Raw genomic sequence first — 72,089 nt, 5'->3', positions numbered from 1 at the left:
GTGTAAAAGGCTGAGGAATGTGATATCCCAGTAATTGAAACACACACTATGGTCCCCCCTTGTTAAAAAGTGAACCAGCACCCCTGTCTGCCACTCCAGCAGTACTATCACTGACTGCCATGCAATGCTGCAGAGATGTGTCAGCCAAGACAGTTCCAAAGGATGCAGACACTTGTCCCACAAGCCAGCCAAGCTAATGGGACTCATTCTGCAGTTTGACAGCATCCATCAGCGGGTTTGGGGATTGCCACCACGACAGGAATTAGAAACCTTTTAACTGCAGCCCCGAACAACAGCAGATGCAATAAAGCTTAAGAACATGGTATCCAGATGTGGTAGTTGATAACCTTTCTGACGGAGGGCTCAGCCAGACGTTCCTAGCAGATTTTTTACAGTACATCTTGGTCTACCAAGTCTTTCTTCCTTCCCACAAGTGAATTCAACTCACCACCAGGCAGTGATCAGTGGGCAGCTCTGCCCTGGAAGGTCACCTGAAATGACTACAAGTCGATCATCAATCTGCTGCCTATGGTGTGCGGGTGATGCGAGTATTGGTGGAAACCCTTGTGCTCGAACATGATGTTTGTTGTGGACAAAAAGCACAGATGTCTAACAACAAACCACCACCCGGGTTCTGATCCAGGAGGCCATTCTTTCCAATCATGCCGCTCCAAGTGCCACTACCATTGGCCATCTGGGCGCTGAAATCGTTCAGGAGGACAACGTAGTCCCCCATTGTGAAGCTTTTCACTACTCCTCCAAGAGACACCAAAAAGATTGGGTACTCTAAACTGCTGCTTGGCCTGTAGGCTGAAACCACAGTCAGAGACTTTTCCCCTATCCAAAGGCGAAAGGGATACGACCCTACCATCCACCGGCGTGAACTTCAACACTTGGCAACTCAGCTAGGGCTCATGAGCAATGCCACACCAGCCCATCGACTCTGAGCCTGAACAACTCCGTAATGGTAGAGTCCAACGACTCTCTAGGGGTTGAGTTTCAGAGCCCAGGCTAGCCGGTATCTCTCAACCTCATGCACAGGCTCAGGCTCATTCCTTCCCAGAGAGGTGATGTTCCACTTCCCAAAAGTGAAATTTCATGTTCGTAGTATGGGCTGCTGAGGCTCCCCTCTGACTGCCACCAAAACCACATTGTACTGTCCCCGTTTTGAGTTCTCCTGTGAGTGGTGGGCTCAAGGAGGAGTGATACCACAGTGTCTCTTCAGGCTGGATCCAACCAGGGCCAGAGGGAGGACCCCCAGCCCCAAGGCGCTTGCCTGAGAGCCTCAATCCCAGGCCTGGCTCCAGAAGGCCTGTTTTAAAGTGGAAGCTGTTTGTCAGATAAACACAACTAAATAAAATGATAAAACTGTCAAAAACTGACATTTTTCAAATAAAATAAACATGATTTCACCACATATGCAACTTTATTAGCAGCATTAGAGTCCTGCTAAATCATTTTATGCCAAATGTTCTGGGAACATCTGTTGCAATTATAATTTTTTTTAAATTTTTTTTTAATTTACCAAGGTTGTGTCCCACCAAGGTGGGGTAGCCTAGACAAGGCACTAGGCTTGCACAATATACCGCAAATTTATCGTTATCGCGACATCAAGCTGTGCAATATGCATACCGCAAAAGACGGCGAAAATCGCAATAAATGGTTACCTTGACCCTTGTGCTATCCTAGCCACTTTAACATTGGGAGTGAAACAAATCCCTTTATGCATTTAACCAATCGGAAGGACCCGTTTACGTTGTTGATCAATCAAATGAGCCCTTTTATGTTTGATGTTTGCCTCCTATGTCGACAAGGGTCATTTGGAGTATAATTTTTATACTGTTGCATTGAAATTGAAATGATGTTTTTGGTTGGTTTGATATTTGTTTATATACCGCAAATTATATCGTTATCGCAATATTAATCACCAATATCGCATATCGCGAGTTTTCCTCATATCGTGCAGCCCTACAAGGCACACAATTTAAGCTCCCTCTGTCTCTTCCCCAAACCCTCCTCCTTCAGTGTGTGAGTGTGTGTGTGTGTATGTGCGTGTGACTGGTCTGAGGCCTGGTCTAAGCCACACCACACTGCACCAGGATCAGCTGCACACTCCAGTGTGGGCACCTCCACAGCAGGGCCTCAGCCAAGGCTGGTTTCCCCTTGCCGCTTCATCCCAAGACCAGACCTCTACCACACCCATCCATTCATCCATACACAAACTCTCTCCACCCATCCCTGTCCTGAGCAGCCTCTCTCCCCTGCACCACAGTCATCCCTCTTGCATTCAACGCTCTTCTTACACCCTCTGTCCATCCCATTCGCGGTCTTCCTCTCATTCTCACTCCACTCACATCAGATTTGTATACCCTTTTCACCAAACGCTCCCTTTCCATTCTTTCAACATGTCCAAACCATCCCAGTGCCTTTTGCTCTGCTCTATCAGCCAACTCTCGCGTCACACCAGTTCTCTCTCGGATAACTTCATTTCTCACACGATCCATACGCGTCACACCACACATACTCCTCAAACATCTCATCTCAACTACATTCAGCTTCCTCTTTTCCGCCACTTTCAGACTCCACGTTTCAGCCCCATATAACGCTGCAGGCACCACCACACCCTCATACAATCTCCTTTTTGCATCCTTTCCCAGTGACCTACATTCAAACACTCTCTTCATTCCCCCCCATATCTTTCGTACTTCATTCATTCTAAACTCTAGCAATTATAATATTATATTATAGTAATATTTTGAAAAGAACTCCTGGCTTTGTCTGTTTATAAAGGAACTTTCTTTTACTTTTAGTCAAAGCTCTTATGTCTCATCATGGGCTCTTTTCTGTGCAAATAAACTTTTCAAAGGCATTTGCAAGCTTGTGTGTTTGCATAAAGAAGGTACTGGATGTATTAAGACATATGACAAAGGGGAGTGACTTGACATGCAAAAATAAAAAATAGATAATAGAGAAAGTTATGAAAGCTATGTATTTTTTTAACGTGGACATTTACCAAGTGACCCACAGACCACAATCAGGGGTGGGGATGCCTAATCAAAATAATCGCTTATGTGTAAATGTGACCATATTTTGTTGGATGGCTCAATGCAGCCTTGTGATGGACTGGCAAACGGTCTAGGGTGAACTGTGAACTGTATGACAATAAACCCCTTTGAGTCATTTAAACTCTTTAAATCCCACCTTGACCCTGAACAGTGTCAGTAATGGATGGAAGGCACTTCATCCAACGCTGCCAAGAATGCCATGAAGGCTTTCTAAATTAATATGCAAACGAAACATGTAAGTTTAAAACACAAATATACATTATTTCTCTCTGGATCAAATGTAAAAATTAAAGTAAAATAAGTAGTATAAACCGTAAAATATTTAAGGTAAAAACCATTGTTCTCCATTCAAAAAGCATTTATGAAAATTTTAGGCATTATTTTTACTTTTTGTACAGTCAAGCTGTGTTATTGTGGGTTTTAACTTATTAGTGTAAAGATGCAATTTGTGAGTCTGAGACATTTTTCTCAGTGATGAAGTTTCACATGTAGACACGGTTTCTTGCTTTTAGTCAAGACATTTGGGAATTGCCCTTGGTTTTTTGGGAGCCCAACTGAGAAAGAAAGCAACATTTTAGGAAAATAATTGACATTAGCAATAATTGATAATAACAATAATTGACTCTTAGCATTATTGATAAATACTTTTATAATTGCAAAAGATTGACCCTTTGAGAGTGACTGAAGCTCATTAAGAACCAACTGGAAGTGCAGTCTTGACTGATTCTGTCTTTGGGCAAGACAGTTGACTCTATTGCTCTAAATTGTGACAAAATTCAGCGTCCATTTGGAAACTTTTGTTTGCTAAATGCTAAACTGTTAAAATACTAGGTAAAAGGATTTTATAATGGTACAATAAAAGAAAGTATGCTAAACGATATAGACAAGGCTCCTTTGAAGCTTTTTTGTGATCCTTTTTGAAAGCTGTCAGTAAAACATAATCAAAGTAATATTTATTGAGGTTTTCAGAAATCTTCAGAATCGGACAACCTGTGGTAGTTTGCAACCTAAACACTTGTTCATTAACAGACAAAAACACAATAGAGCCAGAAACATTATACTTTCTCTTATTCATTTCGCTTTGGGTTTTATTTCATACCAGTCATCTCTGTTTTACCGTTTTCAGTCATCAAAATATGTTGCAACATTGAATGGGGAGCCTCTAGTTTTTCAAGTCATACAGGCATAAGTTCCACTGGATGTACACTTTGTGAATTTGGAGCTGAATCATTGTTACTTCATGAAGCTGTTTTGATCGGACTCTATGAGCTCCAAATTTTTGAGTAACTTTGAAAATGGGCTTTCCCTCCATAGAAATAAAAACACATACATTTTTTTATTTAGAAGACTCTGAAATAGCCATTGCTACACATGGAAGTGGATTTCACTCAGTTGTTAGCACTCCCCTTCTGCTCTCTTAGTTCAGCTGTCCAGTCACTCAGCTCACCGTGCTTTCAGAGTGATCATGAATCATGGAAATTGATTATGCTGCCACATATCAAATCCCCTGGCTTGGAGCTTGACTGCAGAGTGTGTGACTGCAGGTCGGTCAAGCCTGCTTAAGGGAAGCACTGCTGGCTGGCTGGTCTGAACAACTGCTAGTCAGCCAAACTACTTTTGCAGGGTCACACAGCTTGCTACCATGGCAAATTGACGATCTCTCACCTCGGCTAAGAGGAATGAAGATATATCTTTCTTAAAATACAATTCCTGGCATCACACTAAAAGTTGTCCTTGCCATTTCAACTGCACATGACCAATCTCCCTTTGTTATATATCTTTATCAGAGCAGCACCTCATCTCTGACAACAAAAGTTGTTTTAGAGTTAGGATTTGAGGTGGGTTTAAAAACAAAAATAACTGGAACCAAAATGTTTTACCAAGTAACCCTTAATGTAGTTCTGTAAGCAAGGTGCTAATAACTGCGAAAAGAGAAAAGAATGAAAGATGGAAATAATCGCAGGAATATCTGCTAAATTGAGGCTGCATAGCACAGTTGGTTAAGTACAAGTTCAATAAAGTTCATAGTGTCTGTATTATTAACTTATTATTATTATTAACATTATTATTATTATTATTAACATTATTATTATTATTAACATTATTATTATTATTAACATTATTATTATTATTAACACGGTTGTGTTTTTCCACATAACTGATGTTTCGACGGACGTCTTCCGTCAGAGTCAGAGTCGTCTTCGGCACATGGGAAATCCGGGGGGGGCAATGAGCTTATTCCAGTGTGGGTCCTTGGGCAACACGCTTCATGCTACTGGCTAACTTTATAGTTACAAGGGGGCTCATGCCTGGGTCCCCTGTTCCGTTTTTAATTGAAATTCATGACATTGTGGTGCAGGAAAAGATCAAATTACAACAAAAATCTAACAAAAATAATGTAACAGACTTCCAACCTTTACTTTTACAACAACAGGAGTTATTTTATTTCAATCTTGAAGAATTGAGGAAAAACAAAACAAAATACAAGAAAAAAAACTCAGATTCAGAGTCTCAAATTTAATACATAAAAAGAGTAGAAAACCTTTCTGAGCAATCCAAAACTATTGACCACAAACCTCTTATTAATATCATAATAAATGTTGACATACCTCATCCCACATTTCATCGTCCAATGCGATTAGCCCTCCTGTACCCCATTCATTTCTGACAAGGAACACCTCATCAGGCTTTATCCCGTACTTATGAAATATAACATTAAAGCTGTGGCGCTGTGGGCTTGTTTGTGTTAGTTTTGTGAAGAACTTTAAAGTTGCACACAGACGATGTCACAGCAGCAGCGTGGCGTACACATACACCAAGATGTCCACTGGGAGCAATTTAAGAGGGGTTTTTAGCTGAGTTCAAATAAAATGTTCATGCAGGAAAACAGTTGGAGCCTAGATGTTTGACAAAACAAAAGTTATAGATTAACCCTTGTGCTATATTAGGCATTGGGAGTTGGGTCATCTAGACCCACTAGACAGTGCTCTGAACCTTTTTTCTTCAATGATTTGTGATCTTCACTGGTGTCCATGGATTACATGAAATCTTTCCACCTTTATCCACCTTTGTCATGGTAGGGAGAACACATCAATGGTCATCTTGACCCCATAGGATATCACAAGGGGTAAAAATGAGATTAACGTGAAAAATCACAATAATTTGGCTGTAATAAATAAATCGCGAATAACACCATAGTTTGACACCTCTAAGATAAACATTAATAAACTTGAAAATCAGTTTAAAAGCAAGGGAGGAGCGAGTCCTGTATTTTTCAGCGTGTGTCATGTCTTTTTCGCATAGTTCGGCCAGGGATGCGTCTTGTCTTATACTCAGGTACAACCTAAGCTTTAGTCCCATGCACAGGTCAACTTATGTGCCGCTGGTTACAGGTCGTACGGGTGTTGTGAGTTTTTGGGTTGTCCGGTATCATCTAGGGTTCTAGAGAGTGTGACTGCATCTTAAGAGGAGCGCAGGTGTGTCGACACGACAATCTGCACAACTCTACTGTGTCTCACTAACCACCCCCCCCTCCTTACTTTTTACTTGTGTTGCTCGTGTTGGAGACACGAGTACTGATTCATTTGTAGATCTCTTCAAAATGAGTTAACCTGATCTCTCAACATCATCTTTGTCTTCCATACATCCTGAATGAGATACAGTGGCGATGTTCACATTTTGGCATGTCCCTTCCTTTTTATACTTTTTTTTCTGGATTGTTGCTCTTTTTATTCTGACGAATACTTAAACCAGCTTATAACACCCACAATGCTGTGGTGGAGCTATTTTGCAGTGGGTCAGTGTTAAGGCAATGCTTCAGGGTGAGAACATGCTTTGTCAAAATAGTGTCTGTGACATTGTTGTGTTGCAGTTGTGTGTGATCACTTTTCATTAATTTGCATATTTTGTGTCAAAACAAGGATAGAGTTGTGTGCATTTGTTTTAAATGAAATTTAATCTGTAATGAGACAAAAACCAGACCCATCCAACATCCCCATCAATGTCACTTAGTTATAACTTTGCTAACTGCTTATTGTTTCGCAAACCTTCAGCAGCAGCCTCCATCCAGGGCTATGCTCTCCCAACAAGGTGTCCCAGCAAAGACCCAGAGCATGTGTTGAAAGACGCTGCTCATGTTCAAACTTCATTTGATCTCAAGCGAAGCACTCAGCTGCTCATTTGTCTCTTCCTGGGCAGTTCATGTTCTGCTATATTAATAAGTTCCAGTTGTTTTCGTATTTAGTAATCAGAAATTTTGGAGTTGGCCAAAGATCAGTCAAGTACAAACTGCTATTTGTAAGTCAGTTTTGAGTGCTGGCTGATGAATTTTCTTTGACTGTTAAGTTATTTCAGACTGTTTGAAGTTATGGTGATTAAGGGTTTTGGGAAAGACAAATGATGCATCCCAGTTGTCTCTGACTGAACCAATTTAAGCCACAGTCTCTGACATTAGCATGTTGCCATATTATGGAAGCTACATAAACCTTAACCAGAATTGTAACAGCATCTACTTAGGGTCTACTCACAGCAACGCTTTACACAAAGTCTTGATAACAACCCAACACGTTTACTGTCCTTGGCTCCACTCAAAATACTATTAAGAATCTGTGCCCTGGCACCGTATGAGTAATGAGTAATACTATACAGCAGGGATGTGACCATGTATCTCTATTTTTTTTTTAACGAAAACTTTAATATTGATACACATTTCACTTAAAAACAATCAACATTGTTTAATTCCACAACAAAATTTATTTCAGTATTTAAAAAGAACAAAGACTAAATGTACCTTAAGAGTGCTTGAATGTGCCTAAGATCCTGTATCTGTCTCTCCGTTTTCACACATGCTGAAGTAAAGACGGATTTCACTGCTCATCGCCACGATGTTGGTCTTTTTTCAGAGCGTTGTACACGGCACTCTGATCCATCAGGTCACTAAATTAAAATCTTTTCCTGAGAAGTACAACAGAACTTTGGCCTAATTCACATTCAGCATTTTGGCTGATGTTCGGCAAGCTGCGCATCTGCAGAGCCTCATTTATTCTTCTATGAGCCTGCCACGAAGCACCGAAAACCTGCGTTTCCATACGGTACCGGCACACAACTTGGCACAGAGTACCAATTCCAAGTTAAACTGAGTTGCACATGTATAACTGAGCTATGTGACAATCACTGTGAGGCTAATGAGTAAACATCTTCCACAAGATGGTTCCCGTGAGATCTTGTTGTTTTGGTGTAGAGCTGCTGAAAGAGCCTTGATGTCCTGTGCTGCCAACTAGCCGTCGAGGTAGTAAGTGAAAAACAAAAGTAAAACACTGAACTACACATTTACATCATTTTTTTTAATCAATGTAAGTATTGCCAAATGAAATATTGTCATATTTCACAGAATTGATCTTTTCTTACACCCCTACAATACAGTGCTAAGAATGTTTTGTCAGATTCAATTCACATAACGGTGTCACCAAAAAACAAAATATTGTAATGTCACCAATCTGTTTCTCATTTCCACATTGTTATTCATTTCTTTTGGCTCCAGGCAATGATGCTGTGATGTTGAGTGAGCACAGCAACATCCAAACTTCATAACCGAACAGATTTTTTCTTGAAATAAATGGTCCGGTGTTTGTTTTCCCTACAAGAACTGAATATCAATTATCAATTCAAATCCAAGATACAGTTATCCAGCTATAAAACATTTGTTGGGATTTAAAACAAATCAATTAATGGAGCTGAATTGCTAGAAAAGCAGACGGAAAAATTGTTTGTCTTATGAGGGATTTAGACTTTAGTACACTGGGAGCAGCTTGGGCCTCCATTCACTAAGGTTAGGTGTTAACATACTTCAACACCTTATTTGTTTTTGTATTTTGTTTTCTATCTCTGTGTTTGAGGTTAACTTCCTGGAAGTGTCTGCATCCAAGGAGTCCAACTGGGATTAATTTCCTCGTGGCCACCAAGCCGGACTGTACCAAACAGACTGAAAAGAAAAAAAAAACAATTATTTAGCTCATTAAATTTGGAAAACTGTGTTGTTTTGTTTGAGTTATATCATTATTTTAATCTCTATCCAACTGTTGAACTTTTAAAGTGTGTGACTTAGGACTGATATTAATCTGCATGGTCTATCTGGCCTTCAGATTAAGTAGACAGCCCCGAGACCCTGATAGGGTTTCAACGGGTTCAAAAAAATGGACAACTGGGATATAATGTATTCATTTTTTTATCCTTCTGCCATGCAAATCAAGTAGAATACTGATCAACTTTTCTCTAAAGTAAGATTAGAGAATTGTTATAAAACAGCCGTAAATTGTAATTATATGTTATAGATCTTTGTCACCGCATGTTACTGAGAAGAAACAGACATGTCCACCTTAAGGAAAATATGCAAACATATCTGATTAGTATAACACAACAATGACAATGAACCTATAATTATACATTCTACTGGCTCTACCACATAACAGAAGCCATACTTCCTGTAAATAGGCAGCTGATTGGAATTCCTAAGTCTGTTTATGTCATACATGTGTTTTTAGACCAAATTTGGAAGCCTTCTGTAAAAAATGACAAAGCCTGAAAGTCATGTCTTTATTTATTTTCTAATGCTGATTTCAGTTCATCTCCATCCTCCTTACATCTGCCAGAGATTATGAAATGCAATACGACGGACCCCTTAGGCAGGAAGGTTCAATAATGATGTTTAATTTTTCTAGTCTGCCTTTAATATGGGCAAATGAAATTGTTGTCTGACACTGTAGTTTGAGCTGCATGCCAGGAAGCAACCAGCTGTAATTGCCTGCATCAGACAGACGGGTTTCTCAAGAGATCTATATTTCTCATAAGCTCATTATTACCTAGAGGAGGAGAAATACTTACTCTTGCCTTCTCATTTCCCTCCAGGAAAACACACCACAAGCATGCAAGGTATTACAGCTGCATTTAAACCAGGCAATATTAATAAGCCACAGAGCTCAATAAGCTCTAGCTAAATAAAATAAGAATTCAAAGCAAAACGTGTTTCATAATCACAACTAGATTTCAACGTTTTTTTTCTCTTCTCTGGTTCGTTTAGAGTTGTCCAAAATCCTTCTAAATAAGTTTTTGAAAGTTCTATTTGGATTTAGCATCCACACTCTACAGTTACATGTTAAGAGGCTTAAAAGCAACATGTCCTACGAAGTAATGATTTTACTTGTAAGAGAACTGAAGATGTCACAGCTGCTCTATATAAAAGCAATGCAAAAGATTGTTTGATTTGATTTCTTTTTGTTTTCAGCTCCTCTTCAGGCCATTAGCAAAGCTGGAAAACTACTCTCTATTACTGAAACATGTCTGCCTCCATTTCCCGCTCGTTCTGCACTGGAAGCCCAGAATTTATGTTCCGTGGGGACTCAAACTCTTAAAGAATCAACTCACATGTCTTTGCAGTGCTTTCCTGCAGCCTTCTTTAAAAGTATTTTAGACTGATTTGGGGGATATCATAGAGCAAATGATAAATTGAATGCACTCTTGTCAAGTGCAGCAGTGCTGGGACAATTTGCTCCAGAAATCGTGCAGGAATGCCATCCATCCCGCCTGATTGCTACTCCCCTCAAAATGATGGTAAAATGCATTACATCATTAAAGGCTTGGAGGAAATACTCTGGGCCTTGTTCCTGCTGTTGTTTTGACATTGAAGAGCCTGTTTAATGTACTAAAGATCTGTGCTGAAATAAAGACACTGAACATTTGGCCTTTTACTTAAAGCATCACATGTTCACCGACTCTTTGCCTTACTCTGTAAATCCATGACATCTTGCAAATGTTTTCTGGCATCCTTCATTTGCATTAAGCAAAAAACATCAACACATCTTCACTTACTTTGATGCTAGTTTTTGATTGCTAATTCTTTCAACACACTTTTTTGGCTCATTATGCAGCAAAGTGTTTGCCCTTTCTGAAGAAATGTTCACATTGTTATCCCATGAAAAGGTTTATTGAGTAAACAATCGACCTGAACAGCACAGTGAAATGCTGCATTTCATTGACTTTAGAGTAAACTTGGAGGATTTGAACTTGGATTACAATGCAAGGCAAAGGTTTAACAGAGAATGGACCTGATGCTGTTCTCTCATGCTTGCTTCAGAGGGGGCTTAGAATTCAAAAGCAGTAAAACTCTTGTTTCAACTGTACCTGCCAGCTGAGCCTCTCTGCCTGCCTAAAATACAGGGAGCATGAAATTCCAGAGTAGGCATATCAAAGCACCAGTCCTCGTCATTATGACATCAGAAACCTCTGAAGTCTACAAGCATGAAGGCAGACTGGAACACTGCATGAGTTCACAGCCTTGAAAGGGGATTTGTTGCTAGAGAGGGCTGTGAAGGGGTATGGCAACAAGAGTGAGAGGGAGGAGAAAAGGATTACATCTATCACTACACATATATGCTCACATCTAAAGGATTGCTTACCACTGGCTGCTTCCTTCAACTGTTCTAAAAACCAAAACAGCATTAAAGTCTTTGGCAGCCTTATAAACACAGCAGACGTTGGGTTTGGCATTAAATCTGATAAAGCTATAAAGAGGGCCTTGCAATTCTGCTGGAACTTTAAACAGCAATGGTGATAATTACAGCAGTTTAAACCACTAATCGTTAAATCAAAATATAAAAAATAAAAAAAACTCTGAATGTCATTAAGCTGGGTGCGAGAATGTTATGTTGTTTTATGATTAAAACTTGAAGTCCTACTCCAATCATTCTTTTAAATTTTTAAATCGCTCCCAGTGGTCTATTACAGATTTTGTTTATCGTTTTGTTTCTTTGAGCTTATTAGAAATGTGCCTATGTGGGCGGAACTGTTGCCGAGGGAGTAAGCCTGCGCTGATATTCTATCATGCCTTTTTGGGGTGTTGGAAAAAATCGTTTCGGCAATATATCGCGATGGTTCATTTGGCGATACTTGTATTGATTCGAAAAGCTGTCAGGACGATATTTATATAATTATTTCTGAGCGTCCTTCAGCGTCTGACACTTGTTTTCCACTTCAACCTCCGGCCACTAGTTGGCAGCAGAGAACACGGCGCCTCTTTGAGCAGCTCTGCACAACACAACAGAATGACTGCAACCATAGGCAGCTTGTTTCGTTGTTATGCGACATGAACTACTTGGTCTTTACTTGGGATAAATGCCAAACAGAAACTCTGCCATGTTGCCTCCAGCAACATATAAAAACGCAGATTGCTGTGCTTTTTAGAGGTCTCAGATGAGTAAAACACTGGAGTTGCAAAGCACGGCTAATAGGCTAATGCACTTAGCATCAAACAAAATGCTGTTGGCAAAGTGGGCCAAAGTTCTGCAGAACCTCCCAGCAATCGATTCTAGTTTAGCGACCCAAATGATCACAGTGATGTGTACAATGCTCTGAAAAAAGTCAACATTGTGGCGATGAGCGTTACTAGTTTACTTCAGCGTGTGAGAAGCGTGACTGCAGCTCTGCAGAGCAGACTGATATGTAAACAAAGCATCTTAGCCACATTTATGTGTCTCCTTCATCTTGTCATGCTGCTCCATCACCATCACACTTTATTGTTTCTGCAAAGACTGAGTGTTTTTTCCCCCTTTATCTTTGAAGCACCATTCAGGCTCCTGTTTCACGCTCTGTTTATAAGTACTGGAAAAAGCTTCAGTTGGCAATATTGGAAATAAACAACACTTTATTTCCTCAATCATACTTTAAAACATTATCGTTTAAGGCACATTCATTTTTTTTCTTAAACTGAGTATATATTTTGTTTTGTAAGTCAGACAATGTTGACTCTTAACTTTCTATATTTTAAGTTACCAAAATAAAAGCACTACAAGGCACTTTGCCTGGGTAAAAGCAACTTATGTATGAGATACAGTTGCAGCTTGACATTGTGATAATTAAATTAATAGACTTTTACAATTTTAATACAATGGAAGACATATTGAAGTTTTTACTAAGTCATATTTTTTTAAAAAGAAAGAAAGAAAATGTTTTCCGGTACAACATCGTGATACACATTGTATCGTGGGGCGTGTATCAGGATATGTATCGTATCGCCAGACTCTTCCCAATTAACACCCCTAATGCCTTTGTCTAAAGTTTCTCCTGCTAGTATACATTGCTTCACACGCCCAAGGCTACATTAGCAGTGCAATGTGGCGAGCAATAGCAGAGCTATGCAGCCGTACAGTTTAGATCCAGATTCCAGCTCAGAGAGGAAAACAAAGACTTCAAGGATCTTTTGGTCTAACAGTGGATGCATCAGAATAGGCCGTAGCAGAGAGACTATGGCCTGCCAATTGTAGATTTTACATAACAATGACAAGCTTTTTCAAACTTAATTATTTTCCTCTGCTCCTTTTTCATCATGATTTGAAAAAATCAATGCTCAGAAATGCAGTTTTAATCTTTATTTTCTTTATACATATCCTCCATCATCATCAAAATGCCACAAGAACATGTTAAAAACACCAAAAACACAATTCTCATTCGATTGGGTCTTAAAGTAAGATCACATGACACACAGGAAAGAGATTGCACTTTAAAACATGCTAATAGATCATTTTTTAACACTTGCAGCATGTTTTTCATGGTTTTTTGCTTTTGTCTTAGTTGTTTGTAAAATTTTTTACTTTTACAATTTTAGTTTAGTGAAAAAGATGACAGTCGACTTGTGCTAAGCATTTTTGTTTTTTTAACTGCTGGTTCATTAGTCATTTTTCAGTTATCCAACACATCTAGAGGTTGTTTTGTTCTGTAGGGGCAAGACTTCAACAAACACGATAGTTGGCCAACGTCCCAACTGCCCCATGAAACATGGGCAAATCAGTGAAGAGCATGTTATTGGCCTGCACAAAATTTTAAGATCGTAGACAACTTGGCGAGACCATAGGGTGAAAAAGTTCAAGCACATTTTTATTATGAGCATGCTGCAGGCGACAGGTTGTAGTGAACACCTAATCAAAATGTCTCTTCAACCCACTCCTTTTCAGGCACACTGTATTGTTTTATGTCTTTTTAAACCACTGTGTTGATTTTTCATTTGTTGTGTGTTTGAAAATAAAAAAGTGTAAGGGTAAGGACTGATGGGGGAAGTAGGTGAGATGCAAGCATTTCATACAGATCTGTTTTTTTTCCTTAGTGTCGCTTAAGTGATAAGTGTGCGCTCGTTGCGGGTCCTTTGCCTGCAGCCTGGCTGTTAGAAATGAGGGAATAAGAAATTCAGAGCATAATTTGTGTGAGCATTCTACGGGCATCTCTTATTAACGACAGGAGTGTGGTGTAAAGGATTACTCCTAGATTATAGGTGTGTCAAACTTACATCATCTGGACTAATAGTTCACAAAACACTTATCACATGCACAACAATGGTACATCCCATTTTCCTGAGGTGGTCCCACGAGCCTCAAGGGAACTAACTGCAAGACACACCTGCGATCCTCTTAAAATGCAGCCCCTCCTATCAACAACCCTTGATGGGCCAGGACAAACCAAACACACAGTATGGGGATTGACTAGTATCGGTGCATGTGAATAAGGCTAAAAACTGTATTTTATTATTTTATTTTATTTATTTTTTATTTTTTATTTTATTGCAATAGGGCACTGAAGTCCATTCAAAGATTCAGGATTTTTTTATTGTCACTGTATTTCTACAACGAAATGTTTTTGGCACTCAATCAAAAAGAAACTGTAGACATAAAATAATAAAAACCAATATAAAAATAATAATAAAAAGAAAATACGTTACAAAGTTTTATATAAAAATGTCATAATAAATAAACAGGTTTATTGCTCATTAAGTGGCATGTTATACGGAGGGATGTCTGAGATGAATAAGATTTGAGTCATGTGAAGGTAGAAAGCAGGGGGGGGGGGTGATGCAGACTACAGCTCTGGGGGAAAAAAACTGCGTCTCAGTCTATTTGTCCTTGTTTTCAAAACCCGGTATCTCTTGCCCAATTGCAGCGGCACAAACAGGGAATGTCCAGGATGGCTGCTGTTCATGCTGATGGCCTGTGCTCTTCTCTGTAGACGCTCTTTGTACACTGCATCCGGGAGCTCAGCTCCCACAATCCTCTGCGCCGGGGTGTCAAACATACGGGCCGCGGGCCGGATACGGCCCGCCAGGTGGTTAAGTCCAGCCCACACATGAAGAGTAAAAATCATAAGGATGGTTAAAAAAGAAACCAAGTTTCTAGTCCATTTCTGTGGCAAGTTATGATTTAACCGAAATGCGCAATTCCGCCACTAGGGGGAGCAAAGGAAAGGCAAAACAGGTGAAACAGCACATCTCTGCACGTGCCAAAAGTGAAACCTAACAGCTCTGTGTCTGGGTAAGATGCACTTTGGTTCCCTATGAGCCTTACCGCTGTTATCTTGCTATAAGGATGATCAGTAGCGACACCCTAAAGACCAAAATGTTGTCAAAAAGTGAAGTGGAGTGAAGAGCTTTCCAGGAAAAATGGACAGTTTTTTTCTTTCTTTCACGATGCTGAATGCAAACCTGCATGCTCGGTATGTCATCAACAGGTTGCAGTGCTCAAAGAATATAACATTCAGCACCACTATGAGACTTACCATAAAGAAAAGTTTCTGGATTGCTTCAGTGTCAGATGTTAAATATTCAGTCTGTACAAAATGAAATAAACCAACTTTTTTTAAATTGAAATTAATTTTATTTGAGATCCATTGGCCCCAAGTGATTAGGCTACTATGTTGGTTGAGGCATTTTTTCAAATTGGGTAAAAAAACTAAAACAAAGCTGTTATTTTGCTTTTACGTTACTGGTCCGGCCCACTTGAGATCAGACGGGCTGAATGTGGCCCCCGAACCAAAATGAGTTTGACACCCCTGCTCTGCGCTGTCTTCACCCCCGGGACACTCAAACACCATACAGCACCATGCAGCAGAAGAGTAACATACAAAGGTGAACTGTATATTTCATGCAGAAACCAAAAAGTGTCATCATCTCAATCAATTAATAAACTCTGCAGACAAACCAAAAAGCAAAACCTTAGAGTACAAGGAACATTATTTGTTTGCTCAACAAACAACTTAAGACGATGATCAAAGTCTGATGCTTTTTTGGAAGAAGTTACTCGTAAATTCAGAAAATACTTTCTCTAAGTACTAAACACTGCTTACTTTTGAGTAAAGGGAGTCTTCATTGTAAAATCTCTGTTGTGCATTAAGCTTTTTGTGCACATCTAGCATGTGTGTGTGGTGCTCAATCAAACATTTCAATGAAAATTGAAAAGTGAGGGATATCTTTTAACTACTGTAATGAAACTCATTTAATTTAAAGCAAAATCATCTTTTTTGTATGTATTTCTGTTAGCAATTAATGCATATTTGGATTTGAAGCACACACTCTTGACATAGGACCTTGAGGAATGCTGCATGGATGGTACTCATTACGGTTTTCTAAGATGATGGCCCACTGGAAATTAAAATGTAAATTTTGGTGTGTGACCGTCAGGGAGTGTAATTAATCACTTGGGCAATGATCAAGCTATTTAGCTAAAGTCTTATGGAGAAAACAGTCCTACACACACTTTCACAGCACTTGGACTGAGTGGACACATGTTAATAATCCAAAGTGTTTGCACAATGGTGTAAAAGGAAATATTGGAGAAATTCAAACCCACCATGCATTTTGGAGTGGAACTTAAATTGATTGTTGTCTTTGGCAAGCAAACCAACCTGCAGTATTTGATTTTGCCCAGTGTTGGCAGTGCTGTAGGTAACATGCCTCCATTTTAAATGTGGCCATGAATATCTTCCTGTCAAATTAATGAAAAGAAAAAAATGTTGATAAAAACAACTGGTGAATAATTTGAGGCCAGAGTCCAATCTGGCCAAATTCCGATCATGTTTGCGGTTTGATTAATAACAAAAAGCCAATTTTAAGATGCATAATAAAATTCCTCTTGGTGTGTGGTTGTACTTGCTGCAGGGAACAACAATCCAATTCATGGATGCAGACCCGAATGTATGCATCCTGACTTCAGTTGCCATGTCATTCATAAAAGCCATTTATTATGAATGAATTCCTCAAACATGACCTGAAAAATTGTTCTGGATTTCTATCTGACTATCTGATCTAACCTCTTCTCTATACATTTTATGAAAAGGTTTTTGCAGAAAAAAAGGGGGAAAAAGCCAAGATGTCTTTGATCACCACAGAAGCCATAGCATCAGAATATATTTTTATTGACATTGTTGGTAAGTTTGCCCCTCACTAACTAAGGATTGTTTGCCGTGATTGGTGCTAAAATAAAGCAGAAAAGTAATTCAACATAAACAAGAGTAAGACAACAGAAACATGAATACAAATACAATAAGTCCATTAACTTGACTTAATTATTTACATAGAGTTATTTCAGTTACTGTGTGCAATGGCAGAGGGGAAACAGCTGTTCTAAGGCAGGAGGTTCTAGTCTTAATAGACCGGAGTCTCCTGCCCGAGTGGAGAGGGACAAACGATTTGTGTCCCGAGTGAGAAGGGTTGGCTGTAACCCTTGTACTATCCTAGGCACTTTAACATTGGGAGTTGGGTCATCTAGACCCACTAGACAGTGCTCTGAACCTTTTTTCTTCAATGATTTGTGATCTTCACTGGTGTCCATGGATTACATGAAATCTTTCCACCTTTATCCACCTTTGTCATGGTAGGGAGAACACGTCAATGGAAGGGGGGGGGTCATCTAAGATAGCACAAGGGTTAATCTCAGCTGCACACTTCTGGAGCTCTGGGGTGATCCAGTGCTGTTGGTCATAGACTCTGAGATGGTCTTTCCCAGCTGCATGTGCAGAAGCAGAACAAGCTACAAGGACCGTGTTAAAAGCAGAGCTGAAGTCCACAAACAAGATCCTGACGTATGATCCAGGGGAGTCCAGATGCTGGAGCATGAAGTGTAGTGCCAGATTAACTGCATTGTCTGCGGGTCTGTTGGTTCTGCAGGCGAACTGCAGCGGGTCCAGTAGTGGGGCAGGACCAGATGTTCAGAGGACTTTATGACTACATAAGTCAGTGCCACAGGTCTTTAGTCATCAAGTCCTAATATCTGTTGCTTCTTGAGGACAGGTACAATAGTGGAGGACTTAAAGCAGGCTGGCACATGACATAACTCCATGGAGGTGGTAAAAGTGTCCATCAGCACAGGCATCAGCTCCCTTGTACAGTGCCTGAGGGTGTCAGACCCTGGAGCTTTGTGGGAGTTCAGTCCTCCTAGCTCTCTAAGCTAAGAGCGAGGGAGGCTTTGTGCTGGTCTTTGTTGAGGATGCCTGTTCGGAGTGTGTAGGTGGGTGATAGTCCAGGGCTATGTCCAAATTCCTTCACTACCCAGAGGGCTCACCATGTAGTAGTGCTGTCCGAATCTGCAATTCCAAAAAAAGTTTCTGCAAAAAACCAGCGTCCATCGATGCTCAGGTGAGCAGCAACTGAGGCTGGGGGAGGTGACTAGAAACAAATGTTGGAAGTGAGAGTAGTGGATGTTGAGCTTCTCTGCCAGACAGCGATCATTGGGTGTGTTCAGAGTTTTAGGCTAGTAGTTTGTGATCCCCCTTAGCCCTTTCCACACAGTTGCTGCAGAGTCGTTGGTAGTGAACTGCTCTTGGAGTGTTGTAGTTACTTAGTTTAGCCTTTGTCACCTCTCTGCTAAACCCATATTTGATCTCCTTGTAGGAGTTCGTGTCTCCACTGTTGAAAGCCACCTCTTTCTCTCATCTAATCTGCCTGAGTTGTGCAGTGAACCAGGGCTTGTCATGAATATAACTCCCCTGGTTACCTGTTGGAAAGATGCCGTCTTCAAAGAAGTGAATGTACGAGGTCACAGTCTCCACATACTCATGCAGGTTGTTTGCATTCTGGAATATTTCCCAGTCTGCTGTCTCCAAACATGAACGCAGCTCCTTCACAGAAGACTGGCAATATTGTCGCTTGGCAGATTTTTTTAGAAGCGTTGCACTTTTCTCCCAAAATTGCAAATTATACTTTAGAGCGGGATGATCATTTTCACTTTGGTTTTTAAAATAGATTTTATTGTTCATGAAAATCTCTAAAGCATCTTTATAACATGTTTACACTTCTTCTAGGGGTATGTGACGGTGTGGCACCTGCGTCTGAATGACTTCCATTAGTAGAAGGAAAGTAAATAAAAACAAGAATAATAATCTCTCTATTTAAAAAGAAAAATATAAAGTTCAGAAGGAGGACAAACAAATTCCATGTTTCTTCTTCTGGAAATACTGATATACACCTGCAGAGCCCTCAAGTTGTTGTTAGTGAGTAAATAATGAATATCTGAGCCTCTTTAGGTAAAAAAAAAAAAGTCACTCCTGAGAATAAGTCGCTGCCATGGTCAAAAAATAAAAAGAATTAAACTTATACTCCAGAAAATTTGATAGATAAAATTGTGACAAAGAACTACAAGAAATTAGAAAAGTTTCATTTCCTGCTGAGATACGTTCGATTGCGTAATTGCTAAAGGTGGTTGCTAATTGCAGATCTTTTAGCAGTAGAAGCTGAAGTTTATCGAAAAGAAAAAGGTTAAAAAATTGCTGAAGCTGTTTGCATAAAGTTTGAAGAAGTTTTTGGAGCTATAAGCGTAAAAATGCAAAAGAGCCTTACTATTGTAATGCAACACATTTGTTCTATTGCAGAAAGGCCACAAGTGGGAGAAAAACTGTATGGCAGAAACAATTGCAGAAGACAGCAACATTGTCCATAAATTGCAGGACACAAATCTAAAAACTCCAAAAGTTACTGAAGGAAGAAATCCAAAGATGTTCCTAAGTTGTTCAAAGAAATGAATGTTTCTGAAGAAACTAGTCAAATATTTAAGCTAAATGCTCATTAAAAGCTCATTAGCTTAAAAAAAAAAACTCAGCAGATGCAAAATCAACCAAGACAGCTAGTGTATTACTGAAAATATTAGCTAAACATTAAGGGCCTTAAAAACTTCAGTAGCCAAACAAGATAAAATAGTATATACATAATGCCTAATGAAAACTTAATAAATAACAAAGTGTCAAATTAACTAAAAACAAATCCCAGTAGAAGCCCATGTAGCCAGAACAGTTAGCTTATCGCTATAGTATAAGTTAAATGCTGAAATAGCTTTAAAAAAGCTTAATAAATATTAACTTAGCTAAATGTGCTTGCATATCGATCTGACAAACCACAGCAAAGCAACTGACGACTATCAGTAGAATGTTATTGAGGGAAATTTTTATTTTGTGCCCCAAGCAGATAGACAAAGAAATTCCTAGATTGGAGATACTAATGAAAGAATGTTTTGTCTGCTTTATAGCCAACAGAAGATCCAAACATCTTCATCCAAGAGAGGCCTGTCAAGTCTAGTCTTGGGCTGTGTCTGGGGGGTATTCCAGGAAGCATGTTTAAACTACCCTGACTTTAAGCTTGAACTCTGGCTGAAATCCGCCTGAACTTGCTTACTATGGGTATGTCGGTTCCAAAAGACCGGATATGAGTTAGCGTAATTATGCTCGACTTGGTAACCCTTGGTTAATGCACGTGCACAGCAAGTACATAAAGACATTCTCAATAGATCGTCGATTTCTGGAGTCACCATGGAAACGCGTGGAGAAAAAAAAAGAAAGCGCGACACTTGAGACGGAAGTGAGACGGAGTCTGAGATTTTAATGACGGCGGTTAAAAATTATAAGTCCATCAAAAAAGTAACACGGCTGAAAAATAATTTAAATAATTTAGTTACATTTATTCAAACTCAATAATTGTTTATACAACTCAAATTTACGTATTTATGTAACTAAATGTCACATTACTCCATTAATCTTTTTTCCATCTTAATTACTTATATTTCTTGAACTTTCATATGTCTAAGTTTGAGCCGGCAGATATGCTCATTTTTACAACAATAAAAAGAACGGAAAAAAAATGCACCGAGTGCAAAAACTCACTAAAGAATTTTCCGTCACTGTCATAACATGTTTAGGTGGTAGGGGTGCTATATAAACTCATCATCCTTCACCTCTCTGTAAACAAACTAAGCTTCAACTAAACCTGCTCCGGACCAGGTTATGTTCAGAGCATGAGTTGCCATGGTAACTTGACCTACCCTGAAACATACCTCCATTTCTGGAACCGAAAGCTGAGGTTATCAACTTTCTTAGCCTCAAACTTACCGTGGGAGCTAGCATAACCTGCTTTCTGGAATACCCCCCTGAATTCCTACCCTAATCCTGATATGGTGCCTCTGTCAGACTCCTCCCCCTCTCCTCTCCGCTTGGCTGCTGATTCATCCCAGCTGCGACCACTTATCTCATCGCCTCACCTGCCTTCTTAAGGAGCTCCAGGATCATCATTCTTCACCAGTCCGTTGCCCCTGATGGTGCATAGTTGGCCTTCATGTCAAGCTCTAGTGTATCTTGTCACGTCAAGCCTGTGCCTAAACTCTCTCTCTTTCTCTACTCACCCCCAGGAATCCACAGCCACGAGTGGTCGCCCGAATCAGCCTCAGTCAAGATTCCCCTATCTGCGAACTCCTCTGGTCATACCTCGAGCCTCTGCCGTTTCCTCTGTTCACCGGATCTCCACTCCCGACGTCTGCATCTTCCTGCGGTGGAGTCCACCAGTGACGCCACCTACGTTTGCGTCACGCCAAGGACCCTCCACAAGTTCTGCTCACGCTCTGGTTTCTAATCATCCTATTAAATCTCTTACCTGCCAAGCTCGTCTTCCTCTGTGTTTCTTCTGGGTTCCAGCATCTGGGTTCGAAAGTGTTCTGTAGCCATGAGAAATCCCTAACCCTATATAGTGCCGCACTATATAGTTCTCTATATAGTTCTCTAAATTTTCAAAGCAATTCGGATACCCATGCGCACTAGTTTTCTCTTTCGGGTGTTGTTCATGTGGCGCTTGACACAAAAACAAAGTGACGCATTACCGCCACCACCTGGTCTGGAGGCAAACTACTTGTATATAACGCGGAGAATGACACCCATTTGTAAAAGTAAAAACTTAATAAATATTAACATTTTACGAAGACTATTGATTAATCTGCTGTGTTCTGATCATGGAAAACGTGGCTGATTTATAAATAATAAAATTACAAACACAATGGTGTTGATTTAATGTATTTATTTAGAAATAAGCCCCCAAGTTATTAGTCCATGGCAATATTTATTTTTTTTCCGCTGAAAGATTTACGGGATTGCGAAAAGGGCATTTTTTTCTGTCGTTTTCTCTTCTACCTTACTAAAAATAGCTTTGAATATGAATCTGTGAGATCAAACCGAAAACGAGCAGATATGCAGCATCACAGGGCGGCAAGGAGGAGAAGCAGACGTCTCAGAAGATTTCTTCTGGATGCCCTGACCAGACAAGAACAACTTGTAAGTTAAACTTAAAGTGTTTCTTTTTTTTTAGTTAAACTTAAGCATTTGGCATTATGAAGATGAGGAGGATAGCAATATTTCTGGGGGCACTGGAAGTAAAACCAACCTTTGTAATGAAAATCATTGCCTGCAGTTCAGTTCTGCACAATCTGTGCATCAGTGAAGTGGACTGCTTGGAGCCACAGATGTTGAGCCACACCAGGACGACACCAGGAACATGCAGGACGAGCAAAGTGGCGTCTGTCTGTGAGGACAAATCTCTGCTTTCCTTTCAGCTCCAACTGTGACACACATGACTCTGGAGGACCACGATTATTGTTAACATGTATAAAAATAAATGTTAACAACATATAAAACGACATTGTAAATATGTACATTTGATATTTATATGAAAATCCTTTTGAGATTGTTAAAATGGCTCAGATTTAAATAATACATGTAAATAATTCATTTTTGTGTTTATGCATTTATTAAACTAATTGGAAAAACAACGGCAACATTATATATTTTATTTTTATTTTATTTATTATTTTTAACTCACATAAGCTTAGCAGATTCTCCTGTCGCTCTTCCTTCCTTCTTGCTCTTTTCTCCTCTCCTCTCCTCTTTCAACAAAAACCTTTACCCCAATATGACAACGATTAACTGTTTATAACAAATGAAAACAAATCTGATCATGATCAAGTGTCTCTCTTACTCCCTTCCAGCACAAGCTTGCCTGGAAACAAACAGGCTATCTTTCTCCATCCGCCGATGGATCAGATTTTCCTCATCCTCGTCTGTCCCTTCATATATGAACCCATTTAAAACGGTTAGAAGTGATGTGATATCTAGCGTTTGTTTTTAGCCTTCGGTGCTGATTCGCATTAGCATTAGCTTTAGCATTACCGTAATTGATGAGCTTCAAAACAATGTAGGTTGTCGATTGAGGAATATAACATTACACACATCATCTTACGTATTTACAATTATATTTTACAACAAATACTTTAATCAAGCTCCTATATCCATAGTTTCTGGGGTTTTTTGTCTTAAATTTTGTCTTAAATTACTGCTCAAAACAAATGTTTTTGACTAATTTCAAGATTTAACCTATTTACTAAGGCTTAGATATTTTTTTCTTAAAACAAGACATCTTGTTAAGTAAAATTCACTAGCTGCACCAGGAGATAATATGACTTATTTCTAGTCAATTTCAACTAAAAACAAATACTTTTTTTCTAGAATTAAGATGGTGGTTTTTTGCAGTGTATACAACTCCAACTGCCTCCAAACAATACGAGACACAGACACCTCATTGGTTAGAATCTAGACCAATCAGCTGCTATTTGATGGCTGCTATGCCATGGTAAAATGAAACGTATCAACGCAAAATCAAAGATAGGGAGAAAGCGAGAGGAGGCACAATGCATGTGAAAACATTTGTGTTGCAAATGCAAACGTATTTTTTGAAAGCAAAAAAAAATTTTGAAGGCAAAAAAAAAATGTTTAAAGCAAAAAAATTTTTTGAAGGAAATATTTTTATTTGCGACTTAGAACATTTTGTTTGCAAAGTGGTGGAATAAATATGACTTCACAGTAGTGTGGTTAGAACTCTAGAGACAGTTCCCGCCGGTGACCAGAGGGGGAGACAGAGCTCTGACACATTCTTTCTAAACTGTAATTTATTTAAAAATATTTTTTATGTCTATGTAAGAGAAAATCACAGCAGATTGGAATATTGCAGGTTCGATTCCCACCTTGCCCGCCCATTTTTCAAGGTGTCTTTGGGCAAGACACCGAACCCCCTTTTGCCTCTGGAGGAAGGCTGGCGGTGGTGTTCGGCAGCGGAGCCGCCACCAGCGCTTTAGGCCTGAGAGGAAAGTAGAAAGCGCTATGCAAGTATATCCCATTTACCATCACCAACAGGCAGACCCTCTAGGCTTTCTCAATATTAAGAAAGCAAATAACTGGAAAAATGTTTGTCAGAGAGAAAGAAAAAGGTATAGTTGATAGTGCTAAAAATGTCACTTCTGCGTAGGTCTGTCATGCAGAAGACAATGCGAATGTTTTGAGGAAAAAAAACAAATTAGAAATATGCACAACAAAAGGTGTTGTAAAAAGGGGTGGGATCATACAAGATGTATCTTCTACCTGCACCTTTTCAAGCACATTGTTCTGTTTTCTCTGTAGTCTTGTGTCTATTTTCATTTTGGGGTTGTGTTTGAAATAAAAAAAATTAAAAAATCCTGATTACATTTTAAATAAATTAACCCCCCCAGAATATATAATCAATGCAGGTTAAATCATATTCTAGCGTCTGGATAGCTCAATTGGAAGTAAACTGGGGTTTGATTCCCAGGTGGTGCAATAAGCTTCAATCAGTGTGGGACCCTTTACACTACTGGTCTGTGTTGATACCAGGCTTGTGTCAGGAAGAGTATCCAGTGTTGTTATGACCTTTCTTGTCTTTTCAGAGTTTCTTTTTTCCCAGCCTGCCCCAGAAGCACCTGATTGAGGAGGGTTTAAAATGCCCTTTTTGGCTCCTCCCTTCCCTTTTACCATGGCTGGCAGCGACACCAGCAGAATGACTCATGCTTGTCACAGCAGCCTTTTTCCCTCCCCAGGTATTTGTTGTTAGTGGTTCCTAGTTAGTGGGAATAAAACTGGTTGTTCTGTACCCTAAGCACTTGGTTGAGTCTTTCATGTTGCACCCACTGAGCCTGGATGTAACAGGCGTAAAAATCTCTGCCAAACCGAATGTGCAGGTCAGTGAAAACTGCTTCGTTGTGACAACCCCTGAGTCGGTTTGCTGAAAGGTGAACAACAAAAGGCTACATTATATCTGTTGTGTCTTTAAAAGTGTTGTGCAAGACACCTCTTGAGTGGTTGGAAGACATTTCCCGCGCTCCTCCCTGCTGGGGAGTAGAGTTAAAAATGTTCCAGCACCACTGAGAAGCTAATTAACCATAGGCTGAGAAGAAACCTCTGCTCTCTGCTGTTTTTACCCCCTAATGGGAAACACCACCAAAATCACTTGTTCAACCTCAGAACCTTACTGACAGAGAGGAAGTTAACTGTCTTTTCCTTTCCCCCCACACAACAAACACCTTCAAAGCCCCCATCCCCCAAAAGCATGCCTTCTCCTTCACACATGTAGGCCTACAGAAGTGTGTGCACATGTGCAAACACAAATCCACGCTCCACTCCCTCCCAAAAACCCAGTTATGTTCCGTCAGTCCAGCTGGAAAACACTTGCAGATGGAAATGCAAATTTAAAGGAAAAAAAATATGGTTTTTTGTTCCAACTCAAAAGCAAAGGTGTTCTCAAACATTATGACAACACTTATTTAAAAAAGACAAAAAGTGACAAACCATGAACACCATTAATATGCATTAAGAATACATAAAATACATATTGTTCTGATTAAAACCCAAATATTCTTAACCTATGACCTATTCATCAAATGTTGCTTTTATTAAAAAATGTCCAGCACATATACCTTTTTTATTTGTTATTCACCAAAAACAAATGTAAAAAAGAAGAAATATTATTGGATACATCTATAATTTACATACATCATTTATTTTTTCATTATATCATGCAGTGGGGCATGATAGCGTCAGTCATCATTCTTAACGAGTTGTCTCAGCTAAAAAGATGAGAGATCTGTCACGTGCATAATAGAATAGTGAGAAATAAATTGAGTGAAAAAAATGATATATGGTTAAGTAAAAAAGGATTTAGCCCCTAAAAAATAAACCAAGAGTCTGTCCTTCACAAACCTTTTACTTTAAGTAACTCATTCTATCCTCCACTTGTGACCTGCATCACTGGTTATTTGAATACTTTTGCACACGTTTAAAATCGTCAGTCTGAAAATTTTCTACCATAAGGACGCCAGGTTGTAGACCTGAGCAAGACTGGGATGAACCAATCTACAATAATCAAGCTGCTTGACGAGAAGAAATCAACTGTTGAAGCAAACAGAGAAAAGAGCTCAGAAGTATACCGGGATAGTGGTCAATGACCTGAAGAGAGCCAAGTCTAAAGTAATAAAGGCTACTAGCTTAACTCGTTTCATGAATTTTGGTCAAGAATCTTCTTTCATGAGTAAGAGCATACATGAGGAATGTGGTTGTATCTTCCTGCATGATAATAATCCCACAGGCAGAGAATGAAAGAGCGAGTACTTTAAAAGCATTTTAAGGTACTGAAGTCACCTAGCCAGTCTCTGAACCTCAAAACAACCGGAGAAAGTTGAAAGTCTGTGATGCCGAGAGAAAGCTCCAAGGCATAAAGCTGCATTCACACCGAATGCGTTTCGCATCAACCGCCTCTTTCGCGGTGCAGCAAGTTCTGTGCTTGTGACCAAAAAGCTTTCAGCTAACGTTTTTAGCTAGATAGCTACATGGAGGGGTGTCTGTGTTTCTGATACCCCTCCATGGGACTTCTTTCTATTCTGGTCCTGTTAGACCTCAGTGCAGCCTTTGACACTATTGACCACAGTATTTTACTCCATAGACTAGAGCAGGACATAGGGATCAGAGGATCTGCTCTCCAGTTGTTTAAATCCTATCTGTCCGATAGATATCAGTTCATTAATGTAAATGGCCATTCCTCTCAGTGCACTCGAGTCAACTATGGAGTCCCACAGGGCTCAGTCTTGGGACCAATCCTGTTTACGCTTTATATACTACCCCTAGGAAACATAATCAGGAAACACAGCATTAATTTTCATTGTTATGCTGATGATACGCAGTTGTATTTATCCATGAAACCTGACCAGAATGACATATAGAGAAACTGAACGCCTGCATCAGAGACATCAAGACCTGGATGACAATTAATTACCTCCTCTTGAACCCAGAAAAAACTGAGGTCATTATACTTGGTCCTTAAAACCTCAGAGATACTCTGTCTGCTCAGATAGTCTCCCTGGATGGCATAAGTATAGCCCCCAATTCTACAGTTAGAAACCTTGGGGTTTTACTTGACCAGGATTTATCATTTAAGGCTCACATATCTCAGGCATGTAGAACTGCCTTTTTTCACCTGCGGAATATTGCTAAGATCAGAAATATACTTTCTAAGAGTGATGCTGAAAAACTCATCCATGCATTTGTTACGTCGAGGCTGGATTACTGTAACTCCTTGTTAGCAGTGTGTCCTAAGAGTTCCTTAAGAAGTCTCCAGCTTGTTCAGAATGCAGCAGCTAGATTGTTAGCAGGAACTAGCAGAAGAGATCACATCACTCCTGTGTTAGTTTCGCTCCATTGGCTCCCAGTTGATTATAGAAGAGATACTAACCCTAACCTTAAATCGCGTCTGTACCATTTACTTAATATTGAAACTGAATCGCATTTGGTGTGAACACAGCTTTACAGCTCTAGAAGATCTGCATTGGCCTGAATGAACAAAGCTTTGTTTATGTAACAACAAAACTCACCTTCTACTCATGTCACTCAATACATCTTCTGAAAGTCTGAGAATTTATTCATCTGAATGCTGCCAATGCTGCTGGTAGTGTGTAATTACCAATGTTTGGAATCTTACTTTAAAAATATCCAATCCACTTTATTTAAAGAGCAAATTTCCCAAACAAACAGTTTCCAAAATGCTGTACAGAGTTGCCTCTAAGTTATAGTTACTAGTTACATCAGCCAAAAAGTAATTGAGTCAGTACCTTAGTTACTGCATCATAAAAGTAGTTACTCAGTATCTCCAGAGAACTGGATTTTTATACACAAAGTAAAATAAACAAGATAATGTGCTCAAAAAATGAGTGGGTAGAAGGTAATGGTAATAATTGCAACCTGCAATCTATCTATTTATATATATTTTTTTTAACCCATTTAACATATCATTCTAAACACAAATGTATTCAAGAAAAAAATAAATAAATGTATTGAGTCATGATTGTTGACTTAAAGAACATTGTTCCATTAGGCTTCTCGTTTTCTATTTTACACACTTTGAAGTTTTTCAGCTTTCCTTCGTGTGTTCTGTAGAAATAGGCATTGTATTATATTTTATTACATCTGCAACATTCAGTCATTCTGAATTATATAGTATAGTTGAGCGGTAGGGCATCACTAACACACAATTGAATCATTTTATGGGAGATCTGCGGTAGTTGGCCTTCCATGGGGTTTGATGTAGGCCGGACCATCTTCACACATTGCTCACAGCTGCATTATGACAGATCTCGTTTTACCAAGGCTACATCGGGACATCTGGCTTGTAGAAACTGCCACCTGTTTATGTGAAGCCGTCTTTCAAACGGCTTCCATTATATGACCATTTGTTGGCTGGATTAGTTGCAGCACAACATGTGTTTTGACAGTCTAAAATTGTTCTTAGTTTTATACAAAGTTCCCCATTAGTGAGGTTCAGAAAGAATAAACTAAAAGAGTATGATCAGTGTCAATTTGTCTTTTTTAACAGTTCCCACACTGGAATCATACTGGTGTCAAATAAAAACTTTAGAACAACTTTGTGTAGTTTTTATTCATCATCTCAGACCTGACCTTCATTTAATTTACAAAGAACCCAACGTGTCTTATTACCTTACACAACAAATTATTTTCATTTTAAATAAAAGAAATATAAATTTAAATAAGTTTGTTTTTACAAGTAGTTCAATAGTGGCCTGCACATGTGACCGGGAGATTAAGTTTAAGACTTCTCAGTGTCCTGCAAAATAATTTAACATCCTTGATGTGAAATTGGGAGATAGGAAACTCTCTTGTTTAACCCTCTAAAGTTGGTGCTTTAGCGCCAGTGTTGCCATTTTTTAGACTACCGTAACTCTTCAATTGTTGATGTAATTCCAGTGGATTCTGAAGTAGAGAAAAGCAGCCCTGCGCTGATGTGCAGCACTGTACGGCAATGAAGGGCTTTCATGAACTTACACCACCTGATTCTGTCCTGGAGAGAAGCGGCTCTACACAGTTATGCAACACTTTACATTAGCATCAGTGCAAAGTCAATGTTGATTGTGTGAACTGCCAAGACCGTGTGTTATTTAGGTCTTGCCAGCGATATCTTCGGTCCTAATAAGTTAACGGAAGTAACCTTCATCAGATCCAGACAAGATGATGTCACATCTAGTTAGATCTAACAAACTTTAACAAAGACTAACAAACTTTTTTCCTCAAGTTTCAATAAATGAAATACTGCTAGCCATATTAAAAGTGTGACAGAGCTCAAAGGCAGAAAATGTCCAAAACATCTGATTGTGGTTTAAGGACTGACATTGTATCCAGTTCCCACACATCTGAGCAGTCCTCCAAAAACCTGCACACTGAGCACCAGCCCCTCCCAACCCACAAAAATGAGTGGGTTCTCACATTAATGCGTATTAAAGTGGGGAACACCTCCTGCCAGGAAGAGTCTGTCCTGCCAGCTCCGCCCCCTGGTTAAAACACACACACACTCTCAGTGGAGCTATCTGTCAACGCTTACAGGCTTTCAGCACAACCGTGAACCATCTCAGAGACGGAAAGAGAAGCAGATTGTACAATCTCCTTTCTGGCATCAAAACTCAACTATTTTATTCACACACAAACAGCGTAACAACATGAATGTTACTTCTCTTCACAGCTCCCTCACTTATGGTGAGGGATTCTACACACAGAAGATTCCACGCTTCCCATGAGTCTTAGTGGCCAACCCCCGGTCGCCACAATATATATATATATTAATCATATATATAGGGATATAGTTTACTCTGAAAGGCTTAAGAAAAACCTGATATAGGTCCTTTAAAACTTGAAGATGATTGGATGAGTTAATGATGAAAACACAAAATGTACCCACACAGTAAAGTAAAACCAAGGCTTGTTCACAAACAAGTGGTATAATCACACTTTTGTACTGGCAGGAAGTGTCAAAGATTGGTAGTGTACGACCCAACGGGCTGGAGACCAAACTTGGTGGCAGAAACTTAAACATTTAATAAACAAACTTGAACATGACAAGAACTATAGCGAGACACAACTGGTGTCAAACAGAACAGACGAGCTGCCAATAAAGAACTGAAAAGACCCTAAAATCCACTGAGGATCATTAGGACTAATCAAAACAGCTGTGAATGATTAGCAACCTAAAGCTGGTGCGACTGACGGAGGGTAAACAGAACACGACCACAACCAAGAGCACAACTGAAAAACCAAGCTAAAGCGCAGAATCCTCACAGAAAGAACCCGTAAATGAATATCAGCATATCTACCCACGCGCAAAAGGTAGAAAACCACATCGCACATGTTATCAGTTAAAGTGCTCTTTTATCAGCTGCTGCAATTTTTTTAAAGCCCTAAAATCAGCTGACCAGCTTATACAGCAGCATTGGATCTAGCCGCTAATGGTGGAACAGGAAAACCATGGAACTGACTGGAGTTAGTCAATAATAGAAGAAGTCCTAAAAACAGACCTAATTTCTGTCAGCAGGGGTCAGACCACAGCCAGCGTCTATGCAGGCAGAATTGGCAGCTGTGGGAGAGAACAAGAGATCCAAAGAATGCAATGAAAGGAAAGCAGCAACCAGAGCTGTGGTCACAACAAATGCACAGAGCAGGAGTGAGACTTCTTGCCAAGTGGGGACAGTTCAGTCCAGTTCTCTTCCTCGTGTGGAGCCTAAACCATTCCCCAGAGTCTGAGCCATCAGATAGACACTTTTATTCAAGGAATTGCCAGGACATTCTGACACTTTTCAAATGAAGCAACAGCTGAAGGGCAGTACCTTAAGCCACTCTTTAAACTTTATGAGATAACTTCTCACCACAGTGGAGATAGTTAGCATGTCTATCTTGCAGTTTTGCATTATCCATGAAAAACCCAAATAATTATGTTGTTTTCTCTCTTTTTATGTTTTAAGGAGGAATACACAAAAAAGTCATTTATGCTGATTCATTTGTTTTGCAAGAGAGTCAAACAAAAAAGATTACACTAGAGGAAAAACTAAAGCCATAGAGTAAATTGATATGGTTATGGGTTAATATTTTCCACTTGGAAAGTTCTGTTTTAGCTGTCAGTTACTGGTCTGATATTTGCCTATAGGATTCCTGCTGTGTGGAGTGACACAGGGGTCAAAGCAGAGCAGCGGAGCCACTTTTGTGTCTTGCACACTAGAATCCCTCGAGGAGCTCGGAAAGGGGAAACTCATTTGTTATGTCTTGGTGACAGAGTGCTAATCAGTCAGTAGCAACAATTTCTTCTCTAGACTTTCATGAAGAGTACCACATCATTTACTCCATGAACTCAATGAGAGAATCTAGATCACGAAAATGCCCCAAAATTTGGAATGGTTGGCAAAGTATGGAAAAGTCAAACAGCTTCGTTGAGAGTACACATTTAGATAGGGTGTAACACATTTTCAATTCCCTGGATAGCTATGTTTTTTTCTAAGTAACATAATTTAAATTCTGTTAATCCTAGTTGTGATGATAGACATATTCTTGGGAAATCAATGGAAATTGTTAAGGTAAAAAAGAAAAGAAAGCAGCTGTTTCATGTCACGTCACTTTATGTTGACATACTTTCATGAATTGAAGCCTTAAGGGAATGTGCAGTTCAATAGAGCAATTTCGCTATGACTATAGAAAAATACAATTAGGAAAAATACAATTAGGAATATATAATATATAAGGAATCTGGGGCTGTTTGGTGGAGTAGTGGGTTTTCTCCAGGAACTCCCCCAAAGCCCAAAAACATGCTTCATAGGTTCAATGGCATCTCTAAATTGCCCCTTGGTGTGGATGTGAGTGAGCAAGTGTGAGTAACAGATCCTGCAACAGACTGATGACCTGTCCAGGATGTACCCCACCTTCACCCAACAGTAGTTGGGTTTGATGGATGGATGGATGGATGGATGGATACACTGAATTTTGTGTTTGTCATTAGGATCCACAAATGAACTAAATTGAATTAAACCCATTTTTTTACCTTCAACTACTGTGACATTCTTGGTATTTCAATATTTAAATGGTTTTATTCATTTGTGTTTATTTGACATTTTAAAGTGGATCTGAAAAGTAGGCAATGCACATCATGTCTTTCCCATTGTTTCATGTTACAGCCTTATTACAGAAAATGGGGGGAAAAATCATTTGTCTCCTGAAAGAATTCTAAACACAATAAATAAACCATAAAGACAATGTTAAAATATGTTTTTGAAATTGTTGCAAATTCATAATTTTTCTTAAATTGTATATTTAAGAAAAATAATAAACCTGTAACATAAAATTTTTCAAAGAAGTGAAACACTGAATACTTTTCAAATCCACCGTATCAAACAAAACATGATTTATATGCATGTTCTCCACATGCATGGGTGGGTTTTCTCCAGCTTCCTCCTACCGTCCAAAAACATGCTTCATTGTTTAATTGGTTTCTCTAAATTGTTCCTAGGTGTGAATATAAGTTTGCATGAGCGTGTGATTTTGGCCCTGCCCATATATGGAATATAAGAAATTTAAAAAGCAGCTATGTTTTCCCTGCATGTTTCATATCAGTTTTATAGTTTTTTCTTACAAGTCCTTTTTCCAGACACATGCTTTTCATGAAAATAAAACATTAAATGTAGGTTTTCTGCAAGTAAAATGTATAAACCTTACAGGGAAATTATGCTTGCTTTATATGCTGTTTTTACTTTCATTATATGTCATCTAATGAAAATGACTAGGCCACTACAAAAAAATATGTGTGATTACATACAAGTTTTTTTGTATGTTACTGCTACATAACATCATAGTAAAATATGTTTTCCTTACAATCTACTGAAGTTACATTCTGCTAAAACTAGTGGAGTTCCAGCAGGCATATATTGTATGTTCCGACCATACAGCACAACATTTAATATGTTACTTAGTTGGGCATAAAAGAAGGCCCCCATACAGTCTCAGAGAGGTAGAGATTAGCTGAGAAGCAGTTTGCTCAATTCTCTTAATGGTGTCATTGCCCATTATTTTGAGCACACATGAACAGCGTAACAGCTCCTTCACTTATGGTGTTCCATTCCAGATTTCCCATGAGTCTTAGTAGCCATAGGCGGGGCTAACCCCCAGATTCCCACTCTTGTTTACAACATGGCTGAAGCACAGTTGAAACTGCAGCTACCAGCTACACTGAGAAACATGGGAGCAGCTACAGAGAATTCAAGATGAATGAATCCATGGTTCACAAGTGGAGGAAGCTGGAAAACAAACTCAGACAGTCAAGATGACGCAGCTGAATTTCTGCAAAAAAAAGCGACTGACTGTTGCATTAAAGATCAGCAATCAGTTTGACTGACTAAAGGAAGCCTTTTACTTTCGTTTCATGAAACGCCGTCATCTTTCCATCCGGGCAAGGATTACGGTGCCACAGCGACTTCCAGCAGATTACAATGAAAAGCTGTTCATCTTCTGCTCATACTGCAGTAAAAGATTGCTGACAAACACCTCCAGCCCAGCCGAATCACCAACATGGACGAGGCGGTGACTTCCGACATCCTGGTGAATCTCAATGTTGAGAAGAACGGGAGCAGCGCGGTAGGATATGCACAACAGGCCACAGCTTTTCATTGTTGTGGAAAGCAGCGCCGGGTGAGTTATGCCAGTTTGTGAATGGATTCTAGAAGCTTGGGTTAACATGTCTGCTTGCACTGCTTTCATAGTGCCGAAAAGCCGGCATCATTCGAAGCTGTGCAGCAACTAGACAGACTCTGATAATGACGAAAGGAAACCTGATGTGTTTGAAAGAAATTTAGATGAGACTTTTAAAGGATTTTTGGATGCTGTATTATGACTGAAAAAAATAAAAACTAAATCACAACCAATTCAGATTTGCTGTTTTTTTAAAACACATTCTGAGTGTTTGTGTGTATGCTGAAGCCGGTGTCTTCACTAGCTAGGGCGTGTGAAAGAAGGCGAGGCGTTCCCAGGCCAGCCGAGAGATGTAGTCTCTCCAGCGTGTCCTGGGTCTTCACCGGGGCCTCCGCCCCGTGGGACATGCCTGGAACACCTCCCCAGGGAGGCATCCAGGAGGGCTCCGGACTAGATGCCCGAGCCACCTCAACTGGCTCCTTTCAATAGGGAGGAGAAGCGGTTCTACTCCGAGCTCTCCGCGGGTGACCGAGCTTCTCACTCTATCTCTAAGGGAGCGCCCAGCCACCCTACGGAGGAAGCTCATTTCAGCCGCTTGTATTCGGAACCTCGTTTTTTCGGTCATTACCATGATCATAGGTGAGTACTGGAACGAAGATCGACCGGTATATTGAGCGCTTTTGCTTTTTGGCTCAGCTCTCTCTTCACCACAACGGACCAACACAGCGACTGCATAACTACGGACGCCGCTCCGATCCGCCTGTCAATGTCACGCTCTGATCTTTCCTTACTCGTGAACAAGATCCCCAGATTTTTAAACTCCTCCACCTGGGGGAGAGACACTACACCCACCACGAGATGGCAAACTACCTTTCTCCAGTCAAGAACCATGACCTCAGATTTACTGGTGCTGACCCTCATCCCAGCCACTTCACACTCGGCCGCAAACTGCCCCAACTTACGCTGGAGGTCCCGGCTAGATGAAGCCAACAGGACAACATCATCTGCAAAGAGCAGGGAGGAAATCCTGTGGTCTCCGAACCAGACACCCTCTGGGCCCTGGCTGTGCCTAGAGATTTTGTCTATAAACACTATGAACAGAACTGGTGATAAAGGGCAGCCCTGATAGAGTCCAACATGCACCGGGGTCAAGTCTGACCTATTGCCATGTGAACCAAGCTCCTACTCTGGTCATACAGAGACCTGACAGCCCTCAGTAAGGCTCCCCAGACCCCATACTCCCAGAGCACCCTCCACAGGATACCACTGGGGACGCGATCGAACGCCTTCTCCAAATCCACAAAACACATATGGACTGGATGAACGAATTCCCACGAACCCTCCAGCACCCTAAAGAGGGTGTAGAGCTGGTCAGCTGCTCCACGACCAGGACGGAAACCGCACTGTTGTTCCTGGATATGAGGTTCGACTATCGGACGGACTCTCCTCTCCACGGACGGACTCTCCTCTCCAGTACCCTGGCATAGTCTTTCCCAGGGAGGCTGAGGAGTTTGATTCCCCGGTAGTTGGAACACACCCTCTGGTCCCCCTTCTTAAAAAGGGGAACAATCACCCCTGTCTGCCAATCCAGTGGTACAGTTCCCGACTGCCACACAATGGTGCAGAGACGTATCAGCCAAGACACTCCCACAGCATCCAGAGACTTGAGGTACTCAGGGCGGACTTGGTCCACTCCCGGAGCCTTGCCACCGAGGAGCTCATTGACTACCAATATCATGTTGCCAATTTCATAAGCAATACTTTTAGGAACATCCATTAGATGAGAGAGAATGAACAACCTTGTTTTTAGATAACCTAGCAATTGCTAAATTTAAACTTTCCAATGTTTTGTGACATTTGATTGTTTTTCAAATAAGATTTGCAAATGTTTTCTGTGACTTGTAGAGTTACTTTTTCATTATAAGTTGCTCATCTCATAAAAGTTTTATATTACACATTTCTTTTAAAAAGTATGAATGTGGAACTACTATCATATAATTTTCTTATATATTACCAAACCATGCAAGTTTCATATTGTCCAATTTTACTAAGGATCTTATAAGTGGTTTGACTGTCTTACACTGAACTTACAAGTTTCAGATAAAAGAGAAAATCTTTTTAGAAGATTCATATATATCATTTCCGTATGGGTGTGACCTGTCCAGGATGTCCCCTGCCTTTGCCCATGAGTGGCAAGGATAGGCTCCAGCAGCCATGTGACCCTGAAAAGGATAATAACAGGTTTAGAAGATGAATGAATGAATAATTGTTTATTTATTTCTTTATTTTTTATTCTGGTTTTTGAGCTTCATTTCTGTATCAGAGAGGGGCCTCTGTATTTTTTGTGGATTTTTGTGTGTCTGTCTGTTTGTCACTGAACAGCTTCAGGTGTGGTTCCCATTGGACCAGAGCAGATGGAGGTAACCTTCAAAAGGGAGCAGCAGCACCAGCACCTTCTCCTCCTCCTCCTCAGTTTGGCTCACAGCTACACTTAACTATTTTTTTATTTGATTTGAAATGGTTTATTTCAAGCAATAAGTAGAAATAATACACAACAGCAATATAATCATCAGTTATACATTCATACAGTAACTAATCAAACTTAGGATAATTAGACATATTAATAAATATTGCTTGAAAGGGAGTGGAAGGAAGCGAACTTATATAATCCCACCCCATTATAATGGGGTGGGATTATATAAATTCGCTGTAAACCCGAATAAGTTCAGTGAACTCAAAATTTTTGAGGAAACAGATTACATAATAATTTTTAAGTTGACCTACTTAAAAAGTATAAGTTACTAGAACTTAAAATCTTTGAGTTGAGTAAAATAAAACTATTTAACTAAAATTAAACTATAACTTTTTATTTAACTAACTTAAACATTCTTACTTTAATGAACTAGAATATTTTGTTTGTATTGAACCTTAATACATTAGTTAATTAACTAAAAAAGTTTAATATATCTCAACTCAAAATTAATCATTTGAAGTCTAAACTACTCTTATTTGTCCTTCTTAGTCAGGACCATTCTTACAAAAGAAAAACTGAGGCAGAATTTTAATTGCAAGTTTATTTTTAAACCACCTTACACAAGTACATTTGAACAACTTGTGGTACAAGAAAAAAGGAAAACACTGCACAATTTGTGTTAAGAAAAAGTGCACAAGCCATAAAAAAAAAGAAAAAAAAATCAGTCTTCAAGAAAAGAAAAAAAATGAGCTCTAATCTTTTTTACACCATTTCTTTATACAACTTTATAAAAAAGAGCATTCTTACATTTCAAGAAAAGCAAAAATTGTATATCAGCCTTTTTTTTTTTTAACACTTTTCCCACATAAAACTGTATTTTCTTAGGCTGCCCTTTCCCTAAAAACATTAGCGCTCAAAAAAATACCCATTTGGGAATGTCGCCTACCACAAGCTCATCTTCCACCACAACTGCTGTACTGAGCGGACAGAAATGAACTGAATTTGTATTGTTGTTGCTGACGGTCAGAATGCCAACAGAGGTGCTGCTGATGTCTGCCTCTGGTGACTCTTTAATCTGCAAATGAAAAAAAAGTGTAGTATTAAAGAAAGAATTGATCGCTTGAGGGAAGAAAACTTTATGCAAAAACTACAACCTGAAATTGACATTTTAAGAGAAGGTCAGAAATTACACATCAGGAAAATTATTAAAGTTGATTTAAATGTATGATTTCAAGCATTGTAGTCAAAGCAATAAAGAATTTACACATATTTATCAAACTCATTACAGAAATGATAAAATGCATTGATTAAAAAGACAGAAAATAAAACAAAAACGTCACTTAAATCACATTTGCTTAATTCAATACAGTGATCTTTAACTAAAGTCATGTAGAGCTTGATTTATTGCTTGAAAAGGATCTGGAAGAACAGAGCTTATATAATACAAAATATAATGAAATCAAAATAAGACTATTTGTAAGAATCATCATGATTCCATAAGGCACTGTACACAAAAAAACAAACAAAAGCTTTTGTAACATGACAATCTGAAAACAGGATCACATTTATTCACCCAAACCCCACCCCTCCCTCCACCTAACCAGTTTCACCAACATAACTCTCAGCTTGTGTTAGATGGTCAGCACCTTTCAGGACACGTCCAGGAATTCCATCCGCCCCGGCTTCTTACCTAGTATTCACCCTCTGGAACTCTTTCCTGATGTCATGCTCTCACAGTTAGCACTCGTTACTCTCCACCAGGTTGTGTCTTTGTTATGGGGCAGTTTTTCAACTACAGCACAGAACATCTCCATAAAAATGACACAACCTGCTGGAAAGAATGTCACCTTCTTGCCAATGCAACTTAAGAGCAAAGATTCAGTTCAATTTTGTTTATAAAGTCCTATGTCACAACAAAAGTCGTCTCCATGGGCTTCATACCGACAATTGTACAAGAACATGAAATCATAATACATTAGGTATTGGCTAAACTAAACTAAACAGACTAAACTAAACTGGGCATCCCTGCCATTAGACCCTCTTACACCGTTAGTAAAAACTCCTTTATAAAAATAAAATAAAAAAAAAATCCTCCCCAGGACGGACAGGCGATGTACCAGAACTCTTTGAGAAGAATTACATTTTCTAGCTCAACAACTGCATTTTTAAAGTCCAGCAGATTGGCGTCATCCAGATGAAATAGGGGACGGCTGTGGGCCAGAGACGAGCCATAGTCGAGATCCACGGTAAGGTACAGGAGCACAGATGAGCTGGAGTGCAATATTTTAGGAGACTATGTGCTTTGCCACATAACATTGCTTTGGCACGACTTTCTGGTTAAGTTGTATTACCCACACAGCTGGAGTATTAACCAGCACACTGTCACTGGTACTATATAGTGAATAAAACATTATCCGTCATAAAGTACTTACATCCAAACTTTGAAGAACTGTGGGTCCTCCTCACGTTTGTATATTAGAAGCCAGTACAGGACAGGAGTACATTTGACATCAGCAGTCTGCTCTTGCTGCATAGAGACAAAGGCAAATTAATATGGCAAACATATATCAAATGACTGCACCCTTTGGTCTGGCTCAGTTCAGTTCATCTAGTCTTTTTAATAATCTTAAAATTGTACAGTTATTTCAAAAAATACACCAAACATAAGATGACATTATCAATCAATCAATCAATCAATCAATTTATTATTTGTATAGCACTTATAAAAGCCAAGGCAACCAAAGTGCTTAACATAAAATCAACTAAAATCACAAACAATACGATGCAATAAAGAAACAATAGGAATAAAACAATAAAATCAATTGAACAATAAAAGCAATAAAACAATAAAAGAATAAGATTAATAAAATGAACAATGAACAAGCTGGCCCACTAGATATGCTCACTGGAGTTAAAAGCCTGAGTAAAAAGATGTGTTTTTAAAAGAGTCTTAAAATTACTGACAGTTCTGGCAGACCTCACAGAAATGCATTGGGATCAACGTTGATGATTTTTTCTCCAATGAAGTAAACATTTACACTCATTCACTTTATTAGAAACGCTCAGTAATTCATATGAACCGATCCAAGTCATTCCCGTCTTTTAGCTATACTAATGCATAATGTTGATTATGCCATGCAGTTACACCTCACCTGTTTATCATAGAGGTGCAGAATGTCGCATAGAGCCTTCCGGTTCGTGCTGCCTTCTGTCTCAAAAAGATCAGCATCCTCTGCGTCTGCCTCTCCAGGTCAAAATAAAACTGTTTTTCCAGGTTGACATTTGTGATGCGATGAAACTCAGCTCACATCTACAAAAAAATGTACAAATGTTAAACACATTTTAAAGCTTTTTCAAGCTACTGGTAGCTTGGAAAAACCGCTGCATTTCACAATAGCCTCAATACTATGTCCACAATATGTAATCTATGATTTATATTAATATTTTTTAAATACTTGTGCATTAGCTAGAATGACATAGAGGATGTTTTAGGAAGAGACAAAAAAGTTATTTTAAAATATTTGACATGATTGTGAAACACAAATCACAACCAAACCATTGGCCAAAATACAGTTTTTGAGTATTAAGCAAACTTTATGATACATTTAGTACTTTAACTCGAGCCCAATTCAGGACAAAGTTATAACTGCTACATAACATTAAAGGTAGCTTTGACATTTTTACTTATTTATGATTAGTTTAATTGGTCAATAAGGTCAAATGTTCTCCAAAGCCGGAGGATTCATTGGACTGAGAGCCGCTCGTGTCTTAGATATTGCAGCCATGTTTTTTTACAATCAAAACTTACCTACGCTCTTATTTTTCAAACGCACCGCCGGTTCACTGAAGAAGATACGAGAACATGTTAGCGTAAGGCAGCTAGCTTAGCCCACATTTGCATTTATTAGGTTACTACGTGAAATACAAGTTACACAAAAACATAACGATTACCAAATCACAGAGCCTGTGGTAAAAAGTAGTAGAAAAAAAGGCAATTCCCACCGAGTCGTATATGTGGCTGTGGCAGCCGCTCTGCCAGAGCTAGCTAGCGGTTAGCTAGTAGTAACGGTTAGCTAGTAGGAACGGTTAGATAATTTAAAATGTGCGCCAACCAACTCGGTAAACATAAAACTTGAAACTTTGCCCCCACAACTTCTTTTAACCACAAGCAATAATTCTCTGGTGACATGATACTGCAAAACATACATAATTGTTTAATTCAGAACAAATATTCGAAGATATACAAACTCATGGAGCACGTCATGAATACAAAGGATATACTAGAAGGAACATCAAAAGAAGTAAAAAAAATATAATACAGAGGCGAAAGTCATAAAATATAATAAAAAATAAAATAATACGACTTACCTAGACGTATGTGAGTTATCAACTTGGGCCAGCTGACACTCGCATCAGACCTCCGCCATCTTGAAGACTTCTGTGGCTGAGTTCACGTTCATGGGCGTACGTTATGACGTCATCACGTCTCATTACTCATAAGTTTTGACTCCAAGGTTTCATTTACTCAAAATGTTTTAGTCCAATAAACATATAACTGTGGCAAAAGTTGAATCGGCTTATAGGTTTTAAGCTGACTCAACTTGTTTGTTACTTTTGAGTTCAGTGATTATAAAACTTTTGAGCTCATTGGACTATCCGGGTTTACAGTGTATACTATAACCATTTTATTACATGATTTATCAATATCCGGTTCCCAGTTTTTATCAGACAGAATTAAAAATCATAAGATATCGATAAAGCACATGACAAAGATGAATTACTTAATTATTATGTAAAAATAACTATTTTAGAAATCAACATGGCAAATGCAGAAATATATGCAGATTATGTTACTTATAAAGCCATTCATATGAATAAAACATAATACTATATCAGTAAAGCAGACACAACACTGTTTCAGGAATTTTCATAGCAAAATTTCATCAAGTATCAAAAGTTAAAAACATGTGCAAAATTATGCTACATTAGGAAAGATTTTTGAATCAATTTATCAATTTTTGGAGAAAGTGAAGTAATATCATTAAAAGTCAATCAATTTAACAATTTTCAATAAGTGATTAATCATTTGTCACTATGACTTCTGTTGAGCAGACTTGTGCTTTTTAGTGTTCTTTTGTAAAGGCACACTGTATAGTTCCTTTTTAGTCTGACTTATAGTTATTGTTTATTGACGCTGTAGGAGTGAACTGCCATTTTCTTTAGTACTTGTTATCTCCTGTTTCTTCGTCCGGGGAGGTTAGTGTTGTTTTTTTTGGGATTAGGAAAGTAGCTTTTGTTTGTTATTTTGGCCTTGTTTCACCCAGAAACCTTTTTGGTTAACCTCTTTAAGTTATTGTTTATCATTTCCCTCTTCTTCTTCTTTTGTCTTGATTAATGATTGAGGTTTTCTTTTATGTTGTTCTTTCCTCTAGAACAGCGTTTTCCCTGACCCTGGTCCTCTGAACACTGTCCTGCATGTTGTCAAGTTGCTCTGCTTATGCACACCTGATTCAGCCCATCAGAAGCCTGACAATGACGGTCATCAAAGGCAGGTGTGTTTGAGCAGGGTTGGATTTAAAAAAAATGTAGGACCATAATTGAGGACCAGGGTTTAAAAGCGTTGCTCTAGTTCTCCCCTAGACAGGAAAAGGGCATAACAATAATTCAACATCTTAAGTTTAAAAATGGCTTCCAAATGTTAATTTATAGCGCTAATTTCTATAATAAGTTTTGTTCTTTACACAAAACTCAATGAAGCTTGTTATCAGAATTTAAAATGTTTGAGCTCTTCTGTTTTGGATAGTATATTAAAGTAAAAATCAAGTAACAGTCGGTACTAGAAACTTAACAGTAAAACAATAAACAGTAAATTGACCAGAATCCTCAATTTATTTATTCATTTAATTTTTTACATGATTTTATAATCTTTTTTTGTGCAATGAATAGAATTTATTCAAGTTTGTCGGTTAATTTAATAGAACTTTTTGTTTTTACTACTATGAAATGTGGTCATTTTTAATTTTCTGCCACTGACTACTCAGTGAGTGCAGCTGCCCATCAGTCAGATGTGGTGTTACTCTGCAAATAAAAAAATCTTCATTCTTGTCCACCATTAGGTTTTACTGGCTAATGTGGGATCTAGCAATTGACGTAACACCCATGGCAGGAGTTTATCATCCTGTTGACAGGCTAATAACTTGTGCGGCAGTAACAGAAAACAAATGGGCTCAAGTTGAGGCTCGAGTGTGTGTTAAAGACAAGAACAACTGGAGTAGAAATATGGGAACCTTACTTGCTGGCATTTTGGCCAATGTTCCTTAACAAAACACAATTACAAATATATACTAGTACTGTCATGAGATAATTGTTTGTGCTATTAATCCTGACCTATAATTGTTCAATCTAATGAATCAATTTTTAAATCATAATTGTCTTTAACCTAAATTGCTGTAAAAAAAAACTGGTTTGAGGGATTTTCAGGTAAATTTGTGACATTGTGGCTCAAAAATCGGAAGGTACCTAAAGTGGGTTTGTGATGTTTTTTTTTTCTTAATAGAATTCTAACCTTTACTTTTACACAGCCCAGGTGTTTTTCTTTCAATCTGCAACAAATGCAAACAGAAGAGAAAGCAGGTCCATAGTGATCTAATTCTGTTGTCTGCAACCTTTTTAACGCCACGGACTGGTATGACGTCATACAAAGATTTCACGGACCGGTCTTTAAGATGTGGCGGTGGATTTTTGTAGCAATGCTACAACGAAGGAGGAACAGAGACGAGACAAGATGAGCTCTGAGCTTTCAAATTGATAGGCACGTCATTGGACATCGCACAGGTGTCATCATCCTCTCCCCTTCCCACACTCATGGTGCAAAAAAGAAGTACTGTCTATTAAATGTTGCTTTCTTTTTTTTGGAAGTGGAGGGCTACTCTTCTGGGCGTTTTCCCCTAGGCCAAGAAATTTTCCAAAGATGTTTTGTTTTTTACTCATTTTGCTAGCTCCTGGGTTTTATTTTAGCGGTAACCTAACACGTGACCGGGAAGAGCGCCTTGGCCTGCGTCAAGAGTGACATAGACGGATGGAACAGAGAATTGGGCAATTTTTCAAAATAAAACATCTTTCAGATTCCGAAATAAATAAAACGGAAGTCATGTAAGTTATTTATTATATCTGTGCGGCCCGGTACCAAACGAACCACGGACCGGTACCCGGGGGTTGGAGACCGCTAGTAATACAGTCTGGCTATGTTCAAAACATTTTGTGGAAACAGATTTTGATGAGAGGCCAGACTGTTTGCTTGAAACCCGACACCATAACATCTGTGTTACACAAATTGATCACTCACATGAATCAGTATAAATCTGTTTTTTTTCTTTGTTGTTGTTGTTTTTTGTTTTTTTTAGGGTAAATCTATTGTTCACTTTTGGACTTCTTTTGAATATTTATTTTTTTATTATTATTATCAATAGACTTATTTTTTTATTATTTATTGGCTTATTATTTATTTATTGTTATTATTTATTGATTGTTTTGACTTACTATTGATTTATTATTATTATTATTATTATTATTATTATTATTATTATTATTATTATTGTTGATGACTTATTGTTGGGTTTTTCTAAATAATTTAAATGACATGTCAAAGAGGTCTAAAACTTCTAAATGTTTCGAAATTTTATTTAAAAATTCTTTGTAATAATTTTTTTATTTGTAAGAAGTCCTGCAACAATGCATTTTCATTAAAGTTTGAGCTTTTAAGGCTGACTGTTTCTTTTCTTTAACAACAACGAATGATATATCAATATATATATTATATATATAAATATAATATATTTACATATATGTATAAATATATATAAATTTAAAAATATATAAAGTATATAAAAGCTACTTAGACACCACTAAAAGCAATAGAAATCATTGTCATGTGGGTGTCGTCGACCTCACCAAGATGGCGTTGCGCTCTGCCACCGTCGGCCAGGCTTCTAAAGCGGGCATGTCTCCTCTAGCGATATAACTCATTGATTTAGACTTTGGATTTTGTTTTGTTTTTAAATAAACTTTATTAAACTGGACAAAAAAACGGAGGAAGAGGTAAACTGTCCCTCTGAAATGATGCTTTATTTAACTCCGAGAGAAAAGAGCGAGAGCAGAGCGAGGTCTCCATGATGCTGTACTGCGTTTTAGTTAGTAAACAATTAAATACAATATTGGAGTCCTTAAAATTGATTTATTATAATTTTTTGTAAATGATCATGGTAAAAGCGGGATAATGCCCTTGTTAGTGTGCATTATCAGACATGATCGGACTTCACAGAAGCTACTGTTCAACGTGTAAATGAGATTATTGCAATAAAAAAAATGCTCTAAAATATCTGTAATTAATTGCATTCAACACAATAATTTGAGACTCCTTATGCATATGCATATATATATATATATATATATATATATATATATATATATATATATATATATATATATATATATATATATATATATATATATATATAAACAGCATAGGATGTGGTTGTTAATGGTTTCACCAAATCTTGGTGTCATCTGCAATTTTTCACCAAAATTGCAGATGACACCACCTTAAAAGAGGCAAACTGTGAAAATCCCTACTGCCTTCAAGGATTCACTGCAACTGATGTCCAGACCTATGAATGTGTCCATCACATTAACATAGAAGCTTGCTGCAAATTTGGAAAGTGCTAGAAATGTGGAAAAAAGCCCAGTTCTCTTGTCACAGAGTACGAGACAGATGTGGAAAGATTCTTTTGTTTGACATAAAAGAAACTGAATGTTGATTTGACTTGACTTCTTGATGCAGCATTGTGCTCTGTTTACATGGTTTTGCCCATAACACGCACATATTATTTTCAATAACTATATGTAGTCACCTTGTTAATGACTTTATTAAAAGCTATACTGAGAAGAACTTTCCAAAGCTGTCTGATGTCTTTATGGGATTGCCTAATAATCCATGGTGGTTCTGAGAAGTAAGTGATCTGTCCACAGACATACAATAAGGTAGAGGAATTCATGTGGATTTCATAAGCAGAGTTGATAATGCACTGAGCCTATTTTTGTTGTCCTGAACTCTGGAAACCCTGGACTTGATCCAGCATAGCTGAAGCAAAGCTGTCTGATCCTGTGGTTCCTTTTTGGACCTACAGGGAACTGAACCCTGTATAAAACTCTGTTTTGGTAGAGGAGCCAAATGATTTTGTGGTGCTTTACACTTTGGCTGAGCAACCTTAGAAAGAGGAAAACATTTTAGTTTTCTTAGTCCCCAATATTGTCTACTCTGTACAGTAGCAAATCTTGAGACCAATTTAACTCTAGTGAGGTCATGAACATAAACAGAGATGACAGGGCATTCCATACACAAAGGAGGGCAAGCTTTGTCCTGCTTACACTGGCATCCTGTGAATTTACAGCCACTGGGACCCTTATTTTTCCCTCTCACGTAGAGATAAGGGCTGTTTTTCTTCAGAAGATCTACAGGGGGCCGGGTGTAGTTAAAGGACAAACTCAGCTGCTAGATTAACTCATCAACACCACATTGCAAGGTGTCAACAGAAATGTTTCACACAAGACAGACAAGGAATGAATGCCATTTGGAGGTCACAAGTGGCAACCCTACAGTCCTTTAGGCCTTTTAAATGTTAGTGTCTGCCTTTCAAGAGCAAGGATGTAACCTCTAAACCTTTAAGAGGGAAACGGATACTGAGTGGACATTCTGCTCAGTTTCAAATAACCTATCACAAAAAGAAGAAAAGAAAACCAGCTTGGATCATAATTTTGCAAGTATCCAAGATTATATGATTTTGTGTTCTTAGGCTTAGCTTCTGAAGAAAATCAGATCAGTCAACCAAAAAAGTAACTGACACCTGGAGACCCAAGATCAGCTTTGAAAGAAAGCTGTGCATCTGTGGCATGCTGCTGCTGAGATGCCAGAGCAATGCCATTCCTTCTTGTTTGAGTCATTGAAATCCATCATGTATTTGCTTCCAGTTTTAGTTTCGAAATAGAACCTTCAAAAATACATGCAGATTTATCAGGAAACATTAAGGACCCAAAAAAAGACAGAGTATGAGTCAGATTGCAAAACTCTGATATTCACTTGTTAACTCTGACAATAACAGCTTTGCTCATCCTCATGCGGTACTCCAACATGTGTGGTCTTTGCACTTGTTAGACACCAGAGCTTTGAAAGCTGCTTGGGGAAAGTCCTTGTTTTCTTTCTAAAGCTATAGTACTCTAGGATGGCATGACTACAATGTTGTGCCTATATTTGGCAGATTTAATGAAACTCAAACTATGAGGTACTGGTTGAGCTGCACCCAGTAGGTGTCTGCTGATCTTGAGAAATTGTTAGGAAAGACTTTTCTGCAGAGACGTGGTCAAAATGACTGCATCTGTGAGGCCAAACTTTGCTTTTAACCCTCCTATTATGTTCTAGGTCAAACTGACCCATTTTAAAGTTTAACATTTAAAAGGGAAAAAGGGGGTGGGGGGGGCATATCAACTTCAACTGCTGTTTTTTTAGAGTAATCAGCATAAAATAAAAATGGTTTAGTTTGTATTTTAGTAAAGTTCCCTCCATGTTGTATTACAAAGTTACTGCAGACAAAATATAGGCTACAAAGAGTCAAGAAGATCAAATATTATTTGTTTCTGTGCAACTATGAGACATAATTCCCCTCTCTCTCACACTCACACACGTGCAGAGGGATATGTGCATATGCTCACACGTGTGCACACCCTTGACCTCATTTTGAAGTTTGAGAATCTAGGTGTTGTAGTGACTTTTGACAGGATCCTCCTCAATTCCCATGGACAAAATTTGAGTGGCAGCAAGGAAGGGGCAAAACATAAAGATCCATTACTGAAATCAGGGGTGTCCTAACTTTTTCCAAAGAGGGCCAGATCTGGTGAGGTGAATCTGTGAGGGCCAACCATTTGAATGATACTTTTATTAATCCCACGATGGGGAATTTAGGTACCAATCAAGCTCAGCTTTTTTCATAGCTATCTGTTGATCCAGCTGGTGATAAAAGTTGAGCAAAGGGAGCCGTTGCTGTCAACTGCGACACTCAATGTCACACTGCAGCCCACTGAGCTCCATCTGCAGGTTGTCTGGAGCGCCATCAGGACTCGCAGAGAAGTGGTCAACTCCTCTCAAAAATATTAGTGATGTTGGACGTGTCTGTGCTTTCATTGTAGGCTAATGAAGAGAACTCAAACTCTGCTCCTTTTGTCGCCAACAGGCTCTTAATATCAGATGAAGTGTCTTCAGTTCTCTGGACCACAGCATTCAGTCAGACAAAACATTAACAAACTCATGCTTCATCTCAGGACAAATGTTCTCCACCATTTTAATTGCACAGTCTTTAATAAATTCCCCATTGGTAAAAAGTTTGCGGGGATTTGCTATCAGTGTTTCTACCTCATAGCTGGCTTTTGTGGAGTCTTCATTCCACTAGCTGGTTCTTGTGAAAAATGCCGCTGTGCTGTAAAAAACTTTCCAGTCGCTTAAATTTTTTGCACTGTTCCGTTCCAGTTAGCTCATCAAAGTTAGCATGTCTCGTCTGGTAATGCCTCTTGAAATCAAACTCCCTAAAAACAGCCACGGTCTCTTGGCATATAAGGCAGACACAGTTGTTTTGTGTTTCAATAAAAAAAATGTGCCAATTTCCACTTGTCCTGGAAGCGGCGGTCCTCGTTTTCACCCAATCATAATCAAACAATCGTACCCACAGTTCTTAGGAACCAATCATATCAGGCAGTGTTTTTCTAAGCAGTTCTTAAAAAGTGCTGGAGCCGCAAATTATTTAATTTATTACATGAGCTCGCAGGCCAGTAAAAACCTGAATGCAGGCCGCATTTGGCCCGCAGTCTGGACTTTGGACATGCCTGACCTACATGCAGTGTTTCCCAACCCTGGTCCTCGGGGCACACAGTCCTGCAATTTTTCAATCCAACCCTGTTCAAACATACCTGCCTTCGATGACTGTCATTGTCAGATGATGAGCTGAATCAGGTGTGCATAAGCAGAGCAACATGGAAAACATGGAAGGACAGGGTGCCCCGAGGACCAGGGTTGGGAAACACTGACCTAGAGAAGGATGCATTCTGTAAGTTTTTTCAGATTGATTTATATTATTTGTCATATACACAGCTTTCACTGGCACACAAAATTATGTGTAAGATTGGAGATAGTTTGGAGAAATGGGCTGCATTAAAAAGAGCAACAGAAAATAACTGCTTCTGCAACAAGACCAAATCTTTTGGTCATGTCGATTGGTGCCGCACTCCAGCATCAGATCTTGGTTACCTCAAAAGTGCACTCAAGTTGCTTTCATGTACAGGAACATCCTTAAAAATGTTCAAACACTACATGTCAGGGAAGCTTTCTCAGATCATTTCAATATTTGTAGACGTAAATTATATTTGATGGAGTGTCTTGTGGCATATTGGATCAAAGCCTCAAAAGTGCAATAGTGAATACCTTTAATAGTTCTACCAAAAAGAAAGTATAATAGGACATCCACAACAGACTGAAAAAGTTGAATCAATCAGACAATGTGTCCCTACAATAACCAGCAACAAGGGGACAATAATGTTTATTTATCCTAAGACTTGATGGCATTTTTGAAATCAGAACAGAGAACTTACGGAGAACACTGCCCTACATTTTTTTTGTACAAAAACAGTTCTACATAATTTGAAAGAGCACATAGCAGAAACAAGCAAAGAAAAGAGAAAGAAATATTTTAGAAATATCAGTAAAAAAGGCCAAGAATAGCATATGTCAAAAGTTGACAAAAAAAACATTTTATTCCATAGCCTTAGATTTGCCAAATAGAAAGTTATTTAAAAAAAAAACAAATGATGAAAGAGGGGATTATGGTTTCTGAGTCGCTCAAACTGTAACAAGAAAAAAAGAAGGAGAGATGTTAAAGGGAAAGGAAGGCAACACGTGTACCAGGAGTAACCAGAGCACTAGAGGCTGTGACCAACTAACTGGTCTGGAAATCAGAATCCGATGCATTTCTTTTTCTCTTTGCACAGCAGTTTAGGAGTATTTGGTTACAGGTGCCATTCGGCATTGGCAGGGAGTTGGAGGTTAAGGGGCGAATGGCAGCACTAGCCCTTTCAACCCTGCAACTCACCAGGTCCCAGGGGCTGGCGCCAGCAGCACCCGTGGTAAAAATAACCCTGCTGCAGTTGTTGAGCAGGGCAGAGTGACAGGGGAGCATGTTACTGCAGGTGATCAGGTTTCAGCGGCTGTCATCAGAGTGCAGTCATTACTTCTGGCCTAATTATCCCAGGCCACATATAAACAAACAACCTGCCAAAGTGAAGACTATATTGTACTCAGAGCTAGAGGCTTTGTTTTTGACCAAACACGTGTCTGATATCCAATTAAATCCAGTGACTTAGGCTTTAAAGTCAGTTGAGTTAAAGGTCTCAAGCTTCTTTGGGATTTTTTTGTTATGATCAATAGAACCAAATTAAGGTGGATTTTTTTTCGTGGATTAGGGTTATTTGCTAATATTTTCTGTGATTTGTAAAACAAAATATTTGAATCTTTTCACTTAATGTTTACTAATTGGGTAGTAGAAATAGGCAAAATGAGTGCAGGGGCTTACAATACAGAGGGAAAATGCATTTACTGTAATCTGTTTTTCATTTCTTAGGTCATAATTAAGAGACAGATATGAAAAGTTGGATTCAAGTAAATTCAGGCAATGTTTAATCAGCTTAGGATAAATTGTCCTCAAATTCTTTGTGAAGCTTCTTTTGTAAACTGAAGTTATGATTAAAACAAATTAAAATTCCACACCTAAAATTATTATTTAAAGGGGACTATGGTTTGAAAAGAAAAAATTAAATGAAAGAAGTAACAGCAATTTCAGGCCATCTGACTTTCACCCGCATTTGTCATAATCTGATTCATCAGCAGCACTGTGATGGCCAGTACATGCACCGCTTCCCAAAAGCAAATCCAGCTGTGCTCCTGGACTAGCATGTGGTCTGCTTGGCTCATGTTTCTGTGATGTGTTACCTGTGTATTCACAGCAGCTGGATAGCAAGGTTTGAAGTCCTCTGTTTAGGAATTTTAAGCTAATGGGCGGCCGTGGTGCAGCGGTAGGGCGGTCGACCCATGATCGTAAGATTGCAGGTTCAATTCCCGCCTTGCACGCCCATGTGTTGAAGTGTCCTTGGGCAAGATACTGAACCCCACCTTGCCTCTGGTGGGAGGTTGGCGCCAGTGTTCAGCAGCGAAGCCGCCATCAGTGTGTGAATGTGTGTGTGAATGTGTGTGTGCATGGGTGAATGGGACTGTGACTGTAAAGCGCTTTGGGCCTTCGTAAGAGGGTAGAAAGCGCTATATAAGTATACGCCATTTACCATTTAATGTCACGAACTTACAAAATGTTGTAATCACAGAAACATTAAGTAGATTCATTTTAGGAAAGTTTATTTTAAAATGGTAAAGAAACATTTTGGGGATCTGTCCACAGAAGCACCTATCCCCTCACTACTGGTTCTCGTTGATCAAAACAAGAAGGCAGACACAGGAGGTCACACTGCAACAATCCTTTTCACAGAGAAGGCTTGTCGCTGGTGTGGAAGTTCCCCCTGGACTGGAGGCTAAATCAAATGTAAGAAGATAAAAAGCATAAAAGTAAACACAAAGATCAACAGAAAAATAAAAGCAACAAGAATATTTGTAATCACTAAACTTGTGAATAAATTATCTCATAAAACCAGAAAAAATAGAATTAAATATAATTAAGATAAGATAAAGATACTGTATTGATACCAGCTTGGAAAATTGAGTTGTTGCAGCGTCAGCGTTAGACTCTAGATACAAACACACAAACAGTGGATAACAGAGAACAGAAAAAACATCAGTAAAAACAGTTGTATTGCATGACAGCTCTGGAGAAAAACAGACGGACCTTAAATGAGTTTATCTGTTGCAAATGGATGACAAGTTCAGACAAAGTCTGAGTCCGATGGAGTGAGGTATGAATGGTTTCCTGTAGCGGTTGGTGTGACAGTGAAGCTGCCTTAGCCTATTGGAGAAGGAGCTCCGCTGACCGTCAAGAACAGGATGGAGAAGATGCTCCAGATTATCCATGATGGATACGAGCTTATTTAAAGTCCTCCTCTCCATCACAGCTTCAAACATGTCCATTTTACATAATAATAAATAATAATAATAATAACTAACACCACAGTTTTGTCCTGTTTTAGCTGTAATAAGCTCTGCCAACCACGTTTTTGTGTTGAAAGAAAGTCTAAAAGTATTGTATGTTCACAAACTCTTCACTATCAGGGGGCACAGTTATGTAAAACTGTATTGTTATGACTGTAGCTATGAAAACAAACGCCATGCCTCCTGATGACGTCTGAAAATAGCACCATATATGGACTGGGCCTGAAACTGATCTTTGGGGAACCTCACAATTGATTTAACCCTTATGCTATCCTAGGCACGTTAACATCGGGAGTTGGGTCATCTCGACCCACTAAACAGTGCTCTGAACCTTTTTTCTTCAATGATTTGTGATCTTCACTGGTGTCCATGGATTACATGAAATCTTTCCACATTTATCCACCTTTGTCGTGGTAGGGAGAACACGTCAATGCTCATCTTGACCCCATAGGATAGCACAAGGGCTAATGGACTTGTGAAGAGCCTGTATCCATTCTTACAAAAACGTATTTGATCTGGGAGGTAGGAATAGAATCATGGTTGAAATTAATAAAGTTTTGCCTCACTTACAAAAGGGGTTTATTCAGACAGACCTTTGGTTTGTCTGAAGATTAATAACCCCTCTTGTTAAAGTAAAATATGTCCAACACAAGAGGCCCTCAGCTCTCATCTGCCTGCCCAGCTGTTGGACAGGACAAGTTAAAAAAAAAAAAAATGGAATAGAATCAGTTCAGAACAGTGTCCAAAAGGCCCAGACTGTTTAGAAAATATTGGGGTTTACTTTAAAGACACAAAACAGGTAACCAAAAAAAAAACTTGACCTTTTGCCAGGACAGACTTCTTTAGTGTTACCTCTGGTATCAACTTTGTATTAGATTCATTTGAATTTCCAATTTTTGAGATAAAAAGTTCATTCTATTTGGACTGATTTCAATCCTAAAGTTATCTGCAAAACTCTCACATACAGAAACTAATGCTGTCATGGGAGACTTGTTAAAATCTCTGTTGGTTTACGTAAAAAAATATTTTTTTAAATGTAGGATCAATTTAGTTTTGGTTTATTGGGTTAGAAGAATTGAGGGTTCTTTCCTATTTTAGTGCATTATTGTACATCTTTTGTTGTTCTTTAAAGGATTCTGGATGAACAGTTATTTTAGTTTTCCTCCATCTCTTCTCTGCTCTCCTGGGTGCCCTTTTAGTGCCTATAGTCTTTTCATTTGTCAATGTGGCTATAGCTTTATTTTTCACAGTTTTCTATGGCTGACTGTAGTTTGTTGTTAAAATCTTCAACACTAAAGCCACATTCTGCAGGTAATATGTGGGCAGTGGGTGGTGTAAATTATTGATTAAATCCACAGCCATGTCAGAGGTTGTATTGCTTCCTCACAATTCTCACAAGGGCTTCCTGTTTGGTAACTGGTGATGTTAAAAAATAAGGAATAGTGATCTGACAGAGCCAGGTTAACAACAGAGGACATATTACAGAACAGGCCATAGATTCTGACCAAGTTTAGAGATGCCCCCTTGATATAAATAGGCTGTGTAATATGCTGTTTAAAATCCATATACTTAAGGTTCAAAATCTCATTGTATTTATCAACTTGTAGATTAAAATCGGCAGTTTCTAAAACTGATACATGTAGAACGTAGAAGTGATACCAATTTCTTGAATTAAACAGGGCATAAATTATTAAAATATTGTAAAAAATGTAATTACATTATACAGTAATTAAAAAAACAAATAATACATATTTAAAGTGATTTTTTGGTTCAAATTAAGCCATATGTGAGTGATGCAGTGCCACTGCCTTTTTAACCTCCCCTGATGGCAAATAAAAACATAAGATTTGCTGGGAAAGCGGTGACAATAATGTACCGTATTTGAGTCTTTAGCCAGTCTAGTCTTGTTATATGTGTTGAGATGTATTGTAATGTACAGTTTGGAAATACTTTGCACAACACTGCCAACAGCATCATAAATCTTTGCATTTACTTCAAAACAACAAGTCAGAAAAAATGAGTTAAGTGAGCCACGCACAAAATGAACCCATCGATCCTTCAGATGATTGTCAGTGTTGCACAGATTTAAGGGGTTATTGAATAAAACAGTTTAATGCAGATACAAAATGACATTTAGGTTCTACTTAGAAGCTGTCATTTCCATCTTTTCAAGTGGCTGGAGGCTTGTCAGATCTGATTATGTGTTAATAATTACCCCTCCTTTTCATTCATATTTATTTAAGAATGTTACAAGACCCAGACTTTGTGTTTAGATATGCATGTATTCCCTGAATTATTTATCCCCATAGACATGGCTAAAGACTTCATTTGCATTCCAGGACCTTTTGAAAGGCCTGAGTCATTACTGTACTACCCTGTCAAATGAATGACTGACACTTCTAATGGAACATTAGTACTTTGGTGAGTATAGATTTAGCAATGTCATTAGCCTGGGAACTGTGATTACTATGAGAAATGTGATAGGTAATTAATTTTCGGGAACATGCTTGCTCATCCACACCAATCTGTATTAAGGTGCTGCCTGATCCCTTATCTGCTAATCGAGTTAGCTGGATATGAAACTGAGACGTGTCACACACCAGACTCTGTTTATCTAACATTAGGACAAAGTGAGAGGTTTAGATTTGTGACATAATTATCCCTCACCAGACAATGACTCCAGCCACCCTCTTTTTGTAATGCTAAGCCTTTTAGCAGAACTAATGCACGCCGGGGAGATTTTGCTGAACTTTGCCCGCTTTTTCCCTCTGCCAGCTTTAGTGCTTTTTCAAACTGAAGCATGAACACACAGTTTGCTTAACTTTCCTCCATCTGCCATTGTCATTGTTAAAGACATAAACAGATGCAAAACTGTTGGTCAGGGGTCTTTACATTCATTTTATTAAATATACGAAGTAGTAGATGTGTGATTGCTATGATCAAACAATACACAAAAACCTCTAAGTGGAAATGCTATCTATTTTCATTGGGGCCAGGAATGTTATTTTGTGGACTCCATCCATTTCCAGCAAAGGCCTCCTCCTGCCCTCTGCAAAGACATTTACAACTGTGTCAAGGCCCAATAAATCATCCTGTATCAAAGAGGTCATGGAGCTCTTTCTGCAATTCGACATATGTGGAATCAGAATGTGTCTCTCATTGATGTGAGACACTCAAAAAAAAAAAAATTGGAGGCCTTTCCCTGTGTAATGTGGACCATATGTGCTCTTCATTTGGGACCTTTTACCTGCCACAAAGGGATTCTCTGAAATGAGGTTAGGCGGACGCTGTCATACTTCTCCAATGAAACACGAATAAACCTGTAAACTAAAATCATCAAGAGGGATAATGATAAAGAAGCAGAGAGGAGTTGTTTTCCTTTTTTCTGCATTAAGTTTGTCTCCCTGTTCAAAAATCTTTTTATAACTAACTTGATGAATAATTTGGAATCATCAGTTTTGAACATATTTAAATATAGACATGAAAATGATTGATTTTCATGAACCCTCTTGAAACTTTCTTGTTTCAATTTTCAATGCTAACCCTCACATGTAGTCTGAGTTTAACTATTGATGACCGTCCTATTTCTGAGAAAGGTTTTCATGGTGCGAATTTAGATTTGTTTTCTTCAGGGATAAGGAAAAATATTGCAGTGAAATGAGTTTAATAAATCTAAACTGATCATCTAATCTCAACTGTCATATTCAGGTATTTCTAAAATTTGAAGTTCTGAGTTTTAAGCCACTAATTATATTTTGGATTAGAAAAGAGCTTGTTCAGAAATAGGTCACAAAAGTCCTCAGTCTTGCTGTATCAGCCAATCAGAAGGAGGCATTGAAAAAACGGGCCAGCATCAGAAGTTGGACTGATATTTTTGAAGCACGGTCTTCTCGAAGACCGAATTAAGTAGATAATCACTATTATTAGTCTTATTAGGCTGCACAGTGGTGCAGTGGTTAGCGCTCTTGCCTCACAGCAAGAAGGCCTCTGGTTCAAGTTACGCCTACAACCTTTCTGTGTTGTTTGTATGTTCTCCCCGTGCATGTGTGGGTTTTCTCCAGGGACTCTAGCTTCCTCCGGCCATCCAAAAACATGCTCTAAATTGTCCATAGGTGTGAGAGTGAATGAGTGTGTGATTGTGGACACTCTACCCTGCGACAGACTGGCGACCAGTCCAGGATGTCCCTGGCCATCGGCCACACGTGGCCCGGATAGGCTCCAGCAGCCCCATGACCCCGAAAGGGAATAAACAGAAAAAGATGAATGAATGAATTACTATTATTACAAGTAACGGTTCATTTTTTAATCAAACCAACAGCTAGATGCTGTAAATCTGGATCCAAAAATCCTGCTTTAATCTTAGTTTACACCATGCCTGATAGCATTTTGAAGACTTGTCTTTATTTATATGTTTTTGTGCCAATTTAAAGAATGTGATGTGTATGAGAATGCGATGTATGTGTTCATTTAAGCTGACTCACAAAGAAATATTACTTTTACGCAATCATCTTCAACATTAAAAACCATAAATCTACTTTCATACTTACGTTCACAATCAGAACCCCCCCTGAGTCCCTAACATGGTCACTGGGTTGCTGGAGCCTATCCCAGCTACTGTTGAGCGAAGGCTTTGAACATCCTAAACAGGTTGCCAGTTTGTTGCATGATGTACAACTGCATCCAACAAAATCTTCATTGTACCTGAAAGCACGGGGACTAAAAAACTCTTCTTCTTTTAGAACCTTGGATATACAATCGATTCAATTATGAAGGAGAGAAGCTCCTGGGTATAAACCAACAAACGTAGAGAGTGGAAACAAGCAAGTAGAAACAGTGTCTTCTGAAATGACCTATGTTAGCCTTAAAGTTCTTCTCTTCAATGTATGGGGTGGAGCGTTCCCAAAGAACAGTTTGGGTGTCCCTCACCACTTTCATTATCAAAAAGAACATATCTTACAATCTTTGTGATTTTCAAACTTATTTGATGCAAAGCCTTTAGGAGCTTAACCGACAGGTTTCTGCAGTTCATATTAAACCAGCTATTTATTTCACATGTGATCACCAGTACAGTACTGACATAGTTAGAGGGCGAAGTGGTCCTTTTGTTAAGGGTCACCTCAAAGGAGTAGGAGAAGCTGAAGGTCAAACTAATTGCTTGAGGTGTGAACAGCAGATCCTCTGAGCTGAGGCTACTGAGCTGTTACAAACATCAAACCCATGAGAATTCTGATAAACAGACATTTAAAAACAATTTACTTCTATTTTGAAAAGAGCCATGGACATATAAAGCTCAACAAACAAATTCCGTCTTTGTGGATAAGTCTAAGCATCTGTCTCTTCTGTCAGTCTCATTACATTTGTATTTACAACCAAGTGCATGATATGGTTGTGAAACTAAAACCAGTCAAGTATCATCATGGCCGTTACCCCTATTTTGTACCATTTCAGTAAGAGGAGCCAGTGTTTCCATTGCATAGTGCAAATTCCTGAGACTAATGTAAATGTGAAGGAATCTACAGCTCTCCGGATTCCCAGATCCTCTGGATTAAAGGTTCAAGTTCCAGTCAACACTTAAGCCGGACACATCATTCTACTGTCCAGATAGGTATCTGATGTCCGGAGTTCTTCCAGTCAGGACAGCCAAACAGACTTCAATTCCTTTAGTGCACTGCAGGAAATTACCAGGAAACATGTTTAAAGAAACAAAGCCAGAAATGGAGAAATAGGGATTAAAGGCTTCATCTTTGTTTTTTCTTTAGTTTTAAGCAATGTACTGTTTTGATGATGTGAAGTTGCATCATTTCTTTTGCATTAAATGAACGGAAAAAAAGACCAAACTTTTAGAGATCAGCCCCCAACAAATGGGGAAAAAAAGAGATGGAAACAGGACAAAAGAAGACGCCGGCTGGACTCTCTCACAATGCCAGAGTGATGACCCACATCCGGGCCAAGGTTACTGTCCATTTCATTACACACTCTCACATTGATCCCTGTCCTCGCTCTAAGTCTCTCCTTCGACTATGTCTCTATTAACAAAGTTAACTGTCTCAAACGGCAACCTCCTCCTATCATCTTGACCCAGGCAGACAGCTGTGCTTACCTTTGCATAAAATGCCACAATAGGTCATGATTATCAAATTAATCATAGCTGTCACAACACAGCACAGTACTGCAGTTTGCTTTTACTGCACTTCAAAAACCACTTAGATCAGATAACACATGGACATGCAGCAAAAGAGCTGTGGGGCAGAAACAGACATATATTAAAGCGCACACAGATGTGCTCAAGAGCCAAAGAGGGTTCAAACGTGGGCAGATGAATTAAAGAACTGCACCTCAGTGAATACAGAAAGGCATTGAAAAAAACAAAAAAAGATGCAAAACTGGCATTGAAAAAGTATTTTATATTTAAAAACTGACGAGTGGCTACAGTTTTTTGAAAAATGTAAAAATTAATTAAAATCCTATCAGTTACAGTTTTGATAATGAAAAATGTCATGTTTAGCTTTAATGTACAGCACTATGCTTCAATTTTATTCACTTCAATAGAGATGATGATGAAACATTTTTGTGTGATAGCTAAAAGTAAAACCCTTTAGCAACATCTGTATGGCATAACAAGTCCCCATGAGGTTAGTGAGAGAGTTATATCAATGATCCAAACTGCCATTTTCGGTTTGTCCACAACTTATACACTTGAGGCATCAGACAGAACATTTTTGCAGCAGTTCCTTTGTTATCACAAATACTCTCATTGTTATTCTTTACAGGTGAGGACTGCCTTGCCGTTAAAAACTTTTTAAAAGGGAGGTGTCATTATCGTTTTTGCTGCAGCCTCTTTTGTAGCTAACAACTGTATTTCACTGGTTGGATCAGCTACACCGTGCCATTTTTTTCTCACTCTGTCCAGATAAATGAGTCTCTATCTGGATCAGGGTTGCCCAACTCTACCATTTACCATTCTTTTCTGTTTTTTCAGCTCTCTCGACAACAATAATTCATGGAAGGGCTGGAAAACCAGCAGGGTGTCAGAAGTCAGAACTCGGTCTCCACTTCTGGGGCCTCATTTATAAAACTTTGCGTAGGATTTGCGTCAGAAGTGGCGTACGGATGAAACATAGGATGTGCGTACGCACAGAAATATTCGGAGTTATAAAACCGTGCGCACACACATCCTACGCATCTTTCCCTTAATAAATCACAACCAATTCTAAATGCAGCGCAGCTTTTGCGGCTTCATGACATGCCTATAGTTGCCCATAAATAGTCCGTGAAACGCCCACAAATGAATATTCATTGATTGCGAAACCATGCCAAACACGGAGAGAAAATCAAAAAAACGTAACTTCACTCAATGTGAAGTAGAAGTTATCGTTGGCGAGGTGGAAAAGAGGAGAATAATGTTGTTTGGAGGGCACAGTGTGGGCATTACTAATGCCAAAAAGGAACTTGAGTGGCAAACGGCGGCAGACGCTGTAAATGCTGCAGCCTCACAACCTCGGACCGTGGCCGAAATAAAAAAGGAATGGTCGGACATCAAAGTCAAGGCAAAAAAACGTCTAGCGCTGAACCCCCCCCCCCCCCCCTCCCCCACACACACACACACACCCCCGTGTCTGCCACGGGTGTGGGGGGGACACCGGAGCTGACCCCTCCTGATGAGAGACTGGCGGCAATAATTGGGGAATCCCTTTTCAGTGGAGTGGTGACTGAGGTGCAGGGGGACACCGACGCGCCAGATGCACCGGGTGACACACCCCCAAAAGCCCGCAGAGGAAGTCGGAACCGGCTCATAAGCCACTCGTCCTCGTTTGCCAACAAGTCTCCTTGCTGTCTAAAGATGCGTTCACTCCGAATTCTTCCATTTGCCACATCTTCTAAGAGCGCAAGATCAGCCATTGTGCGTCATTACGCATTGTGATGGGGCATTTTATTTCCCTCCATTTAATTACATCTGACAAGCTACAGATGTCGATAATAATCGACGTGGAAATGGGAAATTGATCAGCGCAAATGTAATTTCTTGTTGCTTTCTGAATGGTCGAGACATACGCCATACATTGTTTCATCAAAAATAAAACAAACTAAAGGCATATGCATGAATACCATAATTCTGTAGCTTATGAAGAAATGTTTTAATATGAAAACAACTTTCCCCAGTGGACAATTAATGCATCTCTATCTATCTATCCATCTGTCTGTCTAATTGCACCTATATCTGCTCCGCCAGACGGACACATTGACGGGAATGTCAGTTTTGTACATTATTTCGTTCTGTTAACTTTATTATTTATGAGGATGAATTGCACAACATGCCAATATTGCAGAACATATTTCACTTTTCTTTTTGCAAATATGTGTTCATTTGAATTTCTGTTGTAATTATCGTTTGATTTTTTTTTTGTTTGTTTCACTGCTGATCGGTCAACGGGTGTTGGTGTAGGCTGTTAATTGTAAGACTTGCTTTGTGAAGTCTTCATGTTATTTATCAGAGGCAGTATTGTCATTTTCACTTTCACGTGTTTCTTCCATCTGCCGACGGTGTCGCCGTTTCTCATTTCACCCGTTTTTGTGCGTACGCCTGGGTCAGAGCTTGCGTGAAGGACCGCACATTTTCCCGTCAAGTTTGCTTTTTATAAATCTCAACTATTGCGTAGAGAGTGGCGTACGCCTTCTTTTGTGCGTACGCAACGTTTATAAATGAGGCCCCTGGTCAGCGGCGGGAGGAGTCTCCAGAGTACTGAAAGCACCTCATCTCCCAGCGTGCACTTCCTAGATGCCACACAGCATCATCATGTGTCTCCTGACTGTTCGCCTGCCACATGCCCCGACTCTCGCCTGGACTCTGACCACCCTATCTCTCCTCAGATGATCTCATGCCTGTTATCGACTTCTGCCTCCCTGACTGGTTTAGCTTTGTGGACTTTTAGCTAAGCTAATAAACCTGCTGCATATTGGTGGGCCTCTCTGGTCCTTAATCCCCGCTAATAAAGGGGGAAAACTATACTAGCAAGTTGTGGCTGATAAAGTGGCCGGTAAGGGCACTGGGACTTGTAATGTGGAAACATTTGTCCACAAACCACTGAGATGTCTCCTGTAAACACTGTGCCTGTTAAGGAGAAAAATCTTTTGTCCTAACCCGAAAGACATTGAAAGTATTAAAAAAAGATGATTAACTGAAGAAGAAAAATACTGTGCGATATGTATATCCAATGGTTAAATTACAAATGTTGAAATAGTGACTCAATACTGTAAAAAATCTATGGAACCTCTCTTGCACGCTCAGGAGACCAAATCAGTGCGCTGGTTATAGTGCATCCCTAAACTCCATATTGGGGGCATTACTCATTCTTTTAAATCTAATGTGAACTATCTTTAGATTTCCTAAAAGAACTAGAGAGTGTAGAAAGTCCTATGTTGCAAATGCAGTTTCAAACTTTAACTTTATGTCATGCATTGAATTTTTGTTGGATTTTTCATGAACAAAATAATTTGACTATTTTCTGGTAATGTCACCAAACACTATTCTAAGTTATATTCTGCAGTTACTCATTTTCTTTTGGTTGATTATTTACAGCAATCCTATAATTAGCTTTTTTCGGGTCTTGCTCAGCCGCGCTCTGCTGAAACCTCATGTTAACATCAGCTTTTGGTCATGTTTACTTTACACAACTGCTCATGCTTCAATAATCAGACTTTCTTTAAGTGAAAGATTGTAACAGCAAAGGCCTCATTTCCATCTGTTTTGGACTGAAGCCAGGGTAGTCTAAGCACACTGTGCATGACTGTGCGAGAGAAAGACAGGCAACAAGGAGTGTAAGCAATACTACATTTTCTGACTGATTAAGCAATCTGTAAATCTCTTTACACTGACAATAAAGTCTGGACCTCAGGGAGCTTATTGAAAGTAAACATATCTGAGAACCCCAGAGGTCCCCCATCTCAGTCACTCCCACCCCCCACCCCCACTCACACACACGAGTAGACACATATAATCCCTAAGGATCTTTTAGACCGCAAACCACGCTGGGCTATGCTTAATAAACCAACGCACTTTATAATTGAAAAGAATACTCTGGGGCGTGTTTGTCCAGTTAATCTGTTTAAGATCATTATGTGCATTGTCAACTGGCCCGACCCAGCTGGAGAGTGTATAACACAAAGGGGTCTTGAACTGAAATCCTACCCCTCCTCTGTCAGGTCAGATGGGTTAATGAATGATTATTTCTCAATTTGTAACACAATGAAATCTTGATTTAAAGGGCATCCCCTCCATCTCCGGCTGTGACCTGGAACCCTCTTCGCTGAACATCCCCGACACCACAGAAGCAAAAATTTCAGAAAAAGCATAAATGATCCCATTTGAGACTATGTCTCAGATTAAATCATAAAAAAAAGAGTCTGCAGATGAAAAAGCTGTAAAGGTAGTGGATTGTAAAACCAGAAAGAGGACAACAACTGAATTTAGTATTTCTTTTTTTTAAATATTTTCTTTTGTTTGAAAATTAAATTATGTTGATTTCTTAAATTGATCCGTTCATATGACTGGAGTTGTCTTGGGAGATGTTGATGTAAAGAAGAACAAAGCAAAAAATGAATACATTAACTTTATTAGGCACACCGGTCCGAGTGCTTGTTATCTGTTTCTTGTCAATATGGAATAACCTCTCTGAATAATAGTTCCAGTACTTTGTTGAATTCAAGACAACAATGTACTAAAAAAAAACCTCAAAATAATTTTACTGTCCGAGCAGAATTTGGTAAAAGAATTATGCAATTAAAAAATAAACATGTTGTCTAATCATTTTAAATGGCTTGAGAAGTGCTTTTTTATAAATAAAATTTGATTAGATTTCACTGTGGAGACCATTTGAGTCCAGAAAACTCATTGTCATGTTCAAGAAACCAGTCTGAGATGATTCCAGCTTGATGACATAACGCCTTTTCTTGCTGGAAGTAGCCATCAGAAGATGGAACATTGTGGTCAGGAAGGGATGGACATGGTCAGCAACAATACTCAGGTAGACTGGGGCATTAAAACCATGCTCAACTGGTACTAAGGGGCCCAAAGTGTGCCTAGAAAATATCCCCCACATCATGACACCACACCACCAGTCTGAGCCTTTGATACATGGCAGGATGGATCCATGATTTTATGTTGTTGAGGCCAAATTCTGACCCTACTATCTGAATGTGTCAGCAGAAATGGAGACTCATCAGACCAGACAAGGTTTTCCAATCTTCTATGGTCTAGTTTGATGAGTCTGTGTGAGCTGTAGTCTCAGTTCTGTTCTTAGCTGACAGGAGTGGTCCCCAGTGTGGTCGTCTGCTGCTGTTTGAAATGTAGCTGATAGTCTTGACCATGTCTAGATGGCCAAAGGCACTGAATTGCTGCCATGCGAATGGCTGATTAGAAATCTTTTGGAGCTGGTTGTTTCAAAAGTAGCTCGTGTGTCAAAAAGGTTTAGGCACCACTGCCCGACCACACCACTGTGACAAAACAGACAGACTTTATAGGGTCTTGACACATCTTCTACAAAGATAGTGGCATGACTTATCAATTCTTTCTCTCTTTCGGCTTTTCCCATCAGGGGTCGCCACAGCGAATCATCGTTTTCCACCTCACTCTATCATGGACATCTTCTACCCTAACATTAGCCAACTTCATGTCCTCTGTTAAGACATCCATATATCTCCTCTTTGGCCGTCCTCTTGCCCTCCTGCCAGGCAGTTCCATCTCCAACATCCTTCTACCAATATATCCACTATCCCTCCTCTGAACATGTCCAAACCATCTCAGTCTGGCTTCTCTGACTTTGTCGCTAACACAGGCAGCATGAGCCGTCCCTCTGATGTACTCGTTCCTTATCCTGTCTAACCTGGTCACTCCTAAGGAGAACCTCAGCATCTTCATCTCCTCTACCTCCATCTCAGCCTCTTGTCTCTGTCTCACTGCTACCGTCTCTAACCCATAGAGCAGAGCTGGTCTCACCACTGTCTTGTACACCTTTCCTTTGAGTCTTGCTGGCACTCTTCTGTCACACAACACTCCTGACACTTTCCTCCACCCGCTCCAACCTGCCTGCACTCGCCTCTTCACCTCTTTTCCACACTCCCCATCACACTGAACTGTTGACCCCGTGGCATGACTTATTAATACAATCTCTAAATGTTCTGACTACTTTATGGAAACATAAAAAATATTCAGATATCACACTAGACTACGGTTATTCAATATTAAAAACTAAAACAAAAATTGGATAGATATCTGAATCTCACATCGCTTAGCAATAAGGTCTAAAAGAGAAAAATAAAAATAGAGAAGTTGAGTCACTTTTCTTGAAATTGTCATGTATTTGAACACTTGACAGCTAATTTCATTTCATTTAAGTGATATTCTTTATTGTGTCCAGCAGTTAAACATTTTTTTCAACATTTCTTTCCAATTATACTATACAAATAAATGAAAGACTAGAATCACCCATTTCAATTCAAGAGTTACCATTTTTGTCACAAAGTTAATTTATAGAAAATTATGTAGCCAGAGAAAATTCACCTCAGACTATTGTTTGAATCCACAGCACCCGTTTGAAGTTGGAAGGTTTCCTGCTAGAGTCCCCAGTGAACCATTTGTTTCTGTCCTCTTGGTCAGTAAATCACTTAACACATCAAAGAACTCCACTATGTGCCATTCTTTACAACAATAGGGGGCCATGACAATTGTGCAAACATGACAAGGATGCAGAACCAGAAAATGTCTTCCTTTCCTTAGGCGATGACAACTGCTGGAAGATTTATGAAAAGCTGGCGTTATTATAGGAGAGTAGGCCAATCATTGGAAGCTGAACATGTCTTTTTTTTTTGCTGTAACAACTTCCCCCGTTTGCGTTAAACAGATATTCAATATCATATCTACATAAATTAAACATTTTCAGCAGTGTTTAAGTTTTCCTATAAAAAGTGTGGATGCTTCTTTTAATTATTTGAGGCACAAAGTTTTTTTTATTTCAAATCAATAAAACTTAAGTTTAACATAATTATTCATCCAAAAGTATCCACACAAAAAAAATTAGTAAATGCTACTGAGTCCTTTTTGTCCATTTACCAACAAAATGTGCGTCATATGAGTCAACCACAACATTGACGTCATGGAGGGATTTATGGAGTCCTATACTGTTCATAATTAAATAAATAAATATTTAATTCAATAAATAAATATGACCTTATGCAAATACACAATCAACCAATAAATCTCTCATAAATATATAAAAAGATCATGAAATTGTGAAAAACCAGCACACTGATTTTAAATTAGCCATTGTATTATTCAATATATTTCATTTTGCTTTAAAAACATGTTCATTATTTTAAAACAGCATTTTAAAATATTCATTTTTAATCATGTTGAATTTTACAATAATTCTGTCTTTTTTCAGAAGCTCATATTTCAAAATCGAATATTTTCCAAAGTATCTTTGTTTTATTTCATGTTGCTGGTTTTCACAATGGCGTATTTATTTCATGAAGAGCTTTTTCAGCAGAATGGGTCTTTCTGTCAATCAGTGAAAGTGGGCGGGATCTAAACGCTCATTGGCTGATCCATGGAAATCGACTCATATTCCTCGATACCCGCTCAGCGGTGTGCCAGTCAGAGAGATGACATATTTCAGCGATATCCGCGAGGCTTTGCTGACATTAGAGGATCAAATAGAGACAAACTATCTGTCTGCTGCAGAAGATGCAAACATCCACAACTCTGTTTTTGTAGTTTGAGGGTTTGTGTGGACCAAACCACAAAAAGGAGCTCCGGTCGTCAACATCTTTCACACTCCTCATTCTTACGCCATTCACTCACAGCTCACATCGTGACACATGTCGGCTCGCAGGAGGATCGACAGAGTGAGACCAGGCAGCTGTGCAAAGCGGGACAAGCCTGCTCGGGCCTCCTGAACCTTATGATATTGTTCTATTTTCAATGAGACAATGATTATAATCAGGTCCTCTGGTTTTATTTTTCCCTCTCAAGAAAAATGTTGAACCTTTCCTGAGATTACGTTTCTGACATCTTAACACTCTCCATGTACATTGTGCATCCATGCATTGTTACTGAGATAAGCACAAGCAACCGCTCCATGTGGCTATCAGGCTAAAAACATTAGCTTGTTGCCCCTCCCACACGCGGCATGGTGCGTTCATGGGAACTCCAGCTCATAGAAGCTTAGTGGAACTCCAACAACCACTCAGCCTAACTTAGACCACTACTATACGTTCATGAGAAGATGAAAATTGCCAAACCGACCACAAAATCACCTGAATTATGCACACTCGCCCAAAGCCACTTTTATCTGCAAATTTAGAACCAAAACTGCCCAATTTCTTGTAACACTGTGGATGTGTTGAGGTGCATACTCCCCCTAGTGTTGAGGGGTGTGCATTGCGCCATCACGTTTGCTGAAGCATCTTCGATCGATGTAGTCAGGGGAGTTAGGGTGCTGCTGCTCATGTCTGGGTAAAGGAATAGCCAATCACAAAAGTGTCTCCGCCTTGTCTAGTTTGATTGACAGACAGACCCATTCTCCTGAAAAAGCTCTTCATGAAATAAATCAGCCATTGTGAAAAACAGCAACATTAAATAAAAACAAAGCTACTTTGGAAAATATTGATTTTGAAATCCGAGGTTCTGAAAAAAGACAAAAAATTACAATATATTCCACATGATTAAAATGAATATTTTTAAAATGCTGTTTTAAAATAATGAACATGTTTTTAAAGCAAAATGAAATATATTGAATAATACAATGGCTAATTTAAAATCAGTGTGCAGGTTTTTCACAATTTCATGATCTTTTTATATATTTATGAGAGATTTATTGGTTGATTGTGTATTTGCATGACGTCATATTTATTTATTGAATTAAATATTTATTTATTTAATTATGAACAGTATAGGACTCCATAGGGATTTAACCTCTCTACAATCTTTTATAGTGGCTGGATCCCTGATCTTATTGGTCGAAAAATTATAGGAACAGGAAACTGTTGAGGTAGAAAACCAACCACTGCCCCAAAACTCCCAAACAGTCTGGATAACTAGGGTGTGGTGAGACTCAAGGTTAACAATGTGCCCACGGCATACTCACATCCTATGTGGAAAGACTGCTGTTCCCCAGTCCTTTGCAATATTTCAGGGCGGAAAAACCTCACATGTATGGAAGCAAGCAAACTATTGTATGCTACTTGTTTGCTTTAAGTTATGACCAGCAAATAGTTCCCATAGGCTCAGTAAATCACTAGAAGTTTATTTATAGGCTCATTTAGGATATAAAACAAAAGACCAAACCAACAAGGATAACAAGCAAGCATATTTGAAAACAGGCAAAAGTGCCAAACATTTGACAAAGCTCTAATAGACATTTTAAGGGAATCTAAAAAAAAGAAATCCAAGACCTTTATGCATTTTAAAATGGAATGTGGATGATAAGGAATAATGGCCGCGGTTACATGGACAAAAGTAATCAGAATAAACGCCTGATCAGGATAAAAATGTGTCATGTTAAGATAAGATAAGATAAGATAAGATAAGATAAGATAAGATAAGATAAGATAAGATAAGATAAGATAAGATAAGATAAGATAAGATAGGATAAGATAGGACTTTATTGAAATTTAGTTGTCACAGCAGCCAAAACAGGAAATATAGCAGTTAGAAAAAAACAAAAAACAAAGTAGTAAGAATAAAATAGTAATAATACAAAGTGGAAGTAAAAGTACATGTCATAAATAACGATTTAAAAAATGAAATAAATAACAGCAGCGTTTTCAGCAGTCCTAGACCGTGTTGTTGAATAGTCTGACTGCTGTTGGGACGAAGGACCTCCGGTGACGTTCCTTTTTGCACTGGGGGTCCAGCAGTTAACACATCGTTCGGAATACTCTGCCCCGTTTGAGATAGGTGGGTTATGCCGATTGTAGATCCGATCACGGTGCACATAAACAATTTATTCTGATTGGAGGTCACTACTACGCTTGCTTTAACTTAATGTGTCGACTGTGTGGCGCCCCAGAGGAGGATTTGGAGCGGGATCAGGCCCGGCCATCTGCTCCGTGCGAGCGAACCATGTCTCTGAGCAGTGTAGCTGGACACGAGCTTTGTGTTTGCGAACAGGGGAGGGTGTTTTGTTATGGTTTGCACTCCAGAGGCTTCGGACCGCAGTCCGTTGGGCTGCTCCGCTATCTGCCGGACTCAAGAGAACATGGGTTTTAAGTGCATCCAAAGCTAAATGTTGTTAGCACATATCCTAATCCTAATCTTTTTTCCGGGTCCGTGCAGTTCTTTGACCCGATCAAAGACATTTTTCACATGTAACCACAGTTAGTGTGGGAGTTTTCAAATTTATTTCATCACAACGCACACAATGCACAGGCAGACCCAGATGGGTAGCTAGCCTTGCCTGCTCATTACACACCTTGGGAATCTAACCCAGGTTTCCCAGTCAACTGAGCCATCCAACCAGCCTACCGTAATTTCCGGATTATAAACTTTCAACCCTGCGGCTTATTCAATAATGCGGCTAATTGATGTATTTTTTCTTTTTTTTAATGCATTTTTTCTAACGACCGCTAGGGGCACTCGAGCAGAAAGGGTAAGAGTGAGACAGGGGGAGCACGGTATATGTGTCGAGGAAGACACAAGTTTAATGTAAATTCCTGCTTTGTGAATGAATAGCACCCTCATCATGGAAAGAAGAAATGCATATGACGCGGCTTTCAAGTTAAAAGCAATCGTTAAAAGCAGTGTGAAAAATCCACCATCACCAACGGGTTTGGAAAAGCCGGTCTGCTGCTGACGGAGAGGACAGTGCAAGAACAGGAGAGAATTTACCTCAGAGTGACACTGACAGCAACAACGAAGGAGACACTGAGAGAGAGTGTGGTGAAGAATGTCTGACGCTATTCCAATCCAACACTGAGGAGGAAGACTTCCATGGTTTGAGTGCACAGGAGGAAGATGAAGAAAGATCTCAGTGACTTTTGCGTTTATGTTTTTTAAACCAGCCCTGTTAGTGCTGTGTTACGGTGTGTCACTGTTGTGGAAGAAAACTTCCAGCGCACGTTGCTGTGTAGCTTGGCTCGAAGCTTGAATGGTCAAATAACATTAAAGAGCGAACTGTAGTCAACACAAAGAAGCCTTGCATAGGTGCTCTTATGCTCCAGATGCTCCAATAACCTCCAATAACATAAATGGCATCCTCAGTTGAGCTGTTCTTATACTCGAATTGATATGTGTCAAGTATCCAGTTTTTCTAGGCACTTTGCAGGGATGGAAGTGAACGCCACGGATCTGTATTCATTTAGACATATGACAATTGATTGCTTAGGAATAGGGACTACGGTAGCAGATTTGAAGCTGGTGGGGACCCATGCGGTGGAGAGTGACATGTTGAAAATGGCGGTGAAAGTGAAAGTCAACTCCACTGCACACTTCTTCAGCACCTGGCCCAGTATGTATCTGGCCAGGCCTCTTTCCTGGTGTGATATTTTGTAGAAAACACCTCACCTCATGTGTGCTCAGGACTGGGGCAGTGTCGGTAAAGTGGGGGGGGCGGGCAAGATGTGATCTGTGTTTTCTCTATCAAAACGGGAATAGACTAGGTTTAAGTCATCAGCCAGTGTAGGAGAGTCCACTGGGGGTGGTGGTGATTTCCTCTTAAAGTCTGTGATCGCTCTAATGCCCTCCCAGACTTGTCTGGAAGATGTGGCGGTGTCAAAACAGGCTTTAATACGCCTCTAGTGTTATCGTTTAGTAGTGTTGATGCCTTACCTTAATGCAGTCCTGACTTTGCTGTATGCTTCCTCATCCCCAGCTTTGAGTGTGCACTTCCTAGCTCGAATCAGTTGTTCCACTCTGTCCGTCATCCAAGGTTGTTGGTTTGGAAACACAGAAAAACGGTCCCAAGTTTGTTACACACAGAAGGAAATGTAATCCAAAACAGTGGAGGTGTAATTATCCAGAGTCTCATGGGTGACTGTCTTCTGCTCTCGGTATACATCCCAATCTGTCTGATGGAAACAGTCCTGAAGCAAATGAACAGCATCATGGTGCCATTTTCTCACTGTTTTTGTTGTACTCTTCACCCTTTTGATCATGGGTGTAACAGAAGAGAAAGGCGGTCAGATTGTCCTAGGTGAGGATAAACCCAGCCTTTGTATGCTTCTGCTATGTTTGTGTATCTCCTTTGGTAGCACATTTCAGGTTTGGTTGGAATTTATGAAGTACTGATTTTGAGGCTGTTGTTAATGTTACTGTGAAGCTGTGGTAGTGCTAGTTTAGCATTAGTGTCCAGTGGAACATACACAACACAGATGTAAGAAGAAAATTCCCTCTGAAGATAAAACGGTCAACATTTTAGTAGCAAGAATTCCACCTCCGGGCTACACAGCTTATCCTCTACGGTGACGTTGGTGCACCAAGAGTTGTTTATATAGATGCGTAGTCCCCCGTCGCTCTTCTTTCCCGAGTCCGCGGTCCTATCGGCCCGGAATGCGGTGTGGCCCTCTACCTCTATAGCCGCATCTGGGAAAGTGCTGTCCAGCCATGTTTCCGAGAAAATCAAGCAGCAGCAGTTGTTAAAAGTATCTTGTTTAAAAATTAATAAAATGTAAGTTAAAAAAAAAGTACAAAAACAAGAAAGAGTGTGTTTAAGATTGAGAACAAAGATCTGATCACGATCGAAGATTTATGTAACTCTCTAGCTGAACCTGCAATGTCTATGTACAGAGAGTACTGCATGGAAGAGAGTGATTTTCATGTACGTATAATTTACATAAAACGTAAATATAATAACATAATGTTGTCAACTTCAATCTTCTTGAATTTAGTGAACCATGAGAGCTCAGCTGGGTTCACGAACCATTGAGGGATCAGTGCACTCATTCTTGCATCAACATTTATGTAAGAGAAAAAAAAAAAAACGGAACTGAAAACTTATCGCTACATGTGCAACTTTATGAAAAGGATGATGCTGGATTATTTGACATTAAGGTTTTTCTGCAGTACAACCCCTTTACTGAATTAAAGAGAAACTTTGAATAAACCTAAAATTATATATCATTTTTTGTTATTTATATTCAAATTACTACCAGTAAATACCCGCTCTGCCATTTATAGAGTAACTGACAACAAGTTCAGACTTAAAATGGAGAGAATTGGCACTATAACTCCATTCATAGTGCAAAATGTCCATCCCCTCCTCAGCCTCTCACACATTTAGGCAGATCATAAATGCATGACAAAACAAGATGAATTCTCACTGAACCTTCTTCATAACAATAGTATAATTTGCAATTTTGTGGCATTTCATTTAATTTGTGTGTTCAATGACATTATCCTCAATCGCCTTGTATTTCACACCAATTCCCTGGAGCAGTCAACCAAATCTACAACCCATCCAGCCCGTTTTCAGCCCACCACTGATGAGTAATGAAAAAGATATCAGTAGGCTGCTTTGACCACTCTCTATGTCTCAGCTTTTACTTTGACAGTTTTTGATGTGTCAGAAGAAACTAAGACTTCTTAAACTTCTTTAAAAAACAGCAAAAGCAGCTTTTGTAATGTTTTAGCTTTCTCTCTAACTAAATACCCACTATTGTGCCAACCATCCTTCTATTACTGGTGCAATTAAGGGTAATTTGAAAGGGTAAGAAGAACATAGAGCCGTAATCAAAGTTTCAAAATGTACTTCTTATGCCTTTTAAGAGAACAATTTACAGAAAAGCACCACAGAAAAACATTGAGCCATCTGGATTCACCTGTTAAAGTAACTGAAGCACTGAATTACTGTATATTAGCTCATACTCACAATGCAACAAAATCACCCTATGGTCAAAGAGCCTATTTGGTGCTTTTTACCTCTAAATAAAAACTAAACGACACTTGGTTGAAAACCAAAACCCTAAGTAAATGTGGGCCTCTTTTTTGCACGCTGCATTTCCAATTTGACTCTACTGTCATGGTGCCTCTGTCAGACTCCTCCCCTCTCTGTCTGGTTCCTGATGCGACTCAGCTGCGACCACTTACCTCATCACCTGCCTGTCTTCTTAAGGAGCCCCTGGACCAGTATTCATCGCCAGTCCGTTGCCCCTGATGGTGCATAGTATTGTTGTCATGTTCATAGCTCTCGTTATTAAGCCTTGGTCTAAGTCTCGCTCTCTACCTTGTTCCCAGGAGTCCATAAACACGAGTGGTCGTCTGAGTCTTCTTCATCCACGGATCCAAGCCACAGCATTCCCTCCTGTCACGCCTAGAGCCTCTGCCGTAACTCTAGAGACACCACGAGCCTCTGCCGACCCA

At 39.2% G+C, this 72,089-nt stretch overlaps 2 long non-coding RNA genes across 2 annotated transcripts in view; one reads left to right on the top strand and one right to left on the bottom strand.

Moving 5' to 3' along the window:
- Positions 1-37,081: 37,081 nt before the first annotated feature.
- Positions 37,082-41,145, bottom strand: LOC144994678 (uncharacterized). The gene is made up of 5 exons (XR_013658272.1): positions 40,864-41,145; positions 40,304-40,338; positions 39,648-39,805; positions 38,928-39,022; positions 37,082-37,570 (listed from the first exon to the last, which is right to left on the bottom strand). It is a non-coding gene; the product is annotated as an uncharacterized LOC144994678 (long non-coding RNA).
- A 30,620-nt stretch (positions 41,146-71,765) lies between these two features.
- Positions 71,766-72,089, top strand: part of LOC144994916 (uncharacterized) — a 444-nt gene continuing 120 nt past the window's right edge. The window contains exons 1-2 of the long non-coding RNA XR_013658614.1: positions 71,766-71,885; positions 71,964-72,089. The exon at positions 71,964-72,089 is cut by the window's right edge and continues 120 nt beyond it. This is a non-coding gene — a long non-coding RNA (uncharacterized LOC144994916). The remainder of the gene's footprint in view (positions 71,886-71,963) is intronic.

This window comes from Oryzias latipes, chromosome 10 (assembly GCF_053564925.1).
Source record: "Oryzias latipes strain Hd-rR chromosome 10, Olatipes_Hd-rR_3.1".
In the NCBI taxonomy this organism is placed as follows: Eukaryota; Metazoa; Chordata; class Actinopteri; order Beloniformes; family Adrianichthyidae; genus Oryzias; species Oryzias latipes.
The sequence above is the reverse complement of the archived record's forward strand: the minus strand, read 5'-3'. Positions and strand labels throughout refer to the sequence as shown.